Genomic DNA, 72,089 nt, shown 5'->3' with positions numbered 1-72,089 from the left:
AAAAGACTGAAAGACCCAGCTGTCCATCCTTTCTTGCATTATATACTTCAGAAATATTAAGACATTTGCAATTCCCTAAATATGCCACATAGAAGACATCCTCTCTTGAATGCTTTCCTCTACTTCTCTACCTGGAAACCTTCTCATCCAGACACTGTGCCTGGAACACTCCAGAATCAGGAGATAAAAATTGAGAAGCAGGAAGGGGCAAGAAACATGTGGGACCATTTTTCTCTATGTTAGGGAGTTTCTAGGACTTTCCTCTGCAAAGATGAAAAGCAACTGAGAGTCACAAGTCTGTTGTAGAGAGGCAGAGGGATCCTCTTCATAGAGCTTTCAAAAGATTGATATTATAATATTTGTCTCTGATATCAAAAATAATCTATTTCTGTCATCTGAAGTCAGACTGTGTTTAGGACATATCTGGTGTGGAAATGAACATTCCAAAATCAAGCCATATGACTGAAATGCTGAGCCATTGTGATAGTTAAAGTGCCCACTAGAGGCTGATCTCACACAACATTTCTAGACCTAAAACCTGAAAAATCTTTGCTTCTTCATTTCTATTGACTTTTGAAAAATTTTTAAGTTTAATTTTAATTTAATTAACATATACTGTATTATTAGTTTCAGGGATAGAATGTAGTGATTCATCAGTTGCATATCACACCCAGTGCTTGTCACAACTGTGCCCTCCTTAACACCCATCATCTACTCCATCTTCCTCCCTCCTCCCCTCCAGCAACCCTCAGTTTGTTTCCTGGAGTTCAGCATCTCTTATGGTTTGCTTCCTGTTCTGTTTTTACCTTATTTTACTTTATTTCCCCTCCCCATATTCATTTGTTTTATTTCTTAAATTCCACATATGAGTAAAGTCATATGGTATTTGTCTTTCTCTGACTGACTTATTTTGTTTAGCATAATACCCTCTAGTTCCATCCATGTCATTGCAAATGGCAAGATTTTGTTCTTTTTGATGGTTGAGTAATATTTCATTGTGTATCTAGTAGGGAATATTAAATATATAATGGAATATTAATATTATAATGGAATATATATATATAGAGAGAGACCATGTCTTCTTTATCCATTCATCAGTTGATGGACATGTGGGCTCTTCCCATAGTTTGGCTATTGTGGACATTGCTGCTATAAACATTGGAGTGCAGGTGTCCCTTCATTATCCAAACCAATCTCTCAGGCCGTAAAGTCCTTGAAATTCTTTATTGGAGCTTTGTCTCCCATATTTGATGGCACCAAATACTGTCATTTCTTCCTTGGGAACTGATGCAGTGAGGACTGTGGGACAGTAATCTGTCTGAGGTTTGCACAATCTCAAGGTCACCATTGAGCCTAAAGTTGTCTGCTTCTTAGTAGGCCAGGAAGTCCATCAGCTACAAAGCATAGTTTATCCCTAATCGAAAGTATTTTCATAGCATCCATGATGAGGAGTAAAATCGCATTTTGGGTGAATGGGATTTGTGACTTCCATGGTTGCTATTCAATTCTATTTTGTAAAAGAGGTTGGGAAAATAAAGAGGACAAAGGGAGGAGCTTATGAAAGCCTATAGAAGTGAGGAGGCATCTGGAGAGCTCTTCTCACAGATAACTTCATTTAAGTATGTGGATTAGATACAGAAGAAAAGATTTCAATGGCAGATTTTTTTTTTTTTTTAAACAGAGGAAAGAGAGTCATCTCAGGTCATGATCCCAGGGTTCTAGGATCGAGTCTCACATCAGGCTCCCTGCTCAGCTGGGAGTCTGCTTCTCCCTCTCCCTCTGCCACTCCCCCTGCTTGCACTCTCACCCCCTTTCTCTCTGTCAATTAAATAAATAAAATCTTAAACACACACACACACACACACACACACACACACAAGAGGGAAGAGGATAGTTTTAGGAGCATGAGAATGACCTGAAAAGTATTTAAGATGACCAGTGCCTGGGCCTCACACCAGATCAATTACATCAGAAGGCCTCAGTTGGAGCCCAGGTGATTGAATGCACAGCAGGGGTTGATAACTACTCATCAGGTGTCTTTGGGCCTCAGGTACTCAATAAGCCTTTGCTTAATTTGTAAAATGAGGAGACTGAACAAGGATAACTTCTAATGTCCTTTCTAACTCTACAACACAATAATGCCATGGCCAACTAAAACAATCTTTCGCATATGCAAAATAATTCCCCCAGTATGTCCCAGGCTTTTTTCTTTTTTTTAAAGATTTATTTATTTATCTGAGAAAGAGAGAGCATGCAAGTTTGCAGAGTGGCAGAGGGAGAGAGACAGGGAGAGAGAGAGAATCTTAAGCCAACTCCTCACTGAGCATGGAGGCTGATCTGGGGCTCGATCTCTCGACCCAAAGATCATGACCCGTGCTGGAACAAGAGTTAGTCATTTAACTGACTGAGCCACCACAAAGAAGTATGCAAATAACTATCCCACATTCATGTAGATCAAGGAAATCATTTCTCTACCCCTTGATAACTGTTGGAAGAACCCTGAGAGAAATAAAGAATTACACACTATTGGACTAGTGGAAATGATCTGAGTTCATGTTACACATAGGGCATCGGCCCATCACAGATCTTTTCAGCTTCTTTGGGTGTATTGTCACAGTGGTTTAGAACTTAGCTGAAATGAAATATTTTTTATTTCCTTCTACATTATGTCATCCAAACTTTACACCTTTAGCAACACGTAATCTCTTGATGGTCTAACAAGAAATATGAGCTTATGTACTAGTGTAAACTGTGATCAGGGATTAAATTCACATATAGTGGGATTGCTTCATGATCTCTATTAATGATATTTGAGTGAGAGATAGGATACTTTCTTGGCTACAACTAAAACTGATCGCAGAACAATGTAAAATCAGCTATTTCTTGGCTCAGGTATTTGTAAACATTTGTTCACTCACTTTGCAGAAATGTGGAATTCTCTTTCTTTGAGAATTTCTGTAGATAGAGTTAAATGTGGTTAGTGACATGTCTTCTTAGACTTGGTATAAGCTTTAATGCACAGTGACTGTTTTTTCTTTTTCCTTCTTTTTTTTCTTTTAAGTAGCTTTTCTTTCCTTTTTTTCTTTTAAATAGGGAGCCAAATGAACCATGTAACCCAGTAAAAGGTAGGCCCAGGAAAGCAAAAGCCAGGAAAAATTTAATTAAAAAGCCAACATCATCCATTTGTCTTCGAGAAGATAAGGATTATTACAAAGAAAGGCAAAGAGAAAGTCAAGGTTCACCACTGGAAATTAAAAAATGGGATTTTTGAGTCTGAGAAAGTAGTCTTGAAAGCGAGGTTTGGTTGTGAAACGTTTTCTGAATTATTTTAGTTCCCACTGGCACGTCTTGAGGAGAAACAGAGGGGGATGATGAAATCTTCAAGGTAGAGTATTTGCTGAATAGAATCCAGTCCCCCAGTGAAATGACTGTACTTAATCAGGAAGAGGCTGAATTAAGAGCATTTTTATTAGTAGATTTAAAGCCCCACTCCCCACCCCCAACACTACCCAGTGTGGGGGAGGGTATGAGGATGATTAAGTATAACTTTGAAAACCAAATAGCCACATTTTCTTTGTCCAAACAATTGCCAGCTTTAATCTGAGCCACGATTTATTTTTTAAGATTTTTATTTATTTATTTTGACAGAGAGATAGAGATCACAAGTAGGCTTAGAGGCAGGCAGAGGGAGAGAGAAGCAGGCTCTCCTCTGAGCAGGGAGCCCGATTCGGGGCTCGATCCCAGGACCCTGGAATCATGACCTGATCCGAAGGCAGCTGCTCAACCAACTGAGCCACCCAGGCACCCCAGCCACAATTTTTTTTCTGCACATGGAACATAAGAAGGAGCAAGACGGAGCTGGAGGGATCGCCCCTCACTATCTATCTGCCTTCCAAGATAGTGCCAATATCTACATGTTGAGATCCTTGTATAACAAGCAACGGCAGGGCCTGTCACAAGGAGAAGCATGGCAGGTTTCCATGGGTCACTAGGAAAGTGGAATAACTTAGAAAACCAAACCATGACCTACCAAGGGCCTGGATCTAAAGGGAACTAGGAGAATCCTTTGAAGGATTAAGTTTCTGTGGGATTCTTTTAAGCAGACAACCCTGATCCAGGCTAACAGAGGAGAGGGGGCAAGATTGCTTCATGGATTTGATCGATGAAATTAACATGAAAGATTGCAATTAATTCCCAAATGTGAAAGAAACATAGAACAGGTAACAATTGGGACTAAATAAAATCCCAAAGGAAGATCTCTCTCTCTCTGTTAATAAGGGGAAGAGATGGGAAGACTCCACACCCAGATCTTAACCACTCTCCTGATTCTTGCAGCCCAATGACAGAAATAGAGTTACCAATTGATTTTGTCTCGCTGCCAAATATTGATTTCCAATTCTAGAGAAATACTAATTTAACAAAAGGATACAGTCTTTCAAGAAAAATATTCTATGTGTAAAGAACTATGCTAAGTACTTGGGATAGAGACAGATAAAGCATGATCCTTTCCTTTAAATGATTTGCCATCTCGTAGGGGTGAGAATCCAGGTACTTAATTTGACAGAACATAAAGGAGAACACAATGATGGGTATAAAATAATAAAAGGTCTAGTGGAAGGAAGTGGCTCTTCTGATTAAGGATTCTGGAGGCAATCACAGAGGAGGTAGTTTTTGCCTAAGTAGATCCTAAGGGATTGGAGGGGAAGGTGTTTTGGCTGGCAAGAGATGATATGGAAGATACTGTTGGAGGCCAGAGCACATTAAAATAAAAAGGATTGCATGACACTCTTGCTAAACCCTGATGTCAGTGATTTAATGACCGGAAACCCCATTTAAGAGAAGAGTCGTCCTTCTTTAGCTCTTCAGTGTTTTATGATATATTAATATATCACGATCATAATATTGATCTTTGTATTTAAAATACTAAAAAACAAAAAAGCTAAACAAAAAAAAACAAAAAGTAAATCAATAAAATATGAATAAACAAATGGACCTAGTTTATAATCTGTCCTATTTTCACAGAGAACCCCCCTCAAAGAATTCCACACACCAAGTCAAGGAAAGAAATGTTTAAAGAGATTGAGATCACTTGCAGTTTCCTGCCAAGTATACAGCCACTGGATTCTAGAAAAATAAGAAGCTGGCTGTGCATTTTGTAAGTAGAACACAAAGGTTTATCACACATGGCATTAAAAAATGGTAACTGGTACAAGCTGGCACTGTGTATTTATTTCTGATATGACAAATGAGACACACCTGCTATTGAGAAAGAATGACATGAATACCATGCAAGAATTCGAAAGAAAACATACCCGAACTGCTTAGTCATCTCATTGCTTCCTGCTGGAAATTATTTCTGGGTTCCTCACTGAGAGAGTTCAGAATTCTCTAGACCAGAAGTTCTCAACCAGGGGCAACTTTGTCCACAGGGGACATCTGGCAATTTCCGGAGATGTTTTTGGTTGTCATGACTAGGGAAGATACTACTGGTTTCTAGTGGGTAGAGGCGAGGAATGCTGTCCTAATATGCATAGGACAGTCCCCACCACGTGTTTACACACACACACACACACACACACACACACACACACACACACACACAGAGAAAGAATTATGTGGCCCAAAATGTCAATAATGCCAAAGCTGAGAACTGTCCCCTAGACAACAAGCCATTTGGCACAAAAGCAAGTGCTCTAAAAGCATTCACCTGCAAATTTCAGATTGTAAATCCCAAGTCAGTTCTGAAGATTTTCAGTGCAATCATTGTACAGAAATCCACAACCACCCTAATGATACAGTCGTCAGGGAGAGAGAGTCAAATTCTCATTTGATTATTTACTGAGCGACCTCTGGTTGTTTAACTACTTTGTGCCTTAGGTTCCCCATCTGTAAAACTGGGGAAAATAATAGTAACTAGCTCCTAAAGTTGATGCAATGCTTAAGTAAACAAACAAATATAAAGTGCTTAGAATAGGGTCTGGCCTATGTAAAATACATGTAAAATGTATTTTTTTAAGATCTTATTTATTTATTTGACAGAGAAAGAGAGAAAGAGTGTGCCAGCAGGGGGAGCAGCATGCAGAGGGAGAGGGAGAAGCAGACACCCCAATGAGCACAGAACCCCACTCAGGGCTAGATCCCAGAACCCCTGGGATCATGACCTGAGCTGAAGGCATACGCTTAACTGACTGAGCCACCCAGGTGTCCCTAAATAAATGTATTTTTGCCTTATTACTAATAATACTTAGCACAAAGAGGAATTTAAAATTTGCATTTATCTAGACCAATGTCCAAAAGTTCAGTCATTTAAATAATTTTATTATTTCCAAGTATCATCTAAACTACTATTTTCTTGAGATTTTTTTTTTCTGAATTGTCATGCTTCACCTATAAACTTTTTGTATCATTCACGGGTTCCAACCAGCTGTGGTTAAAGTTAACACCAGATGGTGCCCCTCATCAGTGTCCTTTTAAGAAACATACACTGTAGTCCCATAAGATAACAACCATACAAAATGGCTAAAATGGATTGTAGAGTCATATGGTATATATCTTGGTTCACCTTCAAAATCAGACCGATCTTTGAAAGTAGTGGTTTTCAATCAACGTTGACTCTACAGGAAGAATATCATGTATGCACGACTGTTTTAAGACAATAAGTGTGAGGGCGAATGTGTTTTAGTTTGAGCCCATTCATAGTAAGGGGTTTAGACTTTTAGGTTTAAGGTACCCACACAGACTAGCAAAATAGCACATAGATGTGAGCTCTATTGTAAAGAGAAAAATGAGATTCCATAAGCTCTGTATCACCCCTCAAAAAGAAAAAAATGGAGTGCCCAGTATGTACCTGGGACAGCCTTCCCAGAGCACTTTCCTCACTGTCTTAGATGATGCTTAGTGTCTCTTCCACAATTGTGCACTTAGCGACACCAAGCAACATCCTCACCACCTTCATCTTCAGCATTTGCACAGTGCTCAGCATTTAGTAGGGAGGGAGGCGAGTTTGCTTTGGCTCAGCAGACTTTTACAGACAGATCTGGTGCTGTCCGGTGGAATGAAACACAGGCAGGGGGCTGGTGATACCTTTAAATACCAAAACCATGATTTGACTCCGTACTGTAGCTTTAACAAAACCCTGACATCTTAGTCAAAGTTCTCCAGAAAAGCAGAACTCATGGAAGGTATACATACCACTAATAGAGTGATGGATTGATTGATTGATTGATTGATTTCAGGTACTATCTGGGTCACACAGTTGTGAAAGCCAAGTTGTCCCACAGTCTCCCCTCTGCAAGCTGGAAACTCAAGAATACCAGTGATGAGATCAGTCCAAATCTAAAGACCTGAGAAGCGGGAGTGCTCCGTCCGAGGGCAGGAGGAGATGGACATCCCAGCTCAGGAGGAGAGAGCAGAAATTGGCCCTTCCTTTTCCCTTCCTATTCTACTCTCAACAGAAGAGACGATGCCCCCTCACGTCAATGAGGGCAGATCTGTACTCAAGTCTACCGAATCAAACTCTTATCTCTTCCGGAAACACCCACCCAGACACACCCAGAAATGTTTTGCTAGCCATCTGGGCATCCATTAGCCCAGGCCAGCTGACACATCAAATTAATCAGCACACTTTCCAACCCAACGTGTGCTGACTTCCAGCTTCCCTCTCCATTCCAGGTTCCGCAGGCGTCTCGGGCGCCTAGACGGTCCTCAGGTACCACAGTACAGTCTCACCTTGGCTGGTTGCGGTAGACAAAATTCTATCAAATTTAAAATATCTGCATCGTATACGATATCTATAATTAGGTACTTGGGGGTTCACTATTGTCAATGTTGAGTGATGTTCACATGCTTATACAATGCAGTTGGTTTTTCTACAAGGTTTTTGGGTATCTTTTCAGACAAATAAGTGTTCTTTTGTATATATATATATATATATATATATATATATATAAAATGTATAATATATACAAATATATATATTTAACAGCTAGCTGAGAAAACAAATAAGTGTTCTTTTATATATATATGTATATACATATATATATGTGTGTGTGTGTGTGTTCTTTTTAATAGTCTTTATTGTAGTAATTAGTTTTAAATACTTGACTCAGTAGGGCTTCCTCCAACCCCCCAAATTTCCCAGATGACACTGAATTAAGGACAAAAGAATATTATGACATAGAAAAAGATTAGAAAAAAATCCATATGGTGTTTTTATATGTACTAGCAGGAGGAAAAAAAAAGTGTCCTTTTCAATTCTTACCACTGTTCATTTTGTGCATCTACTTAGCACATAATTATTGTGTCTGTGTGTTTGTTTTCTCAGCTAGCTGTTAAACATCTCTTGGGTACATAGCACCCACCCAGCTAGATATCTTTACTCACTGATTGCTTAAAAGGTTTCATGTTTTCTAGCCACTTAACATGTACCCCAAAAGTGAAATGCAAAATTTCAACTCACTCTTCTCAGGGGGCTAATAAACATGAGTAGAATATAAAGGGGGAATTTTAAAAAATAAATTATGGTATGGAACACCTGGGTGGCCCAGTTGGTTAAGGTGGTTAAGCCGGTGACTTTGGCTCAAGTCATGATCCTAGGATCCTGGGATCGAGTCCCACATTGGGCTCCTTGCTCGGCGGGGAGCCTGCTTCTCTCTCTGTCTCTGCCTGCCACTCTGCCTGCTTGTGTTCTCTCTCTCTCTGACAAATAAATAAATAAATAAAATCTTTTTTAAAAATACCTTTTAAAAAAATAAATAAATTATGGTAAGTAAATAAAATAAGTCTCTGTGCCTAATTACTAAGTAAATTCCTTATAATAAATTCCTTGACTCCCTTGTTACTTTGAGAATTCTATCTCTAAAAGTAGTCTTGACTCTCGGGAACAGTTAGGAAGCCTTAGTTATCCATTAAAAAGTGAAGCATAACCTTTATCATTTCACCCTTTGGCAATGACGTTTTCTATGGCATATTAGTCAGCAAGTGAGTTATTAGCTTCCTGTTCTATTAATTATTTATCACATTTATCCATTATTGCTGTGTATGACTTATATCACAATTTTCTACAGCCTTTATTTAAAGATAATTCGGAAATATTCAGGAGATCTGAAACGTGGGCTAAAAAATGATTTTTTATGGAACTGCAGTAGTCTACAATTTGCCATGTGTATGTCATCAAATAAAGTTTATAAAACTCCTGGGAGGAGCCCACCCATGTTGTGGCCCTTGAGAGAGCAAAGGGCCTCAGAACAAATAACTTTCCATATGCACATTCTTTATAAGAAGTTCAGATCTTGAAGTCAGCCAGCAAAATAGAGCCAAAATGGGGGCAGGAGTGTGGAAAGCAAGGAGTTCTTATCTTGGGTATCTTAGTCATTGTGTACCCTTACAAAGTCAAATCTGATTTCTAACATGGAACAGGCTTTACGATGCCATAAAGCAAAAAGACTCTGAAAATGCAGATCTTGCATCTTGCTACGGACACAGCTTTGCTCAGAATCATGAAATAAAAAGTCAGAAATAAAAATACTCTTTTGCCCATTAACACCGGCGATGCTAACAAATTAGCAAATTTTGGGAACAGCAACAAAACAATTTTTATTGAGGTTCATTCGTTTTAGTAAGAAAGGACTAAATGAATGGGCCTGGCTAGAATCTCAGAATCAAAGTAGACCTAAGATGGAAGGACTTTACAAGGTACTGGTCTAAACTCCTTGCTTCACAACTACAAAAATGGAAGCCCAGAAAGACAAAAGGACTTTCCAGTCATCAGCTCATTACAGAGAAGGACAGGGCCGGATGCCTTGTGGGTGACGTGCCCAAGGAGACCTTGGTGTCCTTGGAGTGACCTTGTGAGCAACTACCAGCTCTACCTCAACCCAACCAGGCCAACTCTGATTAGAATCAAATCTCTTTACACAAATCAAATTAAATTTGCTAATCTTTAAAAAATTATTTTTTTTAAAGATTTTATTTATTTATTTGACAGAAATCATAAGTAGGCAGAGAGGCAGGCAGAGAGAGAGGAGGAAGCAGGCTCCCCGCTGAGCAGAGAGCCCGATGCAGGGCTTGATCCCAGGACCCTGGGATCATGACCTGAGCCAAAGGCAGAGGCCCCAACCCACTGAGCCACTTAGGCATCCCGCTAATCTCTAAAAAATTTAATTAAATAAGAATTTTTTTTTTAAAGAATTTATCATTGGAGCACATTGGTGGCTCAGTGGGTCAAGCCTCTGCCTTCAGCTCAGGTCATGATCTCAGGATCCTGGGATCGAATCCCACATCGGGATCTCTGCTCAGCGGGAAGCCTGCTTCCCCCTCTCTCTCTGTGCCTGCCTCTCTGCCTACTTGTGATCTCTCTTTCTGTCAAAAAAATAAATAAAATCTTTTTTAAAAAGAGGGAATTTATCCTTAATTGGTCATCAAAAAATAAAACTATCCAAGAAAAGATTGCTTCTGTTCATGTGGTTTGTATATTCCTGAAAACCTGTATGGTTAAGTTGTACAAGTAAAATACATTTTAGACACTTGGTTTGCTTCGTATTTCTCTCAGGTGCAGTCAGCATAGTTAAGCATGTTCCTTCTTGAAACACCCTCTTGCCTTTCTAGACATCCCGTTCTTCCCACTTTGCTCTGCTCTTACTCTCGGCTCCTTCTGTCTCCTTTGCTGTCTCCCCTCCCTTTCTCTGCCCAGTAGGTAAGTGTTGGTCACCTAAGATTCAGTCCTGAGCCTGCTCTTCTCCTCCCTTCTCTGCACTTCCCTTCTCCATTCTCACACTCTCTCCTAGGAATCTCCACCTGGCTCATGACTTACATGTGTGCTCATGACTCCAAAGGTGTCTCTAACACAGGCATCATGCATACATACCCAACTGCTCCATGCGGGTAGCTAATAAGCTACCACATACTAACAAGATCTGAGCCAAAACTCCTGCTCCCGCCGCTCCCAGATCGCCTCCCACTAGTTAAGTGATTGGCACCCCACCCAAGAGTTTGAGTCTCAAGTCTGAAAGAGACACCCCTGATTCTCTTTTGCACTCCATCCACAAGTCAACGTGCCAACAAGTCCTCTTGGCTCTACTTCCAAATCTCTAAACCCCACATCTGCATCCAAGCCACCTGCCCCCCACCAACCTGCTCCACTGGGAAAGACTCTTAGTGATTTCTTTTCTTCTGCTCTGTCCCATCAAGTCCATCATAGCCCACACGGTTAGGTGATCTTTGAAATACTAACTCAGAGCCTGATATGCTGTCATCTAAAATTCTTTGGTGATTTTACAGTTCGCTACAAATGTCCTCAGAACCCCACCCTCACCCCCTCCCCCGTAGCCTACAAGGCTCAGCTGAATCTGCTTCCACCCATCCCACTGCATCCCACTCTCCCCCACCCTTCAGCGGTCATCTTTTCTGCCATTCAAATGTACTACAGACTTTCTACCTGGGGGCCTCCTTTCTCTCCCTCAACTGCCTCCTCTAGTTCTTTGAATGCTTCATCTAGGTCCCCCACTCACACAGACTGCCCCTTCCTGCCCCATCACCCCTGGCCTCTCCCCTTGCTTACCTTCCTATCACCCTCTTTATTCCCATCACAGCACCACACTCCTGGCAACCTGTCACTCTTGTTTGTGTCTTTGTGTACTTGTTTCTGTTTCTCCAGTGGAAGGTAAGTTCCATCACGACCCACAGTTGTCCTGTCACCACCAATCCCCAGTGTCCAGCAGAGCACCTGGCACATAGATATTCAACAAGTAAGTAAATAGTGGCTTAAAACATGCTAATGAATCTTCTTAAAAGGATGGTAATGGGAAACAATCTAAGAATTGCAGGATCATTCACATACACATCCTTGCTCATCTTTGGATGGGAATCTCAGCTTTCCTACCCTGAATTGACTGAAAGTGAGAAAAACTGTGTACACACACACACACACACACACACATGCACACACACACCTACTTTCCAGCCAGATTATTTATTTACTGAAAAGTCACATGAATGAAATTCCTGCTCAAGAAATTTTTGTATCCCTTGGAGATGGTCACCACAAAATCTGGCCTATGACAAGCAACTTTCTAAAGAATTCATTGATCTTGGCCACTCACTCAACAAAGACACATTGTAAGTCAGCTGCAGTGATTCCCCTGGGACAAGTGCCACACAAGACTCGGAGGGACAGAAGTGAAGAGGAGGTGTTCGTTGTCCACAGGAGGTCCAATTCTGGGGTGAGAAGGTGTAAGCAGGGAAACAGTAAGGTGAGGGCGGACACAGGCAAGGTAGCCTGCGTCCAGCGATGCCACACATTCAATTGTTGTATCTCGTGTGTACTTTCTTTTCTTTTTTTTTTAAGATTATTTATTTATTTATTTGTTTGACAGGCAGAGATCAGGGCTTGATCCCAAGACCCTGAGATCATGACCTGAGCCAAAGACAGAGGCTTTAACCCACTGAGCCAGCCAGGCGCCCCTCTTGTCATTTTGTCTGAGGAAACTTTTGACTTACTCGATGGTCTTTTTCTGTTCCCTCTGCCCTCACACATCTCAAGACTCTATCATCCTTCTGCATGGATGGATCCCCGAAGGGGTCCATCCCTGACTTCTCGGCAAAGCCCAGCACCTCTTCCCTCTCCGGACCTTTAAACTCTTCATTTGTGAGCCATCTGGCACTTCAGCATCCACATTCCCTCCTAGAGGAGCTCCTTCCTGGACCGCTCAGTAGCTGAAAATGCCAGCCACCCCGCCTGAAACCCTGGGTTCTCTTCCATAGCTTCCCCTTCACCACTATTCAAGAGCAGGCGTCCCCATCTAGGTTAACTTTTCAGGTCTCCTCAGCTTCCCCTCACTGCTCAACACAATATATTCTCCCCTGTTCATTCCCTAAAGGCATTCACCACTTCCAGTGCCAACCCCTCCGTGTCCTTCCCCTAACTGCCCTTCCAATTGTTGCCAGAGTAAGGCACAGGCCCTCATGAAGCCTCCCTCATTCCTTCGGGCCATCATTTCTTCCTTCCCAACTTCTGTAACATTCTAGTTACAGAATAGCCTATCATAGTCTGTATTTGTCTGTAATAGTCCATAATGTAGTCTATAGTAGTCATTTCATACATCAATTTTATCCTGGCTGACAACTGTTCTTTTTAATATTTTATTCCCTACAAAGAAACATTACATTCTTGGAGGACAAACACCCTATTTTTTACCTTCCTTTCTTCTGCCCCATAGTGCTCAGCACAGAGTTATAACACTCCGAATGTAGCAAATGATACGTGTGTTAATGGATGAAGGCTGGGATCTGGAACCCTGCAGTGTAGGCCAAAAGTGGGGGTTCATCTTCACAGAAGTGTGGACCATGGAGCCCTGTCCACCAGCCGGCACTGAAGCAAAACTCCTGGGACAGAGCCCATAGGAAGGAGCCATTGGAATGGGGCTGCTGCATGGGCGCATGAGCTGCAGTCGAATGTGTCCATGGCGGTGGCTAACTGCAGGCAGGGTGCCCCCAGGGATACACAGCAAGCTGGACCAGAAGGGAGAGCTCCAAGGAAGGGCACTTTGCTCCTCTTTTTGGTGGCTCCAAAGTCAGTTCTCATCCTCTTAGTGGGTTCAAAATAATCTGGACTACTGTTTCCACCTACTCTTCCCATTCTCAGGACCTTTCTCCCCTTTTCCTTTCATTCTCTCCTTTTACTTCCCGTATTCTGCAACTTTTGCCCTCTGCAGTGGACATGTCTTATTTGGCCACCCTACCATCCACTCACCCTTCTTTTATTAAAAGCATCCCAAGGGTGCCTGGGTGGCTCACTGGGTTAAGCCTCTGCCTTCGGCTCAGGTCATGATCTCAAGGTCCTGGAATCGAGCCCCGCATCAGGCTCTCTGCTCAGCGGGGAGCCTGCCTTCCTCTCTCTCTGCCTGCCTCTCTGCCTACTTGTCATCTCTCTCTCTCTGTTAAATAAATAAATAAAATCTTTAAAGCATCCCAGTTTTCTCTGGGTGTCCCCCTTCCCCCATTCTCAGACCATCCACATGGTTTGGGTGGACTTGACTCCTTTCAGCTCTAGAGGTGACATGAAATCCAGTCTTCACTATGTTCCCCCAGCTATAGTGGCCAGTTCAGAGAAAGTATGAGTCCTAGCTGCCACCAGAGATTCAGATCAGGATGTATATTTGGATTTGGAGGAAAAGAAAGCTCTCATTTTCTTTTCACTAGTTTTGGAATTGTAAGATGAACATGTGGAATCACCAGCAGCCATCTTGCCCTTAAGAAGGGGGGTACCTTTGAGATGGGAGAAAGCAGAACTAAGAACTAAGAGACACCATGGATTCTGCGGATATATTTTGAGTAGCTAGATCCTGCTATGCCTGAAGCTAACCATCTCTTCCAACTATGTAAGCCAATAAATTCCTCGTTTGATTAAGTGATTATGGGTCAGGTTGTTAGAACCCAATATGTCTTCTGAAATCCAAGTTATTCATCGTATTTTAGGTCTGGAAGTAAATGTAGAGATGAAGTTCAACTCTTACCTTTTTATAACAGAAACCCAAGAACTGGAGAAAATGTGATTCTAATATGAGCATACTCCTAAGTTGTAGTAGAGACCAGCCTAAAACCCAGGTCTTTGCTCTCCCAGTGCTATGGTTTTTCTGCCACAAAATGTTATATTAAATCAAAGCGTTTTGTCTTCTATGGATTTTTTCCCCCAACTGGAACATAAACACCTAACAGGGCAGGGTGGGAGTGATGTCCTAGATTTTTCACATGCCCTGAGCCCAGCATGGTATCTTATGTGTGACAAACATACAACTACTGGTTAACCAATCACTGAGTTAAGAAAGCTTTTTGTACCGTGAGATTTTTCTTTTTATGCTTGCAAGATGATGTGTTACTCTCAGGGTTTTTACTATTGGAAAAGTATAGGAGTATAGATATATAGCTGTTGTTAGCAACTGTAATCATTTCCTGTAAATGTCAGTCTTTTTGTCTTAGTCAAGGAACAACTTTTATTAAGTAGCCATGGTATGAAGACACTGTGGGGATTTCTGAAGCAATAAGCCTGTCTCTGCCCTTGAAAAAGTTATTAACCTCCATCAACACATGGCCTTCTCCCCGTGAGCCTATGTCTTCACATGCTGTTTTCCTCTTCTTAGAAGGACACCAGTTATAATGGGTTCTGGTCCATCTTAGTGATCTCAACTTAACTTGGTTATCAGCCAAGACTCTATTTCCTCAAATAAAGTTACAGGTACTGAGGATTAGGACCTTACCATGTCCTTTGGGGGATACAATTCAAGCCATAAAAGATGTATAAGTGACATTTTTAAGAAGTGTTAGAAACTTCACCTTGGTGGGTGGTGAAGGAAGAGACTCTCTTCGGCAAGATCAATTTATGACTTGCTTTTGAGACTCATAAGGTTAGAAGGAGATTAGAACTCTGGCTGCCATCACCACTTTGAGAACCATCAAAGTCCAAGAGATATAAATAAACAGGCCCAGCCTAGTAGAGAAAAATATGAGGCAACACCTGTAAACATCTAGAATCACTAAATATTTAAGATGATAATAACAAAACCCCCTCCCCCCTCACTGTTCTGTGTCCTCCCTCCCCTAAAATGTCTGCTTACTCTTCTCACCTCTCCTTTCCCCCCACCATGACAGCCTCCCAGAAATGACCTGGGATCACAGGAATTCCCCTTCCTTCCTCTTACTGCTATTGCTTGAAATTATTGTAGCCGCTTTCCTATGGACCCAACCAGCTGGGGAAGCAGAAAGTTGGTGACAGTAGAAACAGCCCTGTTCCAGTCAGAGCCAAACTTGATCACATGCAAAGTGAGATTACCAAGAGGTAGTTATAGTGGTGGTGATCCAGAAAAACAGAAAGTTAATGTCAACTTCTCACTTGGCTTCTAAGCTTTCTATCTCATCTCCCTGGAGCCACAAGTTATATCTTTTCTGTATGCATTTCCAGTGAACCTTGAACAGAACTTATCTCTACTTCGATCACTGCATATCGAATTGCGCCAATCCTCTTGAACCTTGAGCTTCAACAGCCTGGGGAGGGAAAGGAAGGAAGACATCCCTGATAAAGGCTTTTAGGGAGGGTTACTGACACAGAGGGTGGATTCAAACCAGCACAGATGTGGGGCAGGAGAACTTGGCCCTGAGCAGTCTGGGGCTGGGAGAAGGTGGCAGAGACCTATAGAGCCCAAATTAGATGTTAAAGGCCAAAATCATAGAGAGTGGCCGAAGCATTAATTGTTAATTTATGTCTTCTTGTCATCCCCCAAGCCCCATTCCACTGCAAATTCCTGGAGGAGAGTTTTGTCTTGTTGACTCCCTGCACCCATCCTCCCACCTGGCACACAATATATCCTAACCTCTTCAAATATCTTTCCTTTCCTCCAGTTAGCAAAGTTGTTTCCAATTTCTGAACCTCAGTGCAAACTAAGAGCATTGGATTTGGAACACTTTATTTTTTGAAATGATGGGCTCTTTCTCATCCTTCAGTTCCTAGCTTAAATGTTATCTCCTTGAAGAGTTTTACCACTGTTTAAATTACACACACACACACACACACACACACACTCGTCTCTATCATAGCACCCTGCTGGTTTTCTTCACAGGCTATACAACAATTTGTATTGGTTTGTTTCTTGCATGCTTGACTCCATTCTAGGAAGAGGAAATTTGAATCTATCTTATTCATTGTTGTAGTCCTAGCAGTTAGCACATCCAAGGCACTCAACAGGTAAAGGTTAAAGAACAAAAGAACCAATATATGCAATCAGAATTTAATAAACCCATGAGAATTTAGTACTCTGTTGCATGGGAATTAGTGCAAATAAAGATGGATTCTTGGACCAGATGAGGAAAGACGAATTATTTACTAACTATCTTAGGATCTATGGAATAACCAAAACTAAAGCTGAAACCATTGCTTCCTTATTCTACATCAAATCAATTCCAAATGGATCGAAGAGCTATGCCTTTAAAAGTGAAGCCATTGTGGGGCACCTGGGTGGCTCAGTCCATCCAACATCAACTCTTGTTCTCAGGGCTCTTGATCTCAGGTTTGTGAGTTTAAGCCTTGCACAGTGCTCCAGGCTGAGCATAGAGTCCACTTTAAAAAATAAAAAAATAATAAAAAATATGTAAATAAAAAAGAAGCCATTAAAAAACCTGAAGAAAATGTACAAGAAGTCTTAATCATCTTAATACAGAGATGGGGTTTTTTTGTTTTGTTTTAAAGATTTTATTTATTTGACAGACAGAGATCACAAGTAGGTAGAGAGGCAGGCAGAGAGAGGGAGGAAAGCAGGCTCCCTGCTGATCAGAGAGCCCGATTCGGGGCTCGATCCTAGGACCCTGGGATCATGATCTGAGCGGAAGGCAGAGGCTTTAACCCACTGAGCCACCCAGTTGTCCCCAGAGATGTTTTTCTAAGCAAGCTAATATATCCATAAAAACTGACACTTTCTGTACTCACACATATGTGCTCAGAACACACTCAAACAGAAGCTAAAGACAAACAACAAATTGGGGGGAAATAGTTGTTACATTTGACAAAGGCTTAGATCTTATTATAAAGTGTTGTTACAAATAAACAATGAAGAGACTAATAACTCAAATTAAAAATAAAGGACATAAGCAGACCCCAGAAAGACTCATGCAAATGACCTTTAAGGATGTAATATATAATTTTAAGAATAACAAAGGAAAGAAATGTAAATTAAACATTGAGATAACCATTTTTCATCTTTGAAATTGACAGAAATGAAAAACCCTCATAGTATTTATCATGGCCAGTATGTAGAAAAAAATGAGCCCTGGCTATTATTGTAGGGGGATATACATTCCACCTTTTTAAAGCCAGGCTCAGAAAAAAATAAATAAATAGGAAAAGAAATTCAGGCTCATGGGTCAGCTGGACTTGGACTTGTTCAGCATTTCGATGTCTGTGCAGAGAACAACTGGGCAAGATCGATCAGATTTTTTTTTTAAGATTTTATTCCTTTATTTGAGAGAGAGAGAGTGAACGTGCATGAGCAAGGGGAGAGACAGAGGGAGAGGGAGAAGCAGGCTCCCTGCTCAGCAGGGAGCCTGACCTGGGGCTCCATCTCAGGGTCCTGGGATTATGACCTGAGCAAAACCTAACCGACTGAGCCACCCAGGTGCAGCTATCAGACTTTTAAATGCATATATTCTTTTTTAAAGTTTTTTAAATTTAAATTCAATTAATAAACTTGTAATGTATTATTTGTACATTACATTGTACATTACATACATTGTACAGGACTATGATTCATCAGTCTTACATAACACCCATGCTCTTTACAACACATACCATATACTCTTTGATCAGCAATTACATCCTGAGACTTTTATTTTGCAGATAAACATGCACACACAGGCAAAGATGTATAAATGAAGATAGTCCCACAAAAGCCAAAAAAAAAAAAAAAAACCCAAAAACAAAACCCTAAATGACCTTGAACAGTGGACTGATGATATAAGGTTTGGTTCATACTCATAGCAGACTACTATGTGGCCACTGGAAAAGAAATGTACCAGTGTCATATACCTCTTTACTATATGAAGCATAAAAGCATAGGAAGTATTGCACAAACCCATTTGTTGACAATAAAACAAAACAAAACAAGAAAACAAACAAAAAATGCAGGCCAGAGAAAGAAGGGAAGGAGGGAGGGAGGGGAGAGAAAGAAGGAAGGAAGGAAGGAAGGAAGGAAGGAAGAAAAAGAGATAAACAGAGCCAGATAAGTAGAGACAGGCAGACATGGCTCTCTATGCAAACCATCAAAAACCACTGGGAGCCAGGGGCCTGGGTGGCTCAGTTGGTTAAGCAACTACCTTCAACTCAGGTCATGATCCCGGAGTCCTGGCATTGAGTCCCGCATCTCGCTCCCAACTCCCTGGTGAGTCTGCTGCTCCTGACCTTCTCTGCTCTCATGCTCTCTCACTCTCTCTCTCCCTCAAATAAATAAATAAAATCTTAAAACAAAAACAAAAACAACACTGGGAGAAGGGCCTGGGAGGTCAGTAGGCTTACTTTCCACAGTACCCTTTTGCACTATTAGCGAAACACTACCAACTACACATATTACTTTTTCAATTTAAAAACTAGCTAGATTATAAATATGATGTTGACATCACTCAAAGTCACCTTCAGAAGGATTCTGTGTAATAGTGATAGTGATGTTAGTAAAACATCATTTTCAGTCTTGTTTAGTGAATGCCTTTATTACTACAAGGTATAAATTTTTAAATAAATACCTAAAATAAAAAAAATAGCTACTCAGTAATCCAGAAGTGAGACAGGTTTAGTTGAGAATAAACTATTCACCTTAAAAAGCCTATACTTGATGTATTAACAAATACTTTGTTTTGAAAAGAAGGCCTAGAAAGCCAGCTTGGGAGGGTTCAGCTCCTTTGTAGCTATCACCACTCCCTACCCATCCCCAACGATGTATTCAAATTCCGTGCCAAGAGTTACTTATTAAACTCAAGAGCTATACCGAAACTATTATAAACTTGGCCTGTATGATTTCATTTCTTAATGAAATACAGAACAACTGTGTTAGAAAAACGAAAATGGGCAATCGTCATGTAAGTATTTATTGCCTTTGGGAGTCAAAAAAGTTTTCGTTGTAGTTAGCATGTGGAGAAGTTTAAACTGTGAAATCATGATTGATACTTTTATACTTGATCATTGTGTTACTCCTTATTGTATGATGGTTTTCACAACAGCGTACCATGCTTTTAAAATGCACTTACAATATACTTTCTCTCTGTTAGTCAAAAATCTTTTAGGAGGGGCTAAAGAGAAGTATTTAAAATGAGACAGTAAACAGTACCCAGCACAGGGCAAATGGTTAATACGGATTTGTGGACTGTATGACTAAAGCTGTTAGTTGTGGCAAAGTCACACAAAATCTCGTAGCTATGCCCACCTAGCATATGTGGGGGAAGACAGGTGGGGAAGACAGGTTCATGTTGTAAACAGCCAGAGGCCAAGGTAAAAGTATCCCTACAAGGCTGTATATAATGTGGGCTGAAAGGTAAACATGTTCTAGTATTCTAAAAAGCATCAAACATTTGGATATTTGCAGATATCCAGGGAATAGACTTAATCTTTGGGGTTTGAGGTTTTTTCCTGAAATGTCTAGGCCCATGTGGAATACTGTGTCTATAAACTATGAATGACTAAAAACTGACTAGAATACTACCATTTGGAACCAACGAGGCACAAGGCAGGGCAGATTGAAATCTTAATTTTTGAGAGGGAAGGAGGTGATGGACATTGGGGAGGGTATGGGCTATGGTGAGCGCTGTGAAATGTGTAAGCCTGATGATTCACAGACCTGTACCCCTGGGGCTAATAATACATTATATGTTAATAAAAATAATTTAAAGGAAAAAAAAAGAAATAAAAGGAAATAAATTTGTTGACTTGCAGTGGAAGTCTAGGGAACAGTTTAACCAGGATACTTTGGTGGAAGTTTATCCGAAATAAATAAATAAATAAATTGTGCTATATTTAAGGATAAAAAAAAACCTTGATTTTTTTTTTTAATATTGAAAAATATGTGTCTAAAGCTGTTGCAGTAAGCATTTTAATACGGTCTGGCTGCACCTACTCTAGCTCTCCATGGCAAGAATGACTTATTCTATGTAAACTAGGACCAAAGAGAATGAAACTCCAGAATGTTCTGTAAACTTTAACTTTGTTTATAAGCTTTTTTTCCCTTTGCTACAAATTAAACCTGCACTTAGTGGTTGCAAGCCTACAAATAACTTCTTCAGGGAGTGTCATATTTCAAACCTTTTGTAGATAACATTTCTTTTTTTCTTTTTTCTTGTTTTGCTAGCCAAGAACCTGCCATTCGGTATCTTTCAGAGATACTAAAACCTATTTTTAAGATACTTCTGATAGCTGCAGAGGGTTCCTGCCATAGCAGTTTAGGAAGACATTTTTATCTTTGGAGTGTCATCCCCATGGGGCAGCTGGCTTGTGTGAGTGGTCTAGCATTTTTATGTATTTCTTTTTTGAATCCTCAGAGCCAGTCTTACTCCCTCTCAGAAGGCAGTCACCAGTTGCCCAGAGGGGACAGCCAACCCTCAGCAGCCGTGCAGCCTCTCAGCCACCCATCAGGGCATGGACAGCCAGAGGCCCAACAGCCTGTAAGCACTTGATTTTTCCTCCAGATCATAGGCATGACTGGGCTCTCTCATGGTCCCAGTATTTACGCACCAATGACTTGTCCCATCGGACCCTCCACCATCCTCCAGCCTGCAGATGTCATCAGCAGGCACAGCTCCCAAGCAGGGGAATCTTTCCCTGGAAAATGTCTGTTACAATGTTTGCAGCTACAGTAGAAAGGTGGTCTAGGAGCTCTGCTTCTGTTCCCAGCAGTATCCCCTTAATCATGCCTTACGGTGGAAAGCGTGATGCTACAGATGGCCACTAGGATATTTTAGAAAATGCGAATGGAATTTAACATAGCACAAGGAATGAATATGTTCTAAGACTGTGTTTCTACATAAGTAAATGCAAAATCTTCTTAAAAGAACAAAAAATCATCTTGGTAATGATTTCAGTTATTTACATTAGAAAGCAACTTGAATATGTACAAACTTCGACCTCTAATGTTTCTGGTTTTGAAGCTTGTTTTGCACAACCAAAACAAATATATAAAACTAAATACTAGTAGAATCCGAGTTGAGAAGGTGCAAATGCATGCCATTGATTTAGCATAATAGATAATATTATCTTGCTGGGATTAAATGGCCACAGTCAGTGTAAAAAATGGCCCTGATGGCTATCATGTGGTTTCTTTTGCATTACAGCGTGTCTAAAATAGGATGTGATGTGTGACTTTTTAATTCTACTGTAATGTTTCTCTATCCAAAACTGAGAAGCTTATGTTTGTAAGACTCCCTAAAAACAATCGGGACTTCTCTTGGCTAACATGCATGATTTTTATATTAAACCTACCTCTCTCTGTTCTCTAATCTTTCATCACTGGCTTGCAACAATTAAACTACGGCTATCTGGCATATATACAATCATAAATAGAAACACAAATGTAAGTGTTGAAATCGTGTGCTTGCTCTTGGTCATCCTGATCATTTAATATGCTTTACGTTAGTTTTTAAGTTATTACCAGCTAGCAATAAACACAGATTTTATTTTTTTAAATAAAGTCTTTTTTTTTTTTAATCTTAACTTATTTATCTGACACACAAAGAGATCACAAGTAGGCAGAGAGGCAGGCAGAGTTGGGGTGTGGAGAGCAGGTTCCCTGCTGAGCAAAAAGCCCAATGCGGGGCTCGATCCCAGGACTCTGAGATCACAACCTGAGCCGAAGGTGGAGGCTTAACCCACTGAGCCACCCAGGCGCCCCTAAACATGGATCTTAAAAGCCTACTAGGAAAGTTAAGAATTCCCAAGGATATGTCCATGGACTGGGATCCACAATTTCTTGACAGATAGTACTCCAAAGCCAGTTGGATATTGGTCAGGAAACTACATTTTCCAAGGAACTGTGATATAGAGGCTTTCCTAGCCAATTCGGAAAACTGGAAATTACTTTTTTATTTTGTGCTTTCCCCCAGTCCTATTGCTATTATTAATAGTTTCCTTCAACTGAAGACATAGTGCTTATGACTAACCTATTTGGAGCAGTATTAACCCAGATAAGGGGTTCCTATCATTTGCTAAATCACACAATGTTCAGAGTTTGCTTAGCCTAGAGGACGTGTCCTTGTGCTGAATGAGCTTTGTGCATCAACAGAAAAATACGATTTTCATATTTTTGGAAGATTCTGGAAAATCGTATTATTTAAAAATAAGGTTTTCCACAGGAAAATCTGCTTTGGTTTAGTGAAATGGCGGCTCTGTTCTCTTGCATGGGTTGTTTTCAGGAGAATCGCTTTCTGGAGGAAAATCCAGAATTGAGATCAATAGTGAAATCTCTTTGCCGTTAGGGTATGGTTACAAAGAGTATGGGCAGAGCAATAGGGAGAAAGCAAGATTCAGGGGAGCCGTGGACAAATGTTGAAATAATCACAAACTCAAGAGGACTTTTGGTTTCTGGAAAATCATTTGTAAGGCTGATAAACAGGCACTAGGAATAACTTGCCTGGCCCTTCAAATTGTGGTTTCTGGAATAGAGACAGCATCTGTATTACCTGGGTGTTTGTTAGAAATGCAGAATCCCAGGCCCATGAAGGATCTGCATTTTAGCAAGATCCTGCAGGGATTCTTAGCGTAGGACGGTCTGAGAAGCAACTAGGGAACAAGTTCTCACACTTGGCTGTACATCGGAATCACCTGCGGAGTTTTAAAAACCACTGAAGCCAGAAAGTTTGAATTAACTGGTCTGGTGGTTGGCCTGGGCACTGGGATTTGCAGATGTTCCCCAGGTGGTGCTAAATGTGAAGTTGAGTTTGAGAAACGCTGAACTGGAGCACAACACTCTTCTTCCAAGGGCAGATCAGCGTACCACCAATGAAAGCAGGTGTCCTTGGAAGTGCCCATAAGTGAAAAACAACTTGTGAATGTTAGAACATCTGCTCAGCGATCTGCCACGGTGTTTGGGAACATGCCACATTTATGACTTGCTTGTGCCAATATTTAACCAACATAAATCTTGTCTAAAATGGAAAACAGTTTGGGACTTATGGGAGGGGAACAGGCAAGCTCAGAAGCAGGTGGATTAGGAACACCCAGGAGCCAAACAACAGGTGGGAATCGGTCCAGATGCCCGAGAAGAAAAGGGAGGCTCTGGAGGCAAGTAAAAATGTGACTGGGAATGTGGGATAAAGTAAGTATGGTTTTAACCAAGAGTTGGCCTTAAAGTGTGATCCCAAACCCCAGAGAATTAGTGAAAGAAACCAAGCAGAATCCAGCCTAGACCATGCAGTCCTACCTCTACTATCAGGAAATCATTTACCCCAGAAAATTAGTCCCTCGGAACATCACCATGGCTATAGGAGGAACCAAAATGGGCCTCTGATGTCAAAATAGGACTTGCACTAAAGCATCCCTTCTTCATTTAAAAACAAGCCTCCCATTCAGAGTTGGCTGTATTTTATTTTATTTTTTATTTAAATTCAGTGAGCCAGCATATAATACATCATTAGCTTCAGATGTAGACTTGTGGCTCATCAGTTGTGTGACACCCAGTGCTCGGCTCGTCACATCACATGCCCTCCTTCATGCCCGTGATCCAGTTATCCCATCCCCCCACCCACCTCCCCTCCAGCAACCCTCCATTTGTTTCCCAGAGTTAAGAGTGTCCCTCTCTGATTTCCTCCCATTCCATTTTCCCTCCCTTCCCCTATGATCCTCTGCACTGTTTCTTATATTCCATATATGAATGAAACCGTATGATAATTGTCTTTGTCTGACTTATTTTGCTCAGCATAATACCCTCCAGTTCTGTCCACGTCAATGTAAATGGTAAGATTTCATCCTTTTGATGGCTGAGTAATATTCCATTGTATGTATAAACCACATCTTCGGGGCGCCTGGGCAGCTCAATGGGTTAAGTCTCTGCCTTCAGCTCAGATCATGGTCTCAGGGTCTTGGGATTGAGCCCCATGTCGGGCTCTCTGCTCAGCGGGAAGCCTGCTTCCCCCTCTCTCTCTCTGCCTGCCTCTCTGCCTACTTGTGATCTCTCTCGCTCTGTCAAATAAATAAAATCTTTAAAAATAAATAAATAAATAAACCACATCTTTGTCCATTTATCTGTGAATGGACACCTTCCACAGTTTGGCTATTGTGGACATTGCTGCTATAAACATTAGGATGCGTGTGCCCCTTCAGATCACTACATTTGTATCTTTGGGGTAAATACCTAGCAGTGCAGTTGCTGGGTCATAGGGTAGCTCTATTTTTAGCTTCTTGAGGAACCTTCATACTCTTTTCCAGAGTGGCTTCATCAGGCTGCATGCCCACCAACAGTGTAAGAGGGTTCCCCTTTTTCTGTATCCTCACCAACATTTGTTGCTGCCTAACATTCATTTTAGCCATTCTGACTGATATGAGGTGGTATCTCATTGTGGTTTTGATTTGTATTTTCCCTGATGTCAAGGGATATGGAGCATTTTTCATGTATCTGTTGACCATTTCTATGTCTTCTTTAGAGAAATGTCTGTTCATGTCTTCTGCCCATTTCCTAACTGAAGTATTTGTTTTTTGGGTGTTGAGTTTGATAAGTTCTTTATAGATCTTAGATACTAGCCTTTTATCTGATATGTCATTTGCAAATATCTTCTCCCATTTGTAGGTTGCCTTTAGTTTTGTTGACTGTTCCCTTTGCAAAAGCTTTTTAATCTTAATGAGGTTACCAATAGTTCATTTATGCTTTTGTTTCCCTTGCCTTTGGAGGAACGTCTAGCAAGAAATTGCTGTGGCCAAGGTCAAAGAGGTTGTGTGTTCTCCTACAGATTTTTGATGAATTCCTGTCTCACATTTGGGTCTTTCATCCATTTCGAGTTTATCTTTTTATATGGCATAAGTAAATGGTCCGATTTCATTCTTCTACATGAGACTGTCCAATTTTCCCAATACCATTTGTTGAAGAGACTGTCTTTTTTTCATTGGCTATTTTTTTTTTTAGATTTTATTTATTTATTTGACAGAGAGAGATAGCAAGAGAGAGAGCACATGCAGGGGTGAGAGGTAGGGGGGAAAGGGAGAAGCAGGCTCTCTGCTGAACAACAAGGCCAATTCGGGGCTCAATTCCAGGACCCTGGGATCATGACCTGAGCTGAAGGCAGATACTTAACCAACTCAGGCGCCCAGGCACCCCTCTGTCGGATATTCTTTCCTATTTTGTCAAAGATTTTTGACCACAGAATTGAGAGTCCATTTCTGGGTTCTCTGTTCTTTTCCATTGATCTATGTGTCTGCTTTTGTGACAGGACCATACTGTCTTGATGATGACATAGCTTGTAACATAGCTTGAAGTCCAAAATTGTGATGCCATCAGTTTTGGTCTTCTTTTTTGATATTCCTCTGGCTATTAAGGGTCTTTTCAGGTTCCATACAAATGTTAGGATTATTTGTTCCAGCTCTGTGGAAAATGTCAATGGTATTTTGATAGGGATTGCATCGAATGTATAGATTGTTCTGGGTAGCATGGACATTTTATTTTTTTAAAAGATTTTATTTATTTATTTGACAGACAGAGATCACAAGCAGGCAGAGAGGCAGGCAGAGAGAGGAGGAAGCAGGCTCCCCACCGAGCAGATAGCCTGATGCGGGGCTTGATCCCAGGACCCGGGATCACGACCTGAGCTGAAGGCAGAGGCCCTAACCCACTGAGCCACCCAGGCGCCCCAGCATAGACATTTTACAATATTTGTTCTTCCAATCCATGAGCATGGAATGTTTTCCCATTTCTTTGTGTCTTCCTTAATTTCTTTCGTAAGTGTTCTATAGTTTTTAGGGTACAGATCCTTTACCTCTTTGGTTAGATTTATTCCTAGGTATCTTATGGGTTTTGGTGCAGTTGTAAACGGGATTGACTCCTTAATTTCTCTTTCTTCTCTCTCATTGTTAGTGTATAGAAATGCAACTGATTTCTGTGCATTGATTTCATATCCTGCCACTTTGCTGAACACCTGTATGAATTTTATCAATTTTGGGGTGGAGTCTTTCAGGTTTTCCAAATAAAGTATCATGTCATCTGTGAAGAGTAAGAGTTTGACTTCTTTGCCAATTTGAATGCCTTTTATTTCTTTTTGCTGTCTGATTGCTGAGGCTAGGACTTCTGGTACTATGTTAAACAATGTTGGTGAGAGTGGACATTCTTGTCACGTTTCTGACCTTAGGGGAAAAGCTCTCAGTTTCTCCCCACTGAGAATGATATTCACTGTGGGCTTTTTGTAGATGGCTCTTATGACATTGAGGTATGTTCCCTCTATTCCTACACTGTGGAGAGTTTTATTCAAGAAAGGATGCTGTTTCTTATGCTTTTCTGTATGAATAGAGTTACCTATAGTTGACCAGGATGGCAGCCCTGTAGATTAAAATGTAAATTCATATGCTACTTACCGAGCCTCTACTGTATAAAAAGCACTATGTGCACCTCTGAGGCGTCTGAATCATCATCATCATCATCATCAAGATCATTAAAATTATCCTACGCTGATTTAATTTCACTTTAAATAAGTTCTACTCCTAAAAAAAAAAAGATGCTGTGTTTTGTCAAGTGCTTTTTCTGCATCAGTGGTTCTTGTCCTTTCTTTTATTAATGTCCTTTCTTTTATTAATGTGACTTATCACATTGATTTGCACATGTTGAACCAAACTTGTAGCACAGGAATAAATCCCACTTGGTCGTGGTGAATAATCCTTTTAATGTGCTGTTGGATCCTATTGGCTAGTATCTTGGTGAGAATTTTGGTATCCATGTTCATCAGGGATATTTATCTGTACTTGTCCTTTTTGGCGGGGTCTTTGTCTGGTATGGGGATCAAAGTGATGCTGACCTCATAGAATGAGTTTGGAAGTTTTCCTTCCATTTCTGTTTTTTTTTTTTTTAGTTTATTTATTTGACAGACAGAGATCACAAGTGGGCAGAGAGGCAGGCAGAGAGAGAGGAGGAAGCAGGCTCCCAGCTGAGCAGGGAGCTCTGTGATTCAGGACTCAATCCCAGGACCCTGGGATCATGACCTGAGCCAAAGGCAGAGGCTTTAACCCACTGAGCCACCCAGGCGCCCTGCATTTCTATTTTTTGAAACAGCTTCAGAAGAATAGGTATTAATTCTTCTTTAAGTGTTTGATAGAATTGCCCCGGAAAGCCATCCTGCCCTGTACTCTGAAAGAATTAAGGTCGACAAACTCCTGGCCAGACTTCTCAAAAAGAAAAGAGAAAGGACCCAAATTAATAAAATTGTTAACATAAGAGGAGAGATTACAACCAACACCAAGAAAGACAAACAATTATAAGAACATATTCTGAGCAACCATATTGACTCATAGGCATTGACAAATTAGGCAATCTGAAAGAAATGGATCCATTCCTACAAACATATAAACTACCAAAACTGAAACAGGAAGAAATAGAAAACCTGAACAGACCCATAATCAGCAAGGAAACTGAAGCAGTAATAAAAAATCTCCCAACAAACAAGTTGGCTGTATATTAGTTAAAATCACACAGTCTTGGCTTTGGAGGGTTTCTTATCTATGGTAGCTAAAAAGCAGTCATTTTAAAGAGGTGGAAAAAATGCTGTCAAGAACAAATACACTAACAGAAGGAAGATCATACAAATCAAAAAACTGACACAAGAGCTTTAAAGATATAGGAGCCTGGGGCCTCTTGGTGTAGGGTATGGAACCCAGCCTATATCTGCTCTGCTCACAGCAGCAAGAACCAAGATTCCCAGTGATGGTGGACATAACTGGAGGTTTCAAGGCAGCCTTTTGAAAGGATACTGATGATTACTGACATTTCTCAAGTTCTTGCTAGACTGTGAGCTGTTCTGGGGACATGGGGTGAAGTTTGAGCCCTTCACCCTACCAAGCACTCCACATTGATGTGTCCTTTAGACCTCACACAACTCTGTGAGGGAGGTAGTAGTATTATCCCCCTTTGAAATATGGGGAAAGTGAAGCAAGGAAAGATTAAATAATTTGTCTAGTGAGGGTTGAAGCACAGATTGAGATTTAGGTAGAAGTTCTTCACATAGTGCCTTGGGTTCACATTATACCAACCAGAAGCTAACTTACCAGGATTTCTAAACTATTGAACTGGATCATTATCTTCTCTTTACCCCCATCCCTGAGTTTCCTTCCTCTCCCCCAGGCCCCCAGTTAGATTCAGTGCTCTTCCTTAGTGCTTTCATGCTACTCTGCATATAATGCCATCATTCCCCTCCCATGTGATTTTAGAACTATCTGTTCACACCTCCCCAACACTGGACTGATAACTCACTTGTTCATCTTTGTATCCCCATTACAAAACCCTATTACATTGTCCCCATTATAATGACACAAAACCTGGCACACAGCAACTGCTTGATAAAATTTGATGAATTTGTTACATTTTATAGATAAGCCTTACTCAAACCAATGTTTTGTTCTGTTGGAATTCAAATCCCTATGACCAGGTGCACCCCCAAACCACTGTGTGAGTAAGGTCCTTATATTTGTATTTTTAGAAACTCCCCAAGTGACTCTAATGTACCCAAAGTTGAGAGCCATGGATCTAATGTCAGGTGTTCCTCTAGTGCAGGAATGTGCCCAAATGTGGCCCCCAGACCATCATTGGAATAACCTAGGATCTTGTTAGGAAAGCAGATCATTGGGTCCCACTCCAGATCTACAGAATCAGAAATTCAGGGCCTAGGGCCCAGCAGCTGCTGCTGAATAAGCCCCTCCAGTTGATTCTGATGTTTGTTCAAGTGTGAGAATCAATGTTGAAGCAAAAGTATCTCACAGGCCTGGTATGGAGTTACAGCCCAGCTTTGCCTAAGAACCACTCTCATCATTAAGCCTGCAGAGCTGCCCGGATGATGGCCTTTAAAGCCAACTTAGCCCCATATCCTCCTCCAAGGCCTCGCACACCAAGTGCAACCCAGGGAACTGCCCCATTATTTTGTCCACCTGACCCCAGGCTGCATTCTCCCACCACTCATCTTCACATGCATAGAGAAAAGGTAGCTCAGGAGTCCCTCCACCAGCAGAGGAAGGAAGCCACTCTTCATTCTTCCCATCAGTTCAACATATTCTTTGAAAGAAACTTTTATGAGGGTGCCTGGGTGCTGCAGTTGGTTAAGGGTCTGCCTTCAGCTCAGGTAATGATCCCTGGGTCTTGGGATCAAGCCCTGTGTCAGGCTTTCTGCTCAGCAGGGAGTCTGCTTCTCCCTCTCCTTCTGCCCCTACCTGTGCTCATGCTCTCTCTTTTTCTCTTTCCATCTTTCTCTTTCTCCCCTCTCTAAGATAAAGAAGGAAAGAAGGGAGGGAGGGTGGAAAGGAGGGAGGGAGGGAGGGAGGGAGGGAGGAAGGAAAAGAAAAGGAAGAAGGAAGAAAGGAAGGAAGAAAAAAAGGAACTCCTATGCGCCAGATACTGTTTGGGGCTCTACAGATAAAAAGAGATATAAAAGACCACAGTCCATGCCCTTAAAATAGCCCACAGTCTAGCAAGGGAGGAGAACAAATAATTATAACGATGTGTGATGGATGCACTAAGAGAAACATGTCCAAAACTTGGACAGAGGGGGAAGTGATGCTGTGTGGGAGGAAGAAATAGAACAGGCTTCCTGACATGGAGAAGGGCATTCTTTACAGTGCTGGAGTATGCACAGAGATGTACAAGAAGGGTAATGCTACCGGAAGTACAGCTCTCCACTCACCAAAGCACTTAATCCATTAAGCATCACCTGCCTGTGCAGCTGCTAGCCCCTCCATCTCAGCTGGGAGCTTCTGCAGGGTAGACACTGCATCTCACTCAGGGGTCTGTCTCCGGGGCTTGACACCTAACAGGTGTGCCATACATCCTTTGATAGATCACTGGACAGGAAACGGTGACACAGATGTGAAGGGGTGAGACCCAAAGGCCCTTGTTTGCTATGCAAAGTGTATTAGTACCCTAGGGCTAATATGCAAAGTATCACAATCTGAGTGGCTTTTTTAAAAGATTTTATTTATTTATCTGAGAGAGAGAGAGAGAGAGAGAGTGAGCAAGAAAGCATGAGTGGGAGGAGGGGCAGAGGGAGAGGGACAAGCAGACTCCCCACTGAGTGGAGAGCCCTACACGGAACACTATCCCAGGACCCCCCGGATCAAGACCTGAGCTGAAGGCAGACACTTGACCATCTGAGCCACCCAGGCACCCTACAGATTAGGTGGCTTAAAACAATGGAAATACATTCTCTCAAAGTTCTGGAGTCTTGGGATTTGGAATCAAGGTGTTAGCAGGGTGGGTGTTCCTGGGAAGGTACAGGGAAGATTTCTTTCTTGTCTCTTTCAGCCTCTGATGAGCCCCAGACATTGCATTTCTTGGTGCAGGGCAGAGAAACCCCAGTCTCTGCCTCCTTCTTCAGATGTTTTCTCCTCTGTGTGTGTCTCTGTTTCTCTTCTTCATAAAAGGACGCCAGCCACTGGATTTAAGAACCATTCTAATCCAGGATGATATCATCCATGATCCTTTACTAATTATATCAGCAAAAGACTCTGTTTCCAAGTAAGGCCACATTCTGAGGTTCCAAGTAGACAAGAATCTGGGTGATACTATTCAACCGACCACACCAAGGAATGAATTTATTTATTTATTTATTTATTTATTTATTTATGGCTTTAAGCCCATAGCGGCTTCTAAACCTTGTACATCAGATTCCTTCAGAAGGCTTGTTTAAACAGAGAGCTGGGCCCTATCCCCAGAGTGTCTGATTCAGCAGATACTCTTGAGGGGGGCCCGAGAATTTGTTTTCTCACAAGTTACCTGGTGATGCTGATGCTGCTGATCCAGGGACCACACTTTAAGAGCCAGTATCTCAGGCAATAGAGAGTCCCTCAGGGATCTCAGGCAAGGCAATGACAAGGTCAGAGCTGCACTTTGGATGGACTGTGCTAGAAGCCGGTAGAACAAGTTTTCAAGAGAAACATGATCAAAGACAAGTAAAAACACTTGAGAGGCAGTGGCCCTGGAGAAAGATGATGAACCCCTGCTCCCTGCTAAAACAGTGGCAATGGGATTGGAGAGAAGAGGACAGATTAAAAGGTCAAATAGATGTAACTAACTGGACAGGTAGGTGAGGGACAAGGAAAACTATAGAGTGATTCCCAGGTACCTGGCTTGTGTGCCCAGGTGAACGGCATGGATCCTGGGGACAGGGCAAAGTGGAGGTTCACAAAGTATGAGGATGAGTTTGGTTTTGGGATCTGTTGAGTATGAGATTCCATGGGACTCCTGGGTACAATGCCTAGCAGGTAGCTGGATCTGAAACTCAAGAGAGAAGTCTGGGCTTGAGGTAATTCGGAGAATATGAACTCATAGTTCTTCTGTTTCATCTTGCTTTCAAGTCGGTATGCGTTTGACTACAAGTAGCAGACTACAGGATTAACAGTGGCTTCAACAACAGGGACATTTAATTACTTGCCCTCAAACGAAGCTGAAAGGAGGAGACTCCATGTTGGTTTAGCTGTTCAGTCACACATTAATGCCACATCTGCTCTTCTGTTCTGCCATCCTCGAGGGGCTGGCAACAACTCCCCTCATGGGTACTAGACAATGGTCTGCGTTTAAGTTCGTGATCTCATACAATAGGATCACAAGTAAGAAGGAAGGGGATAGAGAAAAAAGTGCCTTTCTTCTTATGTACCACCCCCCCCCATCACTGAGAAAAATCCTTTTGGAAAGCCCCAAGCAGGCATCCCATTCAATCTTATTGGCCAGAGTTGGTCAAAAGTCCATTACTAGACCAATCACTGGTCAAGGAGAAGAGGACAGCCATGAACCATGATTCATCCCTGGGGCTAGGGAAATCACCTTGCCACCTAGCATGCTATCTCTCCTTCTCACCCTCTTGCTTGCTTTCTTTCTTTCCATAATTTGGCCTCATTGTTTCCTACTGAAAATGAACTTTTTCTATTGCCCAGTCGTATGAAAAGCAAAAGCTTTTTCGTGAGAGGGAGGCATGGCCACAGATACAGAGAGGTCCATGGCCTCATGTAGCTCCAGATTAACAACATCAAGGAAAAGAGTTTCTTTCACCAAGCATCTATAATGTGTCAGAGAAAAGTTCTGACTGACTTGGGTCATATACCTACTCCTTGGACTGTCACTATGGCAGAGGTTGGCCTTACCAACCCTTGCGGTTTGGGGCTACTGCTTTATCATTATTGCTTTCTTATAACTTTATTTTTATTAAGATTACTACAGCTGCTGCTGCTACTATTGGATGGACTAAAATAGAGAATGAAGACTCAAAGATTAGATAGAAAGGCAGCCAGATAACTCACCCTTCCTATAATGGGGGTTAGGATGGTTGTGGTGGGAATGATAAAGAAGATAAAAATGTTTAAAAGAATTTTAAAGAAATAATTAATGGGCTTGGAGCCAATGCATTTTTAAACTCTTACCAGGGGAGAGAATAGCATCCATTGTTTTGATTCTGATGGAGAAAGAAATTTGCTCAAAGCAAATGTAGCTATTTCACCTTGTTTCCTTTTTAGCAAATCAGAACTTGTTCACATACTGTTGGTTATGCCCTGTACACAGCACCATTCAGTGAACCCAGCTCAGCCCCCAGCATTTGCTCTTTTCAATTCCATCTACCCACTTATCATTGACTCTTGAGGATCGCAGAGTACACTTGCTTCTTTTTTTCCCTGCAAGCAATGAATCCCAAGTTTATCCTCTCATTGAATTGGCAGAAAAATAGTCTTTGGCGATAGAAGAAGGAAATGGATAATTCTTTTCTAATGAGAAAAGTGCTTCATTTTTCATAACTCCTGAAGGCATGGTTCTTTTCACAGCTGAGGAATGGCTGTCATCTCCCCACGACCACCTTATCCTCCAAGTTCACTTTCGTTGATGCAATACAGCAGTAATTGGATATCTGGAGGTCTAACACTCTTCAGAGGTTTCTGACTCCCAAAACCATCTGTGGACAACATCAAGGCAGTCACTTTCCCCAGGACACAATCTTGTTTCCAGACAATACATATAATTCCACCTCCAGGAGAAACTTCAAGTTGGTCAGCCGAGCACAGTACTAAAGGGCCCCCAAGAATGAGTCAGCAGAGACTGCTGGTTGAGCCTTCTGCCAGCTGAGGCCATGATGCCTATAATTGTGAGGCAGACAAAGTAGCAGAGGGTGATGACAGGCTTCTCACTTTGGACCAACTTTAACTCAGATTCTTCTTCCTAGTTACCTTGTCCCAGTACTCATCTTTCAGATTTGGCATCTGAGTTTCTTTGAAATAAAACTAAGGGAAAAAGACACCATCCTCCGCTTCTAATCCTCCCTTTTATATAACTACAGCAATTCACTCTTTGTCACTGGGGACCTTGCCTGAGTCAGTACCTGTATGCCATTTGCACTAGCACCCCAGCCTTCTCAACACCTTTGGAAGAAACATGTTTATACGATTGGTACAACCATTAGGCCAGGATGGTAGACCCTCATCCTGTTAGATCTTCACACCAATGACATTAGAACCAAATAATTCTATGTTGTGAGGGGCTGTTCTGTGCCTTGTAGGACATTTAGCAGAATCCCTGATCTCTACTGAGACCAGATTCTACTAGCACTCCCCTGTTTATGACAGTGTCTCTAGACATTGCCAAATGTCCCCAGAAAGACAAAATTGCCTCTGGTTGGTTGAGAACCACTTCATGAGACACAGACCTTAGTAAAAGCTAGGCTAGAGGGCAGGAGATGCCCCATACTGTCTTTATCTGACTGAATTTCTGTCAGGATCCATGCATTCCCGTCCCTCTAGCCAAGATAGTCCCTCACACTGATTGCCTTTCTTTTTTTTTTTTTTTTTAAGATTTTATTTATTTATTTGAGAGAGAGAGTGAGAGAGCATGAAAGGGGAGGTCAGAGGGAGAAGCAGACACCCCATGGAGCTGGGAGCCTGATATGGGACTTGATCCCAGGACTCCGGGATCATGACCTGAGCAGAAGGCAGTCGCTTAAACAACTGAGCCACCCAAGTGCCCTCTGATTGCCTTTCTTATCACAGGGTAGAGCCAGCTCTTTTTCAAGACTGACCCTTGTCCTCCTGTTGGTGACAACAGCAGCTGAGATGCAGCGGTTTCCCCTGAAAGGCTGTTAGCCAATTAGAAACTTCTGATGGCCAGAGTGAGAAGGGCTTCCCTACAGAAATACCCTGTACTGAGGCTGCTGAGCTGCTGGGTTTCCTGCCTAGATGAGCAGAGCTCAACTGGAAAATCACTAATTGAAACATCATGAGTCCATTTGCTCACATCCCTTCTGTTTGGGTATATCCCCAAAAGGACTGCCCCATTTAGTCTCCCTATGCCAGAGCTTAGTGCATAGTGGGTCAGTCACATTGTATTTCTGATAATATTGTCAGTATCTTCAGAAATGATGGTGTCCACCACCTTAGGGCATTAGATATTGGAGGGTCTTAATGTTAGATCTCCTTAAGGACAGTTCCCAACCTTTGATAGGTAAACATCACACCAACTTAATGTGGAACCCAGAGGACATAGCCTGAAAAAGTTTGTCTTTCTGGAAAATGACCTAATTATAGCAGTCTTCATTAAAAGTTATTCTCAAAATGCCAACATACAAATAATCCCAAATTTAGAAGGAAGGTCATTTTTTTAATCTAAAAAGTTTCACTCATTTTTTAAGAACACATATCAAGATCTGAACCAAGTGGATGTTTTTCCTCTTTTCAGCCTTTTTTTCCAAATGATGCGACCATTCCTACCCATTTAGAGTAATGGCCAAACACATACTTCATATATGTCACCTTACAATTGCATCTCTGAAAGCATAGATCAATAGCCAAACAGTTCTGTGTACTCAGCACTCCTCAAAGGTTAGCTAGAACTCAGGCATCCTGACACACTGCCTAGCTGTCTGGTCGACCTCCTTGATTAACAGACCTCTGGAAAGGTCCAAGTGGAAAGAAGATCTAAGAATACAGGAATCAGCTTCGCTGTCAGTCGGTGTGACTGTGGAGAATCCTAATGGAACAGTAATTACATGGTGAAATACCAAATATTCTTATAAGATTGAAACTGTGTTTAAAAATAGACCCAACAAATACAATGTGATACATATTTTTCCTTTTTTTTTTACATATCAAGTTTTTTTATTATGTTCTGTTAGCCACTGCATAGTATATAATTAGTCCTTGATGCAGTGTTCAGTGATTCATTAGTTAAGTATAACCCAGTGCTCAACACAGCAAGTGCCCTCCTCAATACCCATCACCCTGTTACCCCCTCCCCCAACCTTCATCCCCTCTGAAACCCAGATTGTTTCTTGGGGTCCGTGGTTTCTCATGGTTCATCTCCCTCTCCATTTCTCCCCCTTTGGATTTCCCTCCCTTCCCCTATGGCCCCCCATGCTATTGCTAATGTTCCACATATGAGTGAAACCATATGATAATCGTCTTTCTCTCTTTGGCTTACTTCACTTAACATAATCCCCTCCAGTTGCATCCATGTCAATGCAAATGGTGGGTATTCATCCTTTCTGATGGCTGAGTAATATTCCACTGTGTATATGTACCACATCTTCTTTATCTAATTAGTAGTTTTACTTCTTGCTCTGACAAGCATTTAAGCAGATTTTGATTTAAAACACAAAGATCAAGACTTAAAAAAAAAATGTGCTGCTCTAAGGAAACCATGCCCTAGAAACTATCAACTTAATGAAACTATATGCCACTAATCACCCAAGAGTCATTTTTAAAGAGGTGAATGGCCACTCAGTTGTGTTTCAAATTGCCCATCAATGTCTACTAAACGTGTCTGTGGAAATGTTGCCAGGATATTTCTGGCTTTGAATTTATGAACTTTAGTAGTACAATATGTTGCATTCACACTAACCGGTTTCAAAGTACAAACAAGTAACCACTTAGAGGTAAAAGAGCTTTGTTCTCAGGGAGGGGCCCAAATATTTCCATAAAGCAAGTAAGTGATCCTGGGCAAAATTACTTAATAACTAGGCCTCAGTTTACCTATAAAATGAGGGGACTGAATACATTCAATGTTTCCCAAACTTCAGACTTAAGTATGAACTTCATGAATGTTGCCAAATACACATGCCACCTGTTCTACTAATAGTTCTGTTAACTATTTTCTTTAAACTCACTCATCTTGTTGACACACAAAAAATTTATCTTAAAAAGAAAATTTATATCAATACCATAAGTGGAAAATCATTATCAGTTGATATAAGTATAGATAACTAAATGAAAGCAAAAAAGACTATATTAAATTCTAACTAAATACTATTGCCAACAGAAGACTCAGGTTCTGCCATCTGTTTTCTGATAAAAAGATCTACTTGCACAAAGTATGGAAGGGGTTGGCAAAATAATTATTTCAGGCTTTGTGGGCACACAACCTCTGTTACCACTATTCAGCTCTGCCATTGAAGTGTAAAAGCAGCCATTGATTAAATGTGTATGAGTGGGTTGGCTGTGTTCCAATAAAACTTAATTTATAAAAACAGTGGACAGGCCAGAATTTGACCATAGTCTGTAGTTTGCCAATCCCTGGGTTGAAAGAGTGTGAAAGACATAGTGTCACCAGGCAAAGAATGATTCAATCAGAAGAATTGAGAGAGAATTTAAAAACAAATTCCTTTTTCAGTTAAAAGTCCAAAGGGTTTTAATATATTCAGTGTTCCATGCCACCCATTTTGAAAACCCTAGGTTGAATTTCTACCGTAAGAATCTATGATAAACCTCTTTCCTTTATCTTTTGCTCCTTGGATAAAGTCTAGGATTTCTTACCTGTGTCAACCCTCAGCACATTTTTAAGTTTTCTTTCTGATTCATTGGGCTGCCAATGGGAAAGTTTCTGATCTTTGTCAGACCAGCACCTGGCTGCACATTGGATTATCTGGTAAGTTTTGAAAGTACTTATACCTAATATATACCTCGATCAGAGATTCTGATTTCATAGGACCAGGATGAAACTCAGTCATTTGTTTATTTTAAAACATCTCAGACGATTCTAATGTGCATCTGTGGTCAAAAAGCTATTCATCTATATTTTGCTCAGAGCATCTTGCTCAGAGTCCAAAATTTCTTCCATAGGTTTTAATTCTGAGAGCCCCCAAACTATGGTTTGCTCAAACGATTCCAGACCTGAAAGTCTTAGGTATTCATTTTCATTTGTGTTTCCTGTCGAGCCTCCAGGTGGGGTCTGAATGAGCTCTCTCAGGTGTCCTGGCTAAGTTTACTATCCTTTTTTCATCCTCTCTTCTTCATTACCCTAGAAGGCTTGACATCATTATCAGTTCTAGATGTCCAAGTGGTAACTTTGCTCTCCCCTTCCTCTGTCCCCACTATCGCCACTGACCCCTGACATTGATACAAAGAGGAATAAGGCCAGGATGCAAAGGAAAAGGCTTGTGGCATATTCTGTCACATACAAAGGAAGAAGATTCTTCATCCTCTAGAGGGACGAGAAATGCCTCATGGCTACAGAGACTTCAGACCAGCTTCCATTAATATGGTAACATTTACCAAGTACCTGTAATGTGTCAGGCATTATGCTAGGTGCTGGAGATACAACAAGGAATAGGACATGGGTCCTGGTCCCAAGAGGTTTACAGTCCAAGGAGGGAGATAAACTAGTGAATAAGTATAATAATGTATCTTAAGGAGATCTGATAGAAATCTCTAGAGTATAAGTTCAAAGGAGAAACTGGTATGCTAGAACATGTCTCACAACCAGCTCTTGGTGGGGGATGGGGGACAAAAACCCAATTTGTGCCAGAGGCCAATTTCCATAGCATAAATATGAAATCCCAGCTGATTTCAAGTTACTAACATGAGCTCATTAAATACAGAGTTGGGAAGAGAGGCACACAGTTGGCTCTTGAAAGCTTGTAAAGTCAGCTTCAGCTTGGGTGGCAACCATCCTGGTTTACTCAGGACATTTCAGCACTGAAAACCTCACATCCTAGGAAACCCTCCGCCTTGGGCAATCAAACAGCTGGCCGCCTTAGGTCCCACACCCAGCTGAGTCCTCAGTCTTTCCCAAGAGGGTCAGGAATGGTTCCAGAGAGGAGATGAGGCTTCAGCAAATTCCCTTAAGTAGATAGATTCTCCACTGCTGCTAGTGGACTCAATGGTGGGCAACCAGGTATTTAAGAAATGGAGGAGCAAGGGGCACCTGGGTGGCTCAGTGGGTTAAAGCCTCTGCCTTCAGCTTAGGTCATGATCCCAGGGTTCTGGGATTGAGACCTGCATCAGGCTCTCTGCTTGGCCGGGAGCCTGCTTCCCGCCAACCCCCCACTTCCCTCTCTGCCTGCTTGTGTGGTAAGGAATCTGTCGGCAGTATCCCCCCTCCTCTTTCCCCCATTGAGCACTGATTGACCCTTTCTAATAAGACAAATCAGCCTAGATTCTGTGAGGTAGGGAGAAATGAGATTTTACCTATGAAAATGTTAGACAGTTTATCAGGCTGGAAAGCTGTCACCCAGAAGAATAAACATATGGGAAACCTTGGTCATCCTGCTGACTGCCTGCTTTTCAGCTTTCAAATGGCCTCTGCAGTCCCTTAGCTAGGATCCCTACATACTCAGAGGGCAAGATGTTTTAGTAAAGAGGGAACAGGAAGGTTTGGGGTGAGGTGGGGAAGAGGAGGAGGAGGAGGAAGCACCCTGACAGCCTATTGGAGAAAGACAAAAAAAAGCCAGTTTCTCCCCCTGCCAGTTCTGGATCATCATCATGAAATCTCCCTGCCCAGAACTCTCACATTATCTTTTTATATGGCTTTGCTGAGATACAATTGACGTATAACATTATGTAAGTATAACCTGGACAATGTGTTGATGTGATACACTTACATATTGCAAAGTGATTGCCACTATAACCTAGCTAACACCTGCATTATGCATAATGCATTTACAATTTCTCTTTTGTGGTAAGAACATTTAAGATCTACTCTCTTAGCAACTTTCAAGTATGCAGTACAGTATTATTAACTATAATCACATTAGATTCCCTGGAACTTATTTGTTTTAAAACTAAAAGTTTGTATCCTTCGATAAACATCTCCTCTTTCTCCCCACCCCCATTCTAGTCTCTGTTCTATTAAGTTTGTATTTGTTTTTATTTTTTTAAAATATTTTATTTATTTATTTGACACAGAGAGAGAGATCACAAGTAGGCAGAGAGGCGGGCAGAGAAAGAGGGGGAAGCAGGCTCTCCGCCGAGCAGAGCCCGACTCGGGGCTCGATCCCAGGACCCTGAGACCATGACCCAAGCCGAAGGCAGAGGCCCAACCCTCTGAGCCACCCAGGTGCCCCGAGTTTGTATTTTTTTAATTCCACCTATATGTGATATCATATATCATATATATATCATACATCAATATCCTACAGTACTTCTTTCTCTATCTGATTTATTTCACTTAGCATTATGCCCTCAAGGTCCATCCATGTTCTTACAAATGACAGGATTTCCTCCTCCTCTTTTTTTTTTTTTTTTTTTTTTTTTTGAGAGGGAGAGAGATGTGGAGGGGCAGAGGGAGAGGAGAATCCTAAGCAGGCTCCATGCCCAGCGCAGAGCCCGATATGGGGCTCTCACGATCCTGAGATCATAACTTGAGGTGAAATCAGGAGTCAGGTGTTTAATTGACTGAGCCACCCAGGCACCCCAACAGTATTTCCTTCTTTCTCGTGGCTAAGTAATATTTCAGTTTTGTGTGTAAGTGTGTGTGTGTGTGTGTGTGCGCCACAGCTTCTGTATCCATTCATGTGTTGATGGACACTTACGTTGCCTATATTGCTTATTGTGAATCATGCAGTGATGAATCACACTGTCTTATTTCATCGTCCCAAGATTCTGCTATGTAGGGCAGGTATTAGTCCTAGTTCACAGATGAGAAGCAGAAAACACAATTCCATCAGACTCAAAAGGATACTGACAGCAGAACTGACGACAGTGCCTTTCCTGAACATATACTTTGCCCACGGGAAGAGGCTGTCCATTTTGCCTTGCAAATCATGGTAACTGGCCTTCATTTTCATTTCACTTCCTCCTAGCTCATGGTCAAGAGCATTTCTTGATCTCACGCTATGCAAGGGAACCTTGGCTTGCCTGGTCAGCGGACAACTCACAGGTCTCAGCTGGTGTTTCTGTAAAATACTAACGTTCTAAGAGCTGAACTGAGAATTTCTACCACCAAATTAAAAAATAATAATTTTGAAAGGGACCAAAAACTGTGGTTAGTAGGAAGTCAATGGTAGAGGTTCTAGATCCAGACTCTGTAGGGTTGAATCCCATCCCTTAGGAACTGTGGGATTTCAGACAGCTTATTAACCTTTCTGTTTCTTGGTTTTCTCAACTTATTTATAAGGTGTTTGTGAGGATTAAATGAGTACTCTATGTGAATTGTTTTGGCCAGTACCTGGCACAAAGTAAGTACTTTGTATTTTGCTGTCGTTCTCAGTTTTAAGTGGTCATCCCTTACATTTCTCTTTAACTCTCAAGCCCAACTTACTACTTATCTGTAAGTAAAAAATAGTTTATGATTTAGGACAAAATTATGTAATCAGTTATTTTAAAGGTGCTACACAAAGCAACATGTCAGGGGCTCATTTGACCCCCCATAGGAAGCAGGTCAAGATGGGAGGAAGAAATAAAAATAACACTGAGCACTCACCGCGGGCCAAGCTTCCTGCCACGCATGTTTGATGCATATCCCTGTAACAACCCCAAGACGTTGTTACCTTTCAGTTGGGAAACAGAGACTTAGAAAGGAGAGAAAGATAGCATCATGCCAGGTTCAAGGGTAGATCTCTTTGGGAGAGTGGATACCTGTGTGGCCACAAAGAAGTCCCTCCCAGAATGGATCTCAGTTTCCCCAAGTCTGTAATGACTTTAAAATCTATACAAAGAAAGATTGGCCCTTATCGCCGACGCTGGCTAGAGGTACCAGGAACTAGCAGTGGTCATGGTCATTGCTTACAAGGGGGAGAATTCAGCCATGTCTGAAGCTCTCCCCAGCACAACCCTTGCCTGCCTCTACCTTCCTCCCTGCTTAAAAAGCCCAGGCCACCACCTGGTTTTAATCCTGGTCCTCATTTTTAATCTCCTCAGCCTGCTCCTGATTTCCTGTCGGCTCAGGCAGTAGCCCCATTTCGATCCGTGTACAATGAGCCCTCTGCCCTCTGCTCTCCAGCACTTCCTCAGAAGCCTCCTATCTCAGATCCTGGGTACCAAGCAACGGCTTTCAAATATTTACCGAGTGAATTGCAGCAAGCCGGGCCTTCTGGGGAACTGCACTGGAAAGCGCAAACAATGCAAATACCAGTCCTATGACATTTTGATAATGCTTCAGGATTAACAAGTGACCCCTACATCCTTACGTCACTGAGCACCTCCTACGTGCCAGCGACCAAGTGATCGCCATGCTCCGGCATGGCTTCCTGCACACGACTGCATCCAGACTCCATGCTGCCAATGAGCAGGTGCACGACCACTTTAAACCTGAGACAGCAATGGCTCAGAGATACGGGTCAGCTTGCCCAGGGGGGTCCTAACCACCAGCGAGGGTCAGAGCATAACTGAATACAGTAGGTCCTACTCCCAAGCCCATGTGATGTCATTATGTCATGTTTAAATCAATCATGTCTGTTCTGCTTAATTCAATGGCATGTCATAGGTAGGCACACACATACACAGACCCAGAAAGCATCATGCTGTGGTCTCTCCCCGCATTGTCCTTCCCCACCTTCATCCCTCCATAGGTATATATGCATGTACACCTATATGTATGTCTGTATTTTGCCTTCCTAACTTCTATTCATCTTTCAAGAACCAGCACAAATGTCAGCCTCGTCCTAAAAGTTCCTCTTCCTCCTCCCAGCTATTTGCACCCAAAGTTTGCGTCCTGTCATAAATGCTCTTGGCGCTGATCTACCTCCCTGTGAATTTCCCCGGGGAAGGACGGCACTTCATTGGTCAAGTCCCCCTCCCCTGGGGCAGTGCCTGCCACGTGGCAGGGCTTCCCTACTTGTCTGCTGAAGGAAGGGGAGGGAGGAAAAGGGGAGGAGGATGGAAAAAAGAAGGAAGAGAAAAAAGAGAAGGAAGCAGGGAGAGAGGAGGAACCGCTCCGAGGAGAGTCTAATTTGCCTGCTGTGCATTGCTCTTTAATTAAATTCACAGGTCTGTCCTGAGAAATATATCCTTATTTTCCAGTCTTGATGCTCTCCAGATAGATCAGGTCAGCAGGACTGATGAGTGGGAGCATCCTCAAATAGGAATACAATTAAGGCTGGGTCCTGGAACATTCTGGTTACCATATAATACATAGCAACTGTCTGCCAGTCATAGCCCTCAGCCAGCTTTTTCACACACTGTCCCCAGAGCTCAGTGCAAGCTGGAGGAAGGTTTTCTCAAGATGTTCTCTTGGATCCTGAGAGTTCGGCTTTCCTCAAACTTCACTGGGGTAGAAGCCTTCGGTCAGGTGTCTGTTTCTCCACTTTGACCCTACTGGTTAGCAGGGCTGTGGGCAGGGGACAGTATCAAAACTTGAGACAAAAGCCAGCCTCCCTCCTGGACAGTCGATGTGCTGAAGCTGGCCCATCTCTGAGTCATTTCACAGAGTGTTTTCAGCATTCTTTCTGCCCAGGTGACACTGCTTCTAGGCTCACAGTATCTCGGTTTATTTCGCATGCCTCCCCCTTCCATTAAAATGGATCATTCATTTCCTCATTTAAGATGCAGGAGTGGGGGGCACCTGGGTGGCTCATTCGGTTATGTATCTGCCTTCAGCTCAGGTCATGATCTCAGGGTCCTGGGATCGAGCCCCACAATCAGGCTCTCTGCTTAGCGGAGAGTCTGCTTCTCCCTCTGCCCTTCACCCGCCTGGAGCTCTCCCTCTCTCTCTCTGTCTCTCAAATAAATACAAAAAAATCTTTAAAAAAAATAAGATGCAGGAACATGGAGACACAGAGAAGTGCCATGCAGACACACTAGAAGGAAGCAAAAGGAAGACTGAAAGATACCGGCTTATCCATGCACCAGGCAGTGCCTTTCATTGAATTAATGGTATCTGCTTCCATTGTGAGCCTCACTGCACTGGCCTGACTGCAATGGCAAGCACCTCACCAGGGTTGTATCTCAGGGAGCTCCTCACACTCCATGAGGTGCTAATTATCATGCTAGTCAAATGAGGCAGTTAATAAAATGTGGTGTTGGGATGTCATCCTGGGTCACCTGGTCTGCACACAGCCTGAATTGTGAGCCACTTTACTGCCTGGTGTGGAAAAAATGTGTCTGGAACTCCAGATCCAAACTGCGGGCGATCGGTGAAAAACTGACCCTTAGCACACCATTTACAAAGTGAAAACCCTGCAAGCAGGAGAGGGTTTAAAATATTCTGGAAGGTTCGTTGCTGATCTGCCTTCAGTAGATACTGTTTACATTTTTTTTTCCGTTTACATTTTTTAAGCACACAGTCTCTGCTAGGCTTTATTTTAGATGTTTTGTATAAAGGACTTCATCTAAATTTTCATAAGATACCTATGACTAGACACTATTATTATCCACATTTTGCCATGAGGGAACCACAGCACAGAGAAGTTCTTGAACTTGCCCAAGGGCACGTTAGTAATGAGCAGCTACGCTGGGATTCAAATCCAGTCTGGGGCATTAGAGATATATCTATATCTCACAATATCAAGTTTGGAAGATACCTCCCACATAGATAGATGATAGATAGATAGATCATCTTCCAAACTTGTCTAATGAAAATATCCAGAACTGAAATCCTAATATCAGTCTGAGCCCAAAAACCAAGAGTTGACCCGAAGAAGCAGAGAAAACCGTAGCAGTTCTGTGGGTCCCTATCTATGTAGCCTTGGAAATGTTATCTTGCGTAAGCCTCAAATCTTAACAAGGGAGACATTGACCCCATTTTACAGGTGAGAAAATGAGGGCTTAGAGGTTAATGGCCCAAGTTCACATGGCTGCTAAGGGGCAGAACCACATTCAAACTTGAATTCACGTGGGCTCACAGCCCAGACTTCTGTAATCATTTTTCTTAGCATCTAACATTGTGTCTTTTTAATGCGTCTCATGAGTGTCAGTGCAAATGCTGGGAAGAAATTGAAAAAAAAAAAAAAAAAAAGGACTGCTGTTCTGCCTCTGTGTTGCCTAGAAAGTAGGTGGAATATTGTGTATTTGCCTAGATCCTCACGGTGGGGTTGTCCTCAGGCCGGAGTCCCCTGCACCCCCCCTTTTGTGTCTGATGTGCATTCCTGCACACCTGCTTCCCGTGGAAGTTCTGCTCAGTGGCCTCAGGTTTCAAAAGGCCCCAAAGGCAGCTGCCTGGCTTGCTAACAATGAACAATGGAGGTGGAATGTCCGCTCCCTATACATTCCAGGGAAGGTGGTTCCCCAGCTCATCAGAACTGGACAAGGACACCCCTTGCATCAATACTGGGTGGCACTGATGAATGTGTCCATTGTGGAGGCTGTCCCAGCCACGCAGAGGGGGAAATTCCTAACACACTGTTTTCTTGCCTCCCTCCCCCTTTTAAATAAGTCCCTCACATGATTCTGACTCTGGAATCATGGCACCAAATAGCTCGCTGTTATGAGGAACAAGACCGAATTCTCTTTGGATTAGGAAAGATAAGCAACATGGCAAAGAGTGGTTCTTAGAAGGAACCCGGGAAAGATTAATTTCCACCTGCCCTGCCCATGGTTGTGCATCTGATAGAGACTTTTACGCTGCATTTTTTGAAGACAACATACATTTATTATCTTACACTTCTATAGGTTAGAAGTCCAACGGAGGTCTCCTAGAGAGACTAAAGGCTGCACTTTCAATCAAGCAAAAAAGGAAAAAGTTGTCTCAATGTTATCTTTATTCCTAAAATGAGGTTCAACATTCTCCCACTGCCCCCCTTTCCCCACAGCACAGTTATTTTGGACTAAAAGACATGTCTTTGTTTTTTAGCCTTGGATGAACTAGACTTTCAGAAGGTTTTTTCCCTTCTTTCTTTCTTTCTTTCTCTTTTAATAGAAATTCACATTAATTTTTTTTTTAATTTCAAACAACACTTGGTATTGACTAGGACTGGGTCAAGCTCTGAGGCACAGATTCCCCTTCTTTCTGCTCCTATAACTCTGTGACGTGTATCATTGAACCACCTTCCCGAAACAGGGGAGGAAAGGATGGGATTGTCCTTTTCGACTTGACAGAGCCAGTCTGGCTCTGGCTCCAAGTCAGCCATCACCTGGCCCAGTGATCTTGAGCAAGTCTCCACATGGCTTCTGCAAGTCCTGGCCTCATCTTTGTGCAAAGGAGGAAAGAATGTGTCTCTCTGGGGGAGCAGCAGCCCTGCCAGCCTGGGACTGAGCAAACATAACCCCAGCTGAACTCCATCCCCTCTGCCTCAGCCGGGGCATCACCGGCTTAGCCGTTCTCGGAGCCCTGGGTGTCTGTCTCCATTTCTGTGAAGTCCTACCAACTTCTCAGCACCGAAGAGGCTGAAAGAACAGTTTATAAATCAGCCTGTTACAAAGAGGTGTCTGCTGCTCTGGTCCAATTCTGACTACCAGAACCCTCCAGAAAATACTCCTAACGAACAGCCAAGACACCATTTGCTCTTCTGAGTCTGAGATTGCCAACCCCACACTCCCACACTCAGAGAATTCCATCGATAGGCAGGACAGCCTCTCTGGTGTGTAGCCCGGGCAGTCACACAGGCCCCACACCCAGAGAGGCCTCGCACTCTCTCTAATGCTCTGATACCACCACCTTAAAGTTCTAAATCCGTTTCAAACCCAGGCCATTCATTTTCATTTTGCACTGAACCCTGCAAATGATGTCGCTCACCCTGCCAACAAGCCTTCCTCAGTACCAGATAGCTTTCTCACACCACACAAGCAATTTGGAAAGAGAAATGGGAGACGTTGTCCTTCAGTTGAACAAGATGGTCCTGGTCATACTTGGAGTGTGAGAAACGATGGTGCACGGGACTCAGCAGGCATGTGAGGAGGCAGTCTGAGCTGAGTACAGCCCACGAGGCTTCACACACATTCCCTAACCTGCCTGAACCCAGACTTCCTTCTCTGTAACTAAGAGTCCTAATGGCTACTCTTCTGAGTAAATAATGAAGAAAGGTCTGTGAGTGAAGAAGTTGTTGGGCATGTGGCAGGCGTTCAACAAATGCAATTCCCCTTGTCCACATGCTTCAGAAATCGAGACTTCAGGATGGGCCTGACCATGGAGTGATTCCATCCAGCTGAGAGGGGATCAGTGGTCCTAAAAGACCCCTTTGGCTCTAGGATTACAGGATTCTCAATTAACCAAGGCCTCGAAGCCAGCCCTCCTCTAGTCCTCGGATATGAGTCAGAACACTTGGTGCAAGGGCAGAAATCCAACTCATTAACTTTGAGAAAGTGGTAGTTCACTAACAAAACTGGGACGTGTTAGGAAACAGGCATTGCTGTTTGAGAATTTATACAGTGTTATTCAATCTCTCTCTCTCTCTCTCCCTCTCTCTCTCTCCTTATTTCTGCTTTTTGTCTCTGCCTTGCTTTGCTCTAGATTCATTCTCTCAGCTGGACAAGCCCAGTCAGAAGAGCGCTCTCTCTCTCTCTCTCTCTCAACATCTCCATATCAACTGAAGACAAGACTCTGATCTGGCTTGGGTTATACTCCCACTCCTGAGCCAGTCACAACTGCCAGACAGGGTCTGTGTCCACCCAAGGGCAGGACAAGAGGGTTTAACCCTCTTGACTGATGGCCCCAATGAAAACACATAAAATGGGGGACAGGAAAGCCCCCCAAAGGAACAGCAGTGCCAGACAAACACAATATGTCTACTGGGCCTTACGTGGTTTCCTATTCCTTCCCCAGAGGTGCCAAAGGAAATGAAAGGCAGGATCAAGTGGGCAGTGCAGACAGTGGCACTTACCCCAGCCTTCATCAAAGGATGGGAGGAAAGGGACATACGTCATCAAAGAGAATCTCTGTGAGGGAAGGCCAAGAACTAAGAAAACATAGGGTCTGTTCAAAGCTGCAAGTTGTGTCACTGCAATTAACCTCACACCTTTACATTTTTAATAGTGACACATTTATTTTTTTTAATTTTTTATTAACATATAATGTATTGTTAGCCCCAGGGGTACAGGTCTGTGAATCATCAGGCTTACACACTTCACAGCACTCCCCATAGCCCATACCCTCCCCAATGTCCATAACCCAACCACCCTCTCCCTACCTGCCTCCCCACCAGCAACCCTCAGTTTGTTTTGTGAGATTAAGAGTTTCTTATGGTTTGCCTCCCTCCCAATCCCATCTTGTTTCATTTTCTTCCTTTCCTAACCCCCAAACCCCTCACGTTGCATCTCAACTTCTTCATATCAGGGAGATCATATGATAATGTGACACATTTATTTTTATGTTGCTCTTTCATTTGGGCAACCAATACTGTTTTTCCATTTTAGTGCTAATAGATTTCCTTTTTAAAATAACTTTCAGTAAAAACCAAGTAGGTCAGCTGAAAGAAAAATAATAACCAAATAATAATAATGTAGACTTTGATAGCTGTGGACAAATTTATGCATGTATTATACCAATGACCAAAGTCTGAGAAACACTAGCTTAGTGTATAAACAGAACATTCTCTCCCCAAAGAACAGTAAAAACCAGTAACTCTGCTATTGCCGGCCCATAGGTATGTCTTGCAAACTAAATATTGGGTCTCTCATTGGGTGGATAGCAAAGCTTTAGTCTGGGTCACCAGATGCTTCTGTGATAAGATCTAGAACCCTGGCTTCTGCCTGGCAACACTATTCCCTAGACTTATTTGTGTCTCATGGCAAAAGAGGAGAACTAGCATTCCAGGACATTGACCCACTGTATTATTCTCTGTCTCAGAGGCAGTCACACAAAGGTAGGATTGATGTCAAAACATCTCATCTCGGGCTGATTGTCCTTACAAACAGAGGGACCCATTCTCAGTGGTCATCCAAGGCCAGCTGGCTCCAAGGAGTACCAGTCATCTCTCTGAGGCCAGAGTTTCCCCAGCTGATTTCCACATGCACCATGTGTAAAGTGGCAGCTGGTCCCTCATTTGGATGACTTCTTCATCTTTCAAATAGCTACCAGTGTCATTCAGAGATAATTCAAGAATGCCTACATTGTCCACTAACCTTTTCAATTATTTTCTCCAGGCCAAAGCAAGGAGTCATCAGGGTTTTGATGTGGATCGGGATGCCAAAAAGCTGAACAAAGCCTGTAAAGGAATGGGTATGAAATATATTTTGCTTTTTAACTTATTTTAGAAGTTGATTAAATTTGATCTCATGTCTAACTTTCCCATGATCTTAGAAAGATGACCTTGTGCATTCCAAGCAACCCAAGTTAATTACTTCTAGCGTTTTCTTTGTAAAAGATCTCCAAACTATAACCAGATCCTAATGCTTTTCAAGATTCAACATGATAGTTAAAAATTGGATACTATGACATTGAATTTGACCTTGAGGTGGAAGAAACTTCATGGGAAGTGTAAGCATGCAATCTTAATGTCATCCAAGCCCCTCTGATCTCTTTCATGAAAGGTGGTAGGAAATAGGGACTGATGAAATATGGATTAGGGATCTGGGAACTGCATCTAGAAGTAGACCAAGTAAACATAAAACTGTGGCCAAGGTCAAGACCAGAGAAGCCGTTTACATTGATGCCTAAGGTAAGTGCATGACTAAGAATAAGAGACAAAGAAAGAGATCAGGAAGAAGGTAACCCCAGTAACAAGGTGAGATGAAGGGGAGAGCATCTTGAAATATGGCCATGAGGAGAGGCTTTGAAACCCAAGGAGGAAGTACATTTCTAATCCCAGAAACCTGGGTTGTAGTATATTCACAGGATCGGTAAACATCATTTTTAATTCCAGAACTTTTCCAGTGGCCCCCCAAAAAGGCCATTTCTATTAGCAGTGACTCCCCAACCCCTCCTCCCTTCAGTCCCAGGCAATCATAGTCCTCTTTCTGTCTCTATAGATTTGCCCATTCTGGACATTTCATATAAATGGAATCATGCAACGTGTGACCTTTTGCATCTGGCTTCTTTCACTTGGCATATTGTTTTGCAAAAACAAGTGCTAGATTTTTTACTTAGAAGTAAATCAGTGAAGATTTACTTCCCTAAGAATGAGTATTGTGGTAGAACAAATATGGCCATAAATTCTTTGTGTGACTCCAGAGAAAGAACCGGGATCCATAGCAGAAGTTCTAAAAAGAGATATTTTGCTTCAATATAAGGAACTACATGAATATAAAATAATCCGTCTTGCCCAAGAAATGCTGGAGAAGTTCCAAGGGGGTAGGGGTTGGAGAAGGTCTAGTACGAAAGTGGAAAAGGGATTTCTACATAGTGAGGGTTCTTGAGTAAATCAGAGGGAGAGGGAGCTAGAAATGAAGGATGACAACTAGCTTGCTTGGTTTGGGAGGGGAGGGCACCAGAAGAAATCTCAGCAGGGGCACCTGGGTGGCTCAGTGGGTTAAAGCCTCTGCCTTCGGCTCAGGTCATGATCTCAGGGTCCTGGGATGGAGCCCCAAGTCGGGTTCTCTGCTCAGCAGGGAGCCTGCTTCCCTTCCTCTCTCTGCCTCTCTGCCTACTTGTGATCTCTGTCTGTCAAAATGAATAAAATAAAATAAAATAATAAAAGAAGAAGAAGAAGAAGAAAGCTCAGCAGAGAGGATCTGCTTCTTGCTCATGTCCTGACCTGGCTTATGTTGTATTTGGACAACAGCTGCCAGGAGCCATGTTTGCCTGGAAACGGCAGGATGTTTATAGTTCTGAGTCTTGCTGAGTGGCTGAGCTAGACCCACAGGTGCTTCCCTGCTGCTTCTCAAGTGAGGTCCTGACACCTGGATGTGGGTTGGAGACAGGAGTGAGGTGGGTGTGGACATAACTCAGCTGCACTCAATGATACGTCTCCACATTCTTCGCCACATAGTGAGTTAAGTTCAAAAAGCACGGATGGAGCACCTGCTGAATGCCAAAACCAGTGTTTTCTTCTCCTTTTTGGATATGGCTTCAAGGTGGGACTACTGTTGTGCTGATTACTGTTGTAGAGCACCTTCCACGTGCCAAGTGTTAAGCTGGGCACTGCACACAGGTCGTCTTGTGTAACCTTCTCAACAAATCTGTAAAGCTGTCTTCTAATGGTCCAACAGATGAGAATGCTGAGACTCAAAGGTTAAATATCTTGCCCACGGTCACAGAGTTGGGAAATGAGGATAGGGTGATTGGAAACTAGGGCCATCTTGGAAAGCTATGATTTGGTTGAAGGTCTAGAATTCTAGAATTCCAACCTCTATTAAAAAGTATAAGCCAGGGGCACCTGGGTGGCTCCGTTAGTTGAGCATCTGACTCTTGCTTTTGGCTCAGGTCACGAGCTCAAGCACCATGTTAGGCTCTGTGCTCAGCGGGGAGTCTGCTTGAGATTCTCTCTCTTCCTCTGCCCTTTCCCTCTCTCTCTCTGTCTCAAACAAATAAATCTTTTTTTTATTTAATTTTATTTTTTCAGTGTTCTAAGATTCATTAATTATGCATCACACCCAGTGCTCCATGCAATACGTGCCTCCTTAATACCCACTACCAGGCTCACCCATCCCCCCCACCCCCAAAAGTGCCAAGCCAAAGCAAAACTGCATCATTGGAAAGATTTGTCTGCAGGACCATGCAACCATCTCATTGATATCTAAGACCTGCCAGGGCTGGCTTCACATGTCTAGGGTCATACTGTCCCATAGCCACAAAGGTGAATGATATAAATCATTTTAAATTTTTGAGAAGCCAAATTTTAAAAAGCAGATGAAATTAATTTTAATAATATACACTAGCTAAGTCAATTCTGTATCAAAAATATAATCTCAACAATCTAAAAATTATTAATATTTGACAACCTTTTTTTTTTTTCGCATTAAGTCTTCAAAAGATAGTGTGGATTCTACACTTACAAAACATTTCAACTTGATCCAGCCATACTTCATTTCCCCATAGCCACAGGCAGAGTGGATCTAGGGGCCCTACTCAATCAAAAAGATTTTGTGCACTCCCCACCCACTAATCCTACAGGATTCAAAATAAGAATGCTGTATCCTAAAATAATATTTGATTTTTCCAAATCACATACAACTTAGAAATTTCCTTGTTTCTTTGGTGCCCTTCCTTTCCTAGGTCCTGACTATGTGTGTGGTCTGGGTCTTGGTTAACCCAGAGCAACCTTTTATCCTCCTCCCTACACTGACACTCTTTGTCGGGCCTTCCTCTTAGAACTCCGTGTCCCTCTGCTGGCCCTTCTGAGGAGAATGTCTTAAACCTGAGAGAGTGTGGACCCCGCACCCATTATCCTTTCTGAAATGTAACAGGATGCTTGTCATTCTCCCTCAAAGAAACACAGAAAGAGGCTCCAGAAGGAAAAGCTGCCATGGAGTTTACCCTAGTTCTAGTTCACGACTTCTCACTGGGTGTTCACATGCAGGTTCAAACTAGTAGTTCTAAGCAGTTTCTGAGATCCTGCATTTCTAGTAAGTTCCCAGGTGTTGCTTGTCCTACGAGTCCTAGGACTGCACTTTGGGGAGCAAAGTCCATCCATAATCCAGTTAACACTTCTCAAGCCACACTAGAGGGAAGCTGGGTCTAGAACTCAGATCTTGTGATCCCAAGCCCAACTCTCTTTCTCTCACCAGGCATGGGAATGAACCTCGGACCTGGGTTTGAGGCCTTGCCCAGGTGCCTACTGATGCCATGACCTTAGTTTTCTCAACTGCAAAATGGGGCTAATCATGCCTCATTACAGAGAGGGGCTGAGGATAAGGAGGCAGCACTGTGCTCAGCACGTCTTTGGGCCTCATTACATGCTAGCCTGCTCCTTTCAAACAATAAATTCAGACCCAAAATCCCCATAAAGCCCAGTAGATCAGTATGAGCAGCGAGGAGGCCCGCCCTTGAGCGGCCTTTGTTCTGCATCACTGTGGGTGGACTCAGTGGAATGGTGCTCCCCCCAAAGATATGTGCACCCAGAACCCGTGAATGTGACCTTAATTGGGAAAAGGGTCTTTGCAGATGTAATTAAGTTAAGGACCTTGAGAAGGCCCTTCTGGATTACGTGGGTGGGCCCTGAATCCATTGACAAGTGTCTTTAAAAGGGAAAGACTGGCTCAGTCAGTGGAGCATGCAATTTTGATGGTGGGCATTGTGAGTTCGAGTCCCATGTTGGATGTAGAGATTACTTAAATAAATAAATAAATAAATTTTTTAAAAAAGAAGAATGAGAGAAAGAGGCAGAAGAGAAGCAGACACTCAGGGAGAGGCCATGTGGATCCAAAGCAGAGCATGGAGTAATATTCCAGAAGCTGAGCTAAGGGTTGCCATCAGCCTCTGGAAGTTGGAAGAGGCGAGGAACAGATTTAACCCCAGAGCCTCTGGTGGTCGTGTGGCCGTGCTGACATCATGATTTTAGACTTCTGGCCTCTGAGTCATGAGGGTATTAATACATTGCTGTTTTAAGCCACAGAGTTTGTGGTAATTGTTATGGGAGCCTCAGGAAATGAATACAGTGGGCAAGTGAAAAGCAGTGACCTTCCTGGCAGACAAGGTTCTCCCACTCATGGCTTCCTCTACCTTCCCTACACCCCCATTTGCAAAAGAGACACCAAGGGACTGGGAAGCCGAGCCCCCGCCCACAGCATGCCTCCCAGATCCCTCATGTGGCACACGGGACCCGGGTGTGAAGCAGAGGGCACTTCAAACTCAACGGCCTCCCTCCTGCTGGAACTCAGCTCAGTTTCCTCCCAGAAAATTGCTGGGAGAGCAAAATCGAGGAGGCCGATCACCCTGGGCCTGACCTCTACTGTTTAATTACCCTTCAGTGTCTGATGCACAGGCAGGGCTGAGGTTCCTTCTTGTTTTTAAGAAGTCTTTCCCAGAACCACTGGAGCCTGGCCCCAGTGCCTCAAACCATTGTAAATGTTTACAGGAAATTGTTCAGCAGCACAGACTGCTTATATGACACACATATTATGAAATGTAAAATGAGGTCATTGTTCAGTAAATCACTCCTTGGTCGGGTAGTGGGAAAGGCTCCCAGGATAAACCTGAGACCCAGATTCAAAGGGCTTGAGGGAAATCTGGTAATTTCCAGGTTTTCCCCCAAGCTCCAGGCTCCTGCTGAGCCATCCCAGAACGGCTTTGGTCCCTGGTCTCACTTTCTACAGCATTCCAGGAAGGAAAATCTAAAAAACATTATTTTAAAAAATTTGACTTTCCTGAATTATCCAGATATGGGTTGACTCTGGCATCAGAGTAGAAGATTTCCAGTTTCTTTCCTCCAAAGAGCCCACCCAAGTGGCCCATGCCGCTTACACCAATGCAGAGACAAGGTCCTTCAGAACGCTATCCAAAAGTATTTATTCACTCACTCATTCATTCATTCATTCATTGCATGCATTTAAATATCCACTCATTCAACAACTTGTCTGATGAATACTGAGAGGTTTCTATGTGGGTACAGCAGTGAGCGAACCACCCTGTCCCATGGCCACGTGAGGGACACAGAAGGCAGAATGCTTCATCTGTTCTGAGTAAGTGCATTGAGTTGAATCCTAAAGGAGGAGTGGGAGCAAAGGTGAGGGTCAAAGACATGTCCCAGGTAGAGGGAAGATCCCATGTGAAGACCCAGAGGTGAGAAAGGAAGTGTTGCTTGTTCTCACAGTTGCCCATGGTTTATGGAGAAGCTGGGAGAGGATGGACGGGAGGCACGTGACTTTGAAAGGCAAGTAGAAGCGACTCCAAAAGGCCTCATATGCCCTACGGAAGCGTTGAGACTCTATTCTGGATTTGAAGGGCCTGATATTATAACTTTGATACAGAAGAATGAGCAGGCGAGCTGCTCATAAGGAAGCATGTTCTGGGGCTAGTGAATGCTGGTTGGAAAAGGTGTGTGTAACGCAGGAACCCCCTTTGGGTATCCGTGATTGTGCTGAGCAATGCAACAGAGGTGAAGCTGAAGAGAAATGAGTGGGTCTGAGAGATACCAAGGATGTGGAATCGTGAGATCTTAATGGTAACTAGTTGGATATGGGGTGAGGGGAAAGAGGGAGCCAGGGAGAAGCCCCAGATTCCTGGCTGGCACAGGCTGGTGATGGGCCACCTGGGAAGTAGGAAAGGCCACCTTCCCAGGTGAAAGTAGGATGATTCCTTCCAGGGGTGACACCGGCAGGGAGCCAAGTCTGAGATGCACAGATCCTCGACCCAGGCAGGAGCCGTCCTCATAGAAATAAAGGGGCTGATTCAGGAGAGCTTTGTGAGAAAAAGAAATCCCTTCTAAAGTGGATTTCTGGCACTCAGAAGTTTAAAAAAGAAAAGTTACAGAGCAAGTAATTGGATACCCGTCACCAAGGTGGAGCTGCAGGAAAAAATTCAGAGGAACAACATCAGTAACAGCACTCGAACTGACCCAGAACTAGGTGGTGATTAATCACCACTCTCTCATAGGTGAGCTCATCCTAGAATTTTCTGTTTCTCCAGCTGGAATCAAACAGCTAGGTCTTCCCAGAGTTGTGCAGGTGGAACTAATCCCTGAGACTACATGAACAGTCTGAGGACACAAAGCTAGTGGCTTGCCAGGACCGGCCCGTGGCTCTCCTATCCCCGTCTCCCCAAGTGCTGCTGAGGGGGACGGTGCCCGAGGCGAGACACGGGTAAAACTCCTAAGCCCCTGCCAGCAAAGACAGAAAGAGAGTCTTTTTAGTCCCTTGCCCCTCTCTACAGTGATGCCCCCACTTCTGCACCTTCCCCACACTCATGGCCCAGATTTGTCTTCCCCCTACTCCTTTCACCAAAAGGCATCAAAGGCATCTACCACCTCTTGTTCCTTGTGGATTCTGATCGCTCAGCTGGGTAGGAGTGATCACACAAGTTCAACTAATTCAGGTCCCTTCAAAAGTGACCAAACCCATGCAGGTCATAGGGAGCGGTCATCAGGAGTAGGAGTGGGAACAGGCCAATGTAGGACTCTCCAGACGCTGGTTGTGAAGAGAGGGTTTGGGGCTGCTTTCTTGAAATCTCAAGATGCTGCTGAGGGTAGCAGGTGTATGAGTTTCCTAGAGCTGCTATAACGAGAACCAGTAACCACATGGCTTCAAATAGCAGAGACCTACTGTCTCCCAGTCCTGGAAGCCAGAGCCTTGAGGTCAAGGAGATGGCAGGCCGTCCTCCCCACTGAAGGCACTAGGAAGGACCTGCCCCAGGCTTCTGCTCTGCTTCTGGTGGCCTCAGCTGTTTCTGGGTTTAGAGACACATCTCTCCTCTCCTCCGTCCTCATGTGGCCCTCTCACCGACTCTTTGTGGCCAGAGTCGACATTCTGTAACAGGCTTTCAAACTTCGATCATTCAGCTACCACCTTCCATGATTTTGATCAATCTGAGTAATAGAAACATAGCATTTTTTCTTTTAATCAACTCATTCAGCCCCTGTCCTTTGCAAAATGTCAGCAAAATCATGTGTTTAATGTCTTAGTGAGATCTTCATATATGGTTGACCCTTGAGCAACAGGTTGGAACTGAATGGGTCCACTTATATGCAGATTTTTGATAGTATTATAAATGTGTTTTCTCTATGATTTTCTCAGTAACATTTACTTTTCTCTAGTTTATTGTAAGAATATAATATATGATACGCAAAACATACAAAAATATGTCAATGGGCTGTTTATGTTATCAGTAGGCCTTCTGGTCAACAGTAGACTATTACTTAAATCCTTATGTTTTTGGAGACTCACAAGTTATACATGAATTTTCTACTGCAAGGGGAATTGGTACTCCAACCCCTGTATTATTCAACGTCAATGGTGTGTCAATGTGTATGCATGTATGTATATATGTGTATGTATATGTATATACATATATATATCGTACAGTCAGTAAAGGAAGAGGCCTTATATGAATCCGGGCTGAAGAATGTAATTCAGGGTTTGCCATTTTCTCATTCCCATACCTTCAGTACCTGGAGCATTTTTCCAACCCTGTCTCTATGGATATTCTAAAAAGAATATTCTCCTCCTCTTTCTTATTCATTATAGGTTTTGGTACTGATTAAGTTGCCCACAATGAGTATGCACTGCTTTGAGCATCAGGAAAAAAAAACTTTTTAGAAAAAGTGTAATTTAAAGATGTAATAGTCAGAAGTTTAAAGAGGCAACTACCCATGATGCCGCGCAAAACCCCCAGAGCGGGAAAAACCTTCATTAGGACTTCTTTCTTGAGATGGACAGGGTTATAGGTGGACTTGATCTTGTAGCAATCGGGGCCTATATTTTATTTTATTTTTTTAAATTTATTTATTTGACAGAGATCACAGAGAGAGAGGAGGAAGCAGGCCTCCTGCTGAACAGAGAGCCCAATGCGGGGCTCGATCCCAGGACCCTGGGATCATGACCTGAGCCGAAGGCAGAGGCTTAACCCACTGAGCCACCCAGGTGTCCCAAGGGCCTATATTTTAATCTTTTCCATTCAGTTTGAAGTACATGGAGACCAAGGAACAGACCACACCTTTTTTTTTTTTGAGATTATTCAGTTTTACTGAGGTATAAATTCACATACCGTGCAATTCACCCATTCAAAGTGTACAATTCAGTGGTTTTTAATATATTTACAGATATGTGAAAGCATCCCCACAGTCAATTTCGAACATTTTCATCACCTGAAAAAGAAACCTCCTACTCTTTCATTACCCCCTACCCATCCCATCCCCACACACCACTTTCTGCCTCTATAGATTTCCCTATTCCACACTTTCGTAGGGATGGAATAACATAATGTGTGGTCTTCCGTGACTGCCTTCTTTCACTTAGCAGGATGTTTCAAGGTTCATTCGAATTGTAGCATATATCACTACTTTATTCCTTTTTCTGGCCAAATAATGCTCTGTTGTTTAGACATACCACATTTGTTCATCCATTTGTCTACTGATGGGCATTCAGGATGTTTCCACCTTTTAGCCATTATGAATGATGCAGCAGTGAACATTCCTGTGCAAGTTTTGTGTGGACGTTTGTTCTCATTTTTCTTGAGTATATACCTAGGAGTGAAATTAAGGCCATACCCGTTCCTCTTTCTCCTAAAATGCCCAGCACCGTGCTTCACACAATGTGAGGCCTCCATGGATATTTCTCTAGTGAGTGAAAAGAATACACTTCTCCACAAGATTTTAATGCTGAAGGGTCCATCTAAGTTCCCCCCAGAACCTCTGACCACGGTCCTAGCTTCCTGAGAATTAACCAAAATCAACCTCCATCTTCTTTCTTTTCTTTTTTTTTTTTTTTTAAAGATTTTATCTATTCATTTGACAGAGATCACAAGTAGGCAGAGAGGCAGGCAGAGAGAGGGGGAAGCAGGCTCCCCATTGAGCGGAGAGCCCAATGCGGGGCTTGATCCCAGGACCCTGGGATCATGACCTGAGCTGAAGGCAAAGGCTTTAACCCACTGAGCCACCCAGGCGCCCCTCCATCTTCTTTCTTACTCACTCTTGGCCTTGTGTCTTTCTCCTGCACTTTAGGAACCAATGAACCAGCCATCATTGAGATATTATCAAGCAGGACATCTGATGAGAGGCAACAAATCAAGCAGAAGTACAAGGCAACGTATGGCAAGGTGATTCCAAGGGTCCTTGCAAGCAGGCACACACAGCCTTGGCCTAGACGGTCTCTGCTTGCTCTACACTCCCAAGGCAGCAGAGAATATCTTTAAAGCTTTACCGAGGTAGCTCAAGAGAAAACAAGGTGAAACTACTCTTTACAATTTTAACTGATTACAGAAAAACTGAAATTGTGTTGTTAACTTAATAGCCTACAGAATCAGTATTCCTAAACCCTTTCTGAAAATCGACTTCCTTATTCTATAATCCCCCTGTCATTTTCCCACTCATTTGGACCATTTCTACTTATTACCATACAGATAGGCCAGGGACTTGGGACCTGGTTTTCACAGGTGGGTCTTCATACAAGAATTCTTCATCTATTCACTGATCTTCAAGAATGATTCATTCTTCATAAGTGATTATGACAGAAAACTAGAAAAAAAAAAGCAAACAAAACACAAACCTCCATTTCATTAAACATGAACACGTGTTTTCTTTTTTCATGTTTCTTTTCTTCCTTCTTTTTGTTGTTGCTGATGTGTTACATATAGAAATCTTTAAGTATGCATTAGGATTTCTGTTTTCTTTATTAATGTGGGATGGACACAATTTAACCTTTTCCTAATGTCATTAGAATTATTAGCATACAAAATGAATATTGATCATTATGCTATATTTGAATCCATATTTATAAAACCTTTACAGTTTCAATCCCTCTATGTATAAATAGGTAGAGAAATGGGTTTTCTTACTTACTTGACACTGGGCAGGCAACAATCTCTTTAGACCCTGGTGTCCTCACACACAGAATGAAAATGGTAATTTACCTTTCTTCCCAGGTTGCTGAGAGAATCAGCCAGCCTAATAACAGCACCTGTCAGTAAAAGGAAGCTATTCTAGGTTTGACTGTTTCCATTTTACAGAGAGGAAACTTGCAGCTCCTCTGCATACATGACTCATACAAAATCACATGTTTAGTAAGGAAAATAGCCGACAGTCCAATCCCACTCTTTTGAGTCCGGGGCCAGCGTCCACTCCTAAAGAACCCATTGCCATGAGAGGAGCTGTTTCTTTCCGCACTATGTGGCCCAGATGGCTGTGCTTTTACAGTTTCTCCGCAACTCTCCTCTCGGTCGGGCTTGTCAATGTCATTCCTTGAAAACATTGACCAAAGTAAGTGAATTACTTACTTACTTACTTTGGTAATTACTTACCAAAGTAAGTTCAGCTGCATGGAACGGAGTTGAATGACATTGAACTTTCATCCTCGTCGGCGTGCCTAACCATAGCAGCCTCTCGTGTGCCCCGTCTACCTCCCACCCTGCCCTCATGGAAAGTCAGTTCAGGCTTCTTAAGCCTGAGGGTAAAGCAGAGTAAATAAGCTCGAGGTGAGGACTTAGGGGCTTTGCTAAAGGTCAGTTGGGCGTTTCCAGCTTCAAACTTTGCAACACCAACACGTGCCCATCATTTACTTATGCACCAGTTCACGGCTGCTTCAGACAGCTGGGACTGCCAAGGAGGTGGTCTGGAATCACAACATCTGAAGCTCAAAGACCCTGGCAAGGGACCAATCTAGGTCCCCCCGTCAACGGAGTTCCAAAGAGAACACGCACCCTAAGGTGACACAGCTAGTGAGCAGGAAAACCAGGATTAGAGCAAAGATATCCCGAGCCAGCTTCTGTGTCCAAACAGAATGTAAACACACAGGAATTTGTTTTCGTGCTTGTGGCTTGGAAGAGTAGGCAGCTGGGATTTCTCTCCCCTCCAGTTCTATACAATGGCCGTCTGGCCTGAAAGTCATGTCCAGTCTTCGGGTGGGTCCACACTGTGGGGCACTGACCACAGGCCTGCCTTCCCGGGATGCAGCATTAGACGGAGCCTTAAGACAGAGACAGTAATACCAGTAATACAGTAATACCACTGTAATGCCCCCTCATGAGACTGCAGATCCCATAAGACAAAGTTTTCGAGGTTTTTCTCCCAGGCGCAGAGCTCAGAGGTTCATGTGAGAAAGAGCTGATGAGTCCATTCTTCGAAAGTTCCTTGCAGCACGGAATAATAATAACACTCACTCACTGAACATTTAAAGTGTGCCAGGCACTGTGCTTGGGTTTTATACAGATTGTCTCTGCTATTTCTCCCAAAAACCCTAAGGAGGGAGTCTTATTATCCCCCCATGTTCCAGAGCAGGAAACGGACAGTTGGCGAAAATACATTTCCAAAGTCACGCGGCTGCTGTGACCATGTCGTTAGCCATCATGCCGCGTTGCCAAGTGGCCAGACCCACTCTGTGCTGTGATTTGGGTTCCTAAGATGCTAGCTGCTCCAGGGGTTCCCCCACCCCGCTGGTCTGACCCACAGGGCTCCATCTGGATAGGGAGGTCCTGCTTTGAGGTCCTTCACTGACGTTGGGGGCACCGGCGACTCTAGTTAGACTGAATACCAAGTCTTGTCCCTTTCATCATTAACCCATCACGTCAGAGAGACACTGGTAGGAGCAGGCAGTTTACCTATAATAAGAGGCACTTGCCAGAAAATACCCATGATGATGGACACTTGCTGAAAACAGATACCAGTGGGCATTTCACATACTTCGTTTCTTCTCCCTACCTGAGTGCTTCCGCACGTGTCTCCTGTTCAGGTTTAACAAGCTAACCAAAGCGACGACATGTAGTGAGCTCAGGACGGTCCCCGTTATTCCTGCTGTGCGCCTGCAAGGATGGCTACTTTATTGTTGCCCCTTCACTCTCAAACCCATTCCCATTTGGGTGACAAAGGATCTGACCCCCCCTTAGAGATAACAAACCCAGAGTTCAGTCCTTTCTAGTCGAACAAGTGTTTGGGGGCAAGTCCTTCATTTTTTTTAAGGTCAGTAAATGGGAATAATGCCAATCCTTCTCCTGCTGGGGCTGTTCTGAAGATCAGGGAGAAGTCTTTCTGAACCCTAAAATGTCCAGCAAATGTTAGCCTTAAGCAAGGGATCTTCTCTGCCTCTCTGCCAGTCCCGGGACAAAACGGATAGGAAGTCTCTGGCTAGGAAGGTGACTGCCACCAGTGTCCTCCAGAGCAGGTCACTCAAGCCAATAGAGCTCTGTCCCCTCACTCCCCTCCCTAAGTGTCCATGGAAGTTTTCCTATTGACCCTGAGGCCATGCAGAGGGGAGAGCAACACCTGTCCCTCTGCTTTGGGCCACTCCCCAGTCAGGGCTCTTGCTGTCTTCCTACAGGACCTGGAGGAGGTGTTCGAGAGTGAACTGAGTGGCAACTTCGAGAAGACAGCCTTGGCCCTTCTGGACCGCCCCAGCGAGTACGATGCCCGGCAACTGCAAAAGGCCATGAAAGGTCTGGGCACAGATGAGGCGGTGCTCATCGAGGTCCTGTGCACAAGAAGCAATAAGGTTAGTTCCAGCCAAGCCCTCAGCCCCAGCCCCTGAGGGAGCATCCATGTGTCCGTCAGAGACGGTGGCAGCAGCCAGAAGGAAAACGATTCCCTGCATTCCACTCGGGCGCTGAGCCAGCATCCAGACAGAAACGTGTCTGCTTGTCCCATGCAGGAGAGATCTCTCTCCCAATCTTCTGGCTGTCAGTTTTGGTGTTGCTGCCCTTGGCTTGACAGACTAGATCCTTCCAGAACAGCTGTGTCAACGTAGCTTTTGTTTTTCTTAAAGGAGTGCATAGCTTTATATGCAGGAGGCAAGATTCTACTTTGCTCTTCCCAGCCTGGGTTTGCAGGTCTTCTGGCACAAATAACACAATGCGTGGTCTACGCGCGCTTGTGCAGCTGCCTTGTCCGCGGTTGTCATCTAGCATAGAGTGTAAGTAGGACTGCCAAGAGGCACGGAGGCAGGTGGTGCAGACAAGGATCCCAGTGACACCGCTCCTGGCTGCCGGCACCTTCCTGGAGGTTTCCCTCTGCTTCTCTCAGCATACCTCGCCCCCGTCCCTTGGGCACACGCTGCTGTTTCAGGAGCTGGAAAGAGCCTTTGTGAAGGTTTTGGTAGAAGCCTTGTTGTTGGTCCCAGAAGCCATTAGGCCCAGGGAACTCATCAAGAGCAGACCGGGTCCACAAATCATTATTCGGAGACCCCTTCCCTCTTCCACAACCACGCGTCATGTAGGGTGGGGAAGTACAGCAAGGAAAATGGCAGAAATTCCAAACATTCGTGAAGCCTCCAGCTAGGAAACAGAAGCAGCGTTTGGAGCAGACCGCAAGGAAAAGCTTCAACAGAGCTCTGATGCTGAAATGCTGTTTTCAAAGCCTTGAGTGCAGACAACCCTGGTTTGGTTCCTTCTGCTCAGCCTGTGCTGTCCAGCAAGTTTCTTGAAGCACAACCATGCTCCAAGCTATAGCCTCAACCCCCTTCCTAAGCATCCCTGGACTTCTCTTCTTTCCACAAGAGAATAAAAACCCTCCATTTCAGGGAGTTTCCATTCAGGACCAGCCCATGGGGAAGGGTCAGCAAAGGAGGATGCTGTCAGTTTGGTCCAGGAGTTACACAGCGTTCCTGACTCAACATCCCCCACCTTCTGGAAACAGCGCAGTCCCAGACAGGAGGCATCCAATATGGGGTCAGTCGGCAGCCTGCCTTGGCAAGGTTCCAGTCATTATTTTTCTCTTATTTGACCACATGTGGTTCCCCCTCAATCTAGTTTCCTTCAAGCCCTGCTCTCAAACAACAAACAAGCTCTTTTTCCCCCCGGATCCAGGAGATGTGACAATAGAGAGAAGAAAAGTCGGGAGAGAGCAGCCCTCAGGTTCAGACCTGTCCCGGCAGTGGGTTGGAAGGAGAACGGGAAGAGCTGCATGGCCACAAGTGGCCAGCCCCCACCAGCCCCTGTGTCCCCCCATGTCCCTGCAAGCTCCTCACCTTCCCCTGCCCCCACCTCCCCCCCACCCCCGGCTGCCTGCTGACTCTCTTAAACAGCTTCCTGGTGAAGCTTTGGGGGAAACGCCTGCTCTCAGACACGGCTGGCTTAAATGTAAACTGAGGCAGCCCCCGAAGGGGCCACTCAGCGCGAGTCATTGAAACACAAAAAGCACATCTTCCCACTCCACACTCTAGAGAGAGGCCTGCCCTCCTGCACACAGCATACCGTGGACTGAACGGAGCCTGTTCGGGTAGAGAGAAACTGGAAACAACCTAAATGTCCAGCCATCGGGAGGTTGGCTGGATGAACGGTGGCTTATTATGGGATGGAACATTTTGTATCCCTGAAAAACCACCCGGTGACTACGCATCAACAGAGCTGGATCTCCAAGGCATCTTACTGAGTGAAAAAATAAGTCAAAGAACTACATATACAGTATGGCACTTTCCTAACGCATTCACGGAACAATGCTATATATTTTCAGTAGCGCATCCATCCCTGTACAAAGGGGAAGACGGATCCTTGGGCAGATACTCACTGAACTCCTGGCACTGATGACCGGAGTGGGGATGGGGACGTGGGATGGGGTGAGGCGGTGGTGGTCAGATGTGAGCTTGGCGCTAGTAGTTTTGCTTTTAACTAAGGAGAGTGCGCGTGTCACTTGTGTGGCTTGGAAAGTTTGCACAAGGGGCTTCTTCACACCTCCAGGGACCCAGGCCAGCCCCAGGCCCCTGAGCCAGGGCGTGGTTCTCTCTGGAGGAAGTTCTAGAGGCATCCTGAGTCCAGAGTCAGGCTCCGGCCCCTTCCCTCTATGTGGTTCCTACTGATCATCCGACTTTGGAGTAATGATTTTTCTTTTACTACTCTTCCTAGGAGATCATCGCCATTAAGGAAGCCTATCAAAGGTGTAAGTGACTTTTTGTTCTGACTTTGGGTAAAGAATGTTCCTTTTGGGGCACCTGTGTGGCTCAGTTGGTGAGGCGTCTGCCTTCAGCCCTGGTCATGATCCCAGAATCCTGGGATGGGAGCCCTGCATCGGGCTCCTGGCTCAGCGGGGAGTCAGCTTCTCCCTCTGCCCTCTGCTGCTCCCCCTGCTTGTGCACTCAGTCGCTCGCTCTCTCTCAGATAAATAAATAAATAAAAACTTAAAAAAAAATAAATTTTACAGAACATTCCTTTTAAAACACCTCTGGGAAAGAAATCATCTGCTTTCTCCCCTCCCTTTTTCTTCTTCGAAAGTATTTGACAGGAGCCTTGAATCAGATGTCAAAGCTGATACCAGTGGAAACCTAAAAAAGATTCTGGTGTCCCTGCTACAGGTAAGATCAGCCCCACTAAGGGGAGCTTCTCTTTTGATCAACTCAACTTATTACAGACTTGAATAATATCTGCAAAACTTCCTTTGTATAGTAATGTAACACAATCATGGGAGCGACAGCTTACATTCACAGGTCTTAATAGCCCCATGCAAGGGCAGGGGATCATGCAAGGCTGGGCTGCTCAGGGTCGTCCTAGAATTCTGCCTGCCACAAAGGGCTTACTTAGCTTAGACTTCCAGGACCTTCCAGGACCAAGTCTCAGGGCTCTTCGTACCAGGAACCTCAAAGAGATGAAAAGTGATACTTTTAAAGGAACACTATTAACTTTCCCATGAAGTCACTCTAGGGGACATTATGAGGTTGCTTTCAGCCTGCTTCAAGGTCCTGGGGTTTGTAAGTGACCCTGGTTCCTATAAGAAGGAAAACCCAAGTGTCGTCTCAGAAGTTACTCTGTTAATCAGTTGTGCCCTAAAGATGGCAGCAAAGAGCAACACTGTGGCTCTGCCGGGCTCCCACCTCCTCCACGCCACCCCTCTGAGATGGCCCCCAGCTTTCCAGGACTTTCTCTTTCTGTCTTCTGTGGTCAAGCAGGAGCTCAAGTTAATAACAACGTGTCAATTTCTCTAGGCTGATCGTGATGAAGGAGATGACGTGGACAAAGATCTAGCTGGTCAGGATGCCAAAGATCTGTATGATGTAAGTGGGCCGGCCAGCAGGCCTCAGCTCATTCTTTCTCTTTTTAAAAATTTATTAGCGCTATTTTCCACAAATGTCTCTTTATGTCATGAAAGTAGGAGTTACTTGAGAAATAAGTATGATCTTTAAAATAGTTCTTCATATACACGGTCTTCGTGAAACCCTAAGAATTGTTCCTACTCCTGCACTCCAGAGTTGACCACATCAGATCCACTTTGGAACAAGGGAGGGCATGAATAATATACATAAATATGTGAAGTCTACTCGCGGTGAAAGCCTCAAGTGCTTCGTCGATCAACTTGACTTCTATTCGGTGTATATTTTATAATTTCCTGCCAGTGAGGCCTGGTCACAGAACAGGATACTCAGTCTTCCTGCAAAAGGCTTTTTTCAGAATGTTTGCTTTTGGCCCGCAAGGCAGGGGAAGGCCGCTGGGGCACTGACGAGCTCGCCTTCACCGAAGTCCTGGCCAAGAGGAGCCACAAGCAATTACGTGCCACCTTTCAAGCCTACCAGATCGTAAGTAAACAAGTCCTAGGGTAACAGGGTTCACACTAAAACTTCTTATCTCTGTAAGAAGATCAGGGATCAGGAACTGCGGGGGGGGGGGGGGGTCTCTGACAACAGTCATGCTTAATCAGAAGTGATTTGGCTTCTCCCCCACCTCAAGGGATATTTGAGAACGTCTGGAAACATTCCGGGGTGTCACTTGGGTGGTGGGGAGGCTGTACTAATAGCATCTAGTAGATTGAGGCCAGCAATGCCACTAAACACCCCCCAGGGCAGCACAGCAAAGAATTATCCAGCCCAAATGCAGTGCCGAGGTTGGGAAACCCCGCTTTCCAACCGAGACCAGGCGAGCAGAGGAGAGCCACATTGAGGAGCAAAGCCCTAGAGTCAGCATCCAGGTTCAAATCCTGGTCCTATCACTGGTAGGTGACCCGACCTCCCTGTACTCATTTGTAAAACAGGGACCACAATCCTTATCATCCTTACTGTACTTACGCCCTTACTTTACTTACAATCCTTATCATCCAGGATTCTTTTTGGGGTTAAATAAGATACGAGTAAAAGGCTCAGAATAGTACGTGGCATGTGGTAGGCACACAAACGTTCTCTCTCATTATTATTCCAATTTACAGCTGAGCTGACAACGTGCCTGCCACTCCCACAACAGATGGCATCTACCTCAGAGACAGGCTCCTGAAAAGATGTGTATAAATGACTTTCATAACAATTATTTTTTTTATCTAATGATAATTTTAAGCCAAGAAGAGGAGTTCGTTATCTCAAGGCATTTAGTGCTGAGTCCTACCCTGAAAATCAATCTTTAATTGCAAGAAGACTTTTTGTGGAATGTCAGATTTTCTGTCTCCCATTTTATACTTGGAGAGTGCTTTTAACCATTCCAAGCACTTCTGTGCCCCGTGTCTCATTTCAGTGTCACAACAATAGTGCAACATAATGTAGGCTGAGCAGCCATTGTTACCTACAACTGTTGGACAAGGAAAGTCTTGTTACGAGTAAGGCGCCATCTGTAACTTATCAGGACCACACAGCAAGCCAGTAGCAGAGAGTGGACGAGAACTACAAGATTCCCCAGCCCCAGCCTCTACCTCGGCTGGAGCTGGCCGCTCCTCACTCGAAATAGTGTTTCCTGTGTGTTGCCAGCAGATGAAAAGACAATAAAGCTTAGGAATTTTATCATTACTGTATATAAGCCTTGAGGCCCTCTGCTTTCAAATCGTGCCCAGAGTCATGATCAAAGCCAGCTGACCCTGCACTCCCTTGGCCTCTGCTCCTGGAACTATATAGACTCTGAGCTAGAAGACTTCTCCATGACCTACACCTTCTTCCCACATGGCTGGGGCCATGGCTGGAGTTCCGGGGGATGGCTGCCATTGGTGATCACTCTGGAAACACACGTACATGGGAGCGTGCGTATGTGTGTGTGTACTTGAACTACAGGCCACCTGCAAGGATACCCTCCAGGCCAGTTGTTCTCAAAATTAATCCCCAAACAGCAGCATCAGTTTCACTTGAGAACATGTTAAAAATGAGAATTCTCTTATTTAAAAAGAGAGAGAGAAAATTCTCAGCCCCCACCTTTGACCTACTAAATCAGATTCTCTGGAGTTTGGGTCCTACTTCCAGGTGATTCTGGTGCGTTGTTAAAATTTAAAAGGTCTGCTCTAGACTATTAGCCATATGACCTCGGGCAAGTTATTAAGGATTCTGTGCCTCAGTTTCCCCAACTGTAAAACAGGGATGATAATGGTGCCTACCTCATAGGATTAGTAATTAATTAATGAGTTAATAGTAGTAAAGTGCATAGTACCTGGCATGCAGTAGGTGCTCAATAAACACTAGCAACTGTCAGTGCCCAATAAAGTTCAAATGGACAATAAGATAATTTACTGATTTAATGATTCTTTACATGAAACTAGCTCTAACATATTACCTATTCATCATTCCAAAAGCTTTCCCAGAACATCATCCATCTTGATCTTTCTCATTGATTTTCGTGAGTTTCCCCTGATCTTAAGATCCTGGTTCATAATTCTTCCCATGGGTCTCTGGCTAAAATCAGTAAGCTGCTAGCATGAGATCACGGGAGTATGTTATGTGGCATAGGTCATCCTGGCATAGAGGTGAATTTTTATTTTGGCGTGAAAACTTAGGGTTTTACCCTTTCTTTGTCCTCCAACTGTGAGCCTTAACTACTGACACTCTCAGAAAGCCCCGCCATTTAACAGACCTTCCCCCTCTCTGAGACACCACACGAGAACATCACAGTCCCAAAGTTGACCAACCACAAAAGGCCTGTATAGTTAGAAATATATAGTTCAATTTAGATATATTTCTAACTGTATAGTTAGAAAGCTGAAGTAATGGGCCCCTGGGTGGCTCAGTTGGTTGAGGGTCTGCCTTTGGCTCAGGTCATGATCCCAAGTCCTGGGATCAAATCCTACATCATCGGGCTTCCTCCTCAGAGGGGACTCTGCTTCCCCCTCTCCCTCTGCTCCTCCCCCCTGCTTGTGTGCTCTCTCTCTCTCTCTCTCTCTCTCTCACGCTCTCTCTCTCATATAAATAAATAAAATCTTAAAAAAAAAGCAGAAGTGTGTTCCCTACACAGGGCTCAGTATAAATTGTAGGTACACATACCCAGACCCAGGCACATTGTGTCCCCACCATGCCTGTCACCTCTTCTCCCCTCACCTCTCTGTGTTCTGAAGCTTGTTCCAGAGCCTCTAGCTCTAATCACTTAGGCCAAAGCCAGAGAGCCTAGGGTTCTTCTGTGGGAATGCTGTCTCTTTGGGTGAATCGGCTTGAAAAGAAATGTCTCCTCTATTCTTCTAACAATCTCCCAACAGGCATACTACCTGGTAACTAGAGGCCTCGGAGGCTTGTCTGGAATCCAACCCAGGCTCTGTGTTTTGTACTAAGATCGGAAAACCTTATCTGTCTAAAGAGCCCCCTAACAATTAAGTGTTCCAGTAACTGCAGTGAAAAGCCTGCCATTTGCAAAAGAGATTCATAATAGCCTGAGCCAGTCCATTGTTTTCCATTTGTGTTCCCTGGAGCCCCTGGGGGTGCCTTGGTAGCTCCCAGGAGGGGGATGTGGGCAGGAGAGAGGGAGACAAGAGGGGGCAAGGTGAGCAGTGCCCCCCTGGAGTTGTGTGACAAAAAGGCTGGAAGAAAGCAGAAACCCGGCAATATTGCCCGGGGCTGGGGTACAGAAGCCCTCTCCCACCTCCCCAGAACAGCTTCTTTCCTGTTTTGATCTGTTGTATGACTGAGAGTCTGCAGAAAATGTAATGCACTATTCTGGCCCAGCGTTAACAATGGAAACAGAAAGCGGTTTAATGTGAGAATTATTTTTTTAGTAAATGCAGACCTGTGTGAGCAAGATGTCCTCTTGAAATGCAATCTCAGTCTGCAGAACGAGAACCCTGTGCGTGGGAAAGTGAAACCAGTCCCTTTCGAAATACCAGCTCCTGCAGCAAACCGAAGAGAGTCTAGGGACAGCTAAGGAAGGGACAGGACTGAAAGCCCCCCAAGCCAGTCCCCACCGTCGAGGTCCATCACCCACACCAGCCCTCTAGATGTCAAACCCTGACAAGGAGATCAAGCACCAGGGCCTCATTAAATCTCAACCCTCCTCCTCTCCCCTACCTCTACTGTGCTTTCTTTGCCAAGAATATTTTATCCACTTGTGTTTTCGGAATAAACCACACACACCCCACCAGTGTGTCCTCAAGGACCCCGATTATTTACGGAACCACAATTGTGTCACACCCTCAAAAAACAATTTCTACGAAAGAAGTTTCAGTATTCTTAATGCTTAACTGCATGTCCCCAGACCCAACCAAGAGCCCTCCTTTCTCTTTATTTGCCTACCCTGAGTTTGGCCCCGGTGGTCCTTGCCTGAAACACCGTCACCATTTACTCTGAACTTTAGCTTCTGTAAATATTTGGAAAGAAACCTAACGTGGAATGGTGTGCAGAGTGATAGGTGGGCCGATGGTGAATACGGGATCATTTGGAATCACCGCCGAGTGAAGGAAAGTGGCATTTTGATGTGGTCAGCCCTCTGGCTCCCAGCCCAGGCAGCCCCATTCTATCAGAAACATCAGACCAAGTTCTTATGATGAACTTCACAGTCCCCACTGCGTATTTCGCCCAGACTGTGGGTGGCTGAGTCCCCAGTTCAGGACACGGGAGATGAGAACAGTACGGGTAAGAGGATTGCCCCCACAGACAGCCTCCTAGGAAATGGGAAGCGAAAAGAATTTTAAGAATTTTAAGAACGACCCTGGAAACTTAACTATTACCAAGATGTAAAGTATAGATTCATTGTTTTCCCACTCCCAATTTCATAGATGAGCATACAGGCCAAGGGAGTGGTCCTCACTGGGGTCAAATCTGACCCCCCAGAGGTCAAAAGTCATCAGCCATGAGAGCCCCTACTCAAATGGGGGCCACCATCCCCAGCCATGTAAGGCACAGGGCTGGATAGGTTCCTTAAAGCCGCATGTCCAAATTGGAAGAGTTCAGTGCTTCTTGTAGAGAAATGACCCCACGAGTACCAAAGCCAAAAGCAAAGCCTGGAATAACAGCTGGCCTTTGGTTTTCTCTCCAGCTCATCAACAAAGACATCGAAGAGGCCATTGAAGAAGAAACGTCAGGAAATCTGCAGAAGGCCTACTTAACTCTCGGTAAAGTAGACCATGGGGAGTCCCTGCCTTAGATTGGGCTGCCAGTCCCAACCAGACTTGGAGTCAGAGGTTGGCATGTTGGAAGATTTTAGGGAGTAGCTTGGAAACCACACTTCGAAGCAGCATTGGGTAAGGGAGAGAGCGAGTGTGATGCAACTGCGGTGGGAGATTTGCTGCCCCCCCCCAAGGAGCCCTGGGGCCCAGAGGCCAGGGGGCCAGATCTTTGCACCCCACATAAGCAACCAGGAGACACTGGGAGCATTTGCAACCCTGGGTAAGGCAGCTCCTTGGTGGGGAGGGGGGCAGTATTCCTGGGGAGGGACTCACCCGTGAGCAGCCAGTAGGTAGCAGTTGGAATGAGTGCCTTGCTCCTGAAGAGGGCATCTGGGCAGGATACACCACAGCCTCCATGACAGCCCCATTAAGATGGTGGGTCCACAAAAGCATCTGTCAACAGTCCGGGACCATTGTCTAGACTCAGAGAGCATGAAGTATTTCAGCCAGGTTTCCAATCCATGAACAAGTTTTTGCCCATGCCTGATGGCTCGAGGGTGTTCTTTTCCACTTGGTTCCCTTCAATATTTAGAATGAATGAGGTCTCTTTAGCAAGACTGGGGAGGAACACCAGACCTTTCCTGTGCCAAGTGAACATCACGACCTTCTCTCCAGGTGTTGCCTATAGGCAGGAAATAGCAGTAAGATGGGCATGGCACTGTGTCTGGCAGGCTCCTTTTTCCTTTCTACAAGCCCTGGAATGAAGGCATTGTCCATTGTCCATGCTCCTGTGGTGAGGAGTTGACGGCACCATCCCAAATAGCACAAGAAATGGAAAGACAGATCCCCAGCAGAGGGAGAACTGAAAAAGCAGCCCTGGAAGTTAAAAAATGTGCTCTATCTGCCAAGCTTCTTGTTTTGTTTTATTGTGGGGGTTCTAAAAATTTTTTTTGAACAATGTCAGCAATTGATTTTTTTTTAATCCATCCTCATTTTGCATTCAAATTAGCAGGACCTCTACTGTGATGTACAGAGGCTTAAACATCCCTGGTGTCGTTCCTGACCCACACTGACACACATGGACGACCGTCCTTAGGGCTTCAAAGATGAGTCTTTTAAGTGGATGGAGAGATCCACTCACGGCCCGAGTCAGAGGCTCCGAATCCTTTCTGTGCTTGCAACCCATGAAATCAGGAAAATACCAGAGTTCAGTCAGAAGATTATATTAATCTTCATTAATATTAATTATTAGTGGCAATAAACCACTATCAAAATTATTAATAATAATAAAGCCATTCCATTCTTTAACAGTTAGTTAGCACCAAACCCAGGTGTGGCGATCAGAGGTAAATAGGTCTAGTTCCTGCTCTTAAGAAGCTTAAAGTCCATGGTGGATACTCACAAACCAAGAGATTAGGTTACAGTAAAGATAAAAAGAACCAGTATGAAGAGAGCACAGGGGAAAGACAGGCCACATCCCTGGAGATGGGCACCATGAAATGCAGGACTTCACTGTACTCCAGTGGTAGCAAACTTAGAAGTGATTAGAAACTACCTCAACAAAAAGGAAGAAAGAAAAAGAAAGAAAGAAAGAAAGAAAGAAAGAAAGAAAGAAAGAAAGAAAGAAAGAAAGAAAG

At 43.6% G+C, this 72,089-nt stretch overlaps 1 protein-coding gene across 1 annotated transcript; it reads left to right on the top strand.

Annotated features, from left to right (window-relative positions):
• Nucleotides 1-19,559: 19,559 nt before the first annotated feature.
• On the top strand, nt 19,560-70,458 carry LOC116862787 (annexin A13; the record flags this gene model as incomplete). Its single annotated transcript, XM_032850186.1, has 9 exons — nt 19,560-19,608; nt 48,887-48,962; nt 58,276-58,370; nt 61,583-61,753; nt 64,098-64,131; nt 64,464-64,543; nt 65,171-65,239; nt 65,657-65,758; nt 70,383-70,458. Coding segments are annotated over exons 1-9 (718 nt in total), but the record flags the coding sequence as incomplete, so codon positions are not given.
• Between the last annotated feature and the right edge of the window lie 1,631 nt (nt 70,459-72,089).

Source organism: Lontra canadensis, unplaced genomic scaffold (genome assembly GCF_010015895.1).
Source record: "Lontra canadensis isolate GAN:19392208 unplaced genomic scaffold, GSC_riverotter_1.0 scaffold328, whole genome shotgun sequence".
Taxonomy (NCBI): domain Eukaryota; kingdom Metazoa; phylum Chordata; class Mammalia; order Carnivora; family Mustelidae; genus Lontra; species Lontra canadensis.
Note: the sequence above shows the minus strand (reverse complement) of the source record. Positions and strands in the feature narration are given on the sequence as shown.